The 72089-nt window shown below is 39.2% G+C and overlaps 2 protein-coding genes across 2 annotated transcripts; one reads left to right on the forward strand and one right to left on the reverse strand.

Moving 5' to 3' along the window:
• Positions 1–43812: 43812 nt before the first annotated feature.
• On the reverse strand, positions 43813–45587 carry LOC110615086 (cytochrome P450 83B1). Its single transcript, XM_021756792.2, has 2 exons — positions 44663–45587; positions 43813–44490 (listed from the first exon to the last, which is right to left on the reverse strand). The coding sequence occupies exons 1-2, from the start codon at positions 45548–45550 to the stop codon at positions 43882–43884; spliced, it is 1497 nt and encodes a 498-aa protein (XP_021612484.2). The 5' UTR covers positions 45551–45587; the 3' UTR covers positions 43813–43881.
• Positions 45588–49734: 4147 nt separating this feature from the next.
• LOC110608307 (cytochrome P450 71A1) lies at positions 49735–50753 on the forward strand (the record flags this gene model as incomplete). The annotated part of the gene is made up of 2 exons (XM_021747528.2): positions 49735–49821; positions 50030–50753. Coding segments are annotated over 2 exons (696 nt in total), but the record flags the coding sequence as incomplete, so codon positions are not given.
• Between the last annotated feature and the right edge of the window lie 21336 nt (positions 50754–72089).

Consider the following 72089-nt stretch of genomic DNA (forward strand, 5'->3'; position numbering starts at 1 on the left):
AATCCGATGTACCTCCCATCGAATACCCTGGATGGTGTGAATAGGGTGGGTAGTGATGTGGCTGGACATAACTCGAGGCCTGAGTGCCTCCTTCTGATTCTCCCATGCCCTCTTCCGGCATGCTCACACCGAGACTGCCATCCCTCCTCTGGTCTACTTCCATATCCTCAGACATTCCTCCCTGCACTGTTCCCCTTACTGACCTGCTTCTACCCAGATCCAAAGACCTTCTAGGGTCTCTAGCTACTCTGTCTCTGTTGGACCTACTGGACATTGCCCTAGGCAAAGCTGAAGGACGGGCATCAGCGCCCTCGTCCTGAGGTGGCACTCCAGTCAATCGTGTAGATCGACGAGTTCCTCTCATTCTATCTTCTGAAAAACAGCACATAGCATAAACAATCATTAGCATCATATGGTTCATGTGGAAACACATGAACCCTCATCACATACATAGCATCACATCATAGCATTTATGCACATGCATATCATCATGGCATATCATATCATCATATTGACAGGACTCTACATCCTATCCTAGTGGACATGATTTTCCTAGTGTGCTTGACCTTCTAGAACATCTATGAGCCCGACACTCTAGGTCCGATCATATGAACCAGGCTTTGATACCACTCTGTAACGACCCGGAAAACCGACCCGTTACCGGCACTAGGGTCCAGATCGGCTTAAGGCCGCCGGGACCCGTAGCAAGCCTACATACATCCTGTATACCTGTTTAATCCCATACATGATCAAGAAACATACTTAAGAATTAAAACTTTTCTTTTTCTTCATACACCAAACTCAACCTGTGCATGCACTGTATTCATCATATACATAAACATTAATCCCTCTGTGGGATTTCATCAAAGCCTCAATGGCAATATAAAATCTGTGTTGAGTTGGTTCACATACACATCATATAATAAGATCATGTACATACCAAGGGATTAACATATACTATGGTCAAGCACAAATCTATCCTCAATAACATAGTTACATAAACATAACTGTTCAAACTTTACATTACATTCTTATCATATGTCATGTCCACATACTCTAGCTATTACATACATATGACTTGACTTCACTCTAGCCGACTTCTTGATCTCTCCTGTACCTGCAACTCTGGGGATAATGGGAGTGGGGTGAGCTAAAAGCCCAGTGAGCGGAAACTAAAAACATTTGTTTTAATTCCTCCATTTTTAGGTACATTATTATTCATTTTTATTTTTATTATCAAATAACTTTTATTTTCATTCTTTTTCTTATTCATGCTTTCATGTATGCGTCATAACACAAACATTTCACAACAAGGATGAACTTGTCACCATTTAGCCCCTATCCTTCTTACTTATACATGCCGGGGGCGTAGAGCCGTAGCAGGCACACCCGGACTTCCATCATCAATCATAGTGCCAGGGGCGTAGAGCCGTAGCAGGCACACCTGGACTCACATAGGCTATCATGTCATACGAGGGCTAATGGATCATTCAATGTTCATCCACATCAACAACAAATTATGCAATGCAACATATTCGTGCATTCTAATGCAAGCAACCTAATATTGCATGGCATAATGATGCATGGGCAATGCTTTATGATTCATTCATTTATTCAATTACTTTAAAACTTAAGGGGTTGTTCCACTCACCTGGTAACTGAAGCTTGACAACGAACTCTGAACAACTATCTCACAACCGGGGGTCTCGGTTCCTCGGGTCCGAACCTACACAGGTGGACTCAAATGAGGCACCAAACATACATGAACGTGACTCTGAAAAGCTCCCCAAAAACCCCCTAAAACATCCTGAAAACATCACATGAAAACATGCAAGAAATGGCTGAACAGGGCACTTTCGGCGGCAGGTTCGGCGGCCGAAAGTCCCTCTGCAGCCGAAAGTCATGCAGGTTCGGCGGCACTTTCGGCGGCCGAACCTCCCAGACAGAGACGAACCTTGAGTTTCGGGGGCAGGCTTCGGCAGCCGAAACTGCCTCCACAAGGGGGTTCGGCGGCCGAAAGTCACTTCGGCGGCCGAACCTGAGTTTCTGCCGAAGGGCAGAAACTTGGCTCCCTTGTGTCCACAGCCTCCAAAACGCCTCAAAACCTGCATAAACTTGATTCTACTCATGCATACACATCATACCAGTTCCTAGGGGCCTCATACAAACATATGCCCCAACTACAACACTTCAAACACACATCAAGCAAGCCACATTGTTCAAAAATCACATAAACCTAACATATGCTCAACTAACTCTAACATGCTTCTCTACCCCTTAAAACTTCATGAAACTCATTTGAAACATACATTGAGCTTAAGATCGGCTCTTACCTCTTGAAGATCGAGGAAGAGACGACTCAACTCGGAGATCCAAGCACGAGAGCTCCTGAGTTTCCAAAGCTCCAAAACTTGCCTTTAAAGCTTAAAACTTGCAATGTGGGTTTAAAACTCAAGAAAGATGGAGGAGATCTAGTGAAAGAACACAAGATTTGAGGAGAGGGAGATCGGAAGCTTGTTGTGGCCGAAAATGGGAGAAAACCTCGCCCATTTCGGCTAAGGGTCCCTTTTATAGTGGCTGGCCAGGCCACGTTCGGGGGCCGAAGGTGCCTCCGCATGCATGCAAGGTTCGGCGGCCGAACCTGCATTTCCCTCACTCAAAACTTTCGGGCGCCTAAAGTCCCTCCGAAAGCATGCATGTTCGGCGGCCGAACCTCAAAGTTCGGCGGCCGAACCTGGGTTTTCCTCCAAAGATTTTTCATGCAAAAACTCATTTAATTCTTACTTAAAAATATGAAAACATTTCATAAAATCATGGTTTTACCCTTCTAGAGGTTTCCGACATCCGAGGTCCCACCGGACGGTAGGGATTCCGATACCGGAGTCTAGCCGGGTATTACACCTCTTTGCATCTGCTTTTCCTCCCCATATTGCCTAGATGAGGCTGCAAGAGTGGAGATCAGCTCCCTCATCTCTCCAGGTGTCTTGTCCTTGATGGATCCCCCACAGGCTACATCGATGTATCTCTTTTTTGATGACAACAATCCTCCGTAGAAAAATTGTATAAGGGACCTGTCTGTCATATCATGTTGTGGACAACCTGTACAAAGCCTTTCAAACCTTTCCCAATAGTCATATAAATCTTCAGCAGGTTTCTGTCTTATGCTAGTTATTTCTCTTATTATGCCAATTGATTTAGATGTTGGGAAGTATTTGTTCAAAAAAGTTTGAACCATTTCTTCCCAAGAATTTATAGATCCAGGTGGCAAATAGAATAACCAATCTCTAGCAAGGTCCTCAAGAGAGAAAGGAAAAGCTATTAATCTAACATGTTCTTCAGTAATTCCTTGAGGTCTCATGGATGAACAAATAATGGTGAATTCCTTCAAGTGCTTGTGTGGGTTTTCATTTTCTAATCCTCTAAATTTAGGGAGAATATGAATCAAACCTGTTTTGAGCTCAAAAGGAACGGTCAGAGGTGGATAATTGATGCACAGAGGTGCTTGATCACCTGTTGGGGCTGCCCATTCTCCCATGGTTCTTATTCTTGGCTCTGGGGCCCTTACGGCTGGATTTCCTTGAGGTATTTCCTCACGGACAGCATGTTCAGCATCTACAGCAGGTGGTGCCACGTTTTCAGCCATTTCAGATGGTTCAGGATGCGTTGGAGTGGTTTCAGAAGGCTGATCTGCAATTTCAAGGTGTCTTTGCGCAGATCCGGATTGCGCAGTCCTCAAATGTGTACCTGTTTGCTTACCTAATCTCCTGATTGTGCGCTCAATTTCTGGATCGTAAGGTAGAATTTCCTCGCGTCCAGATCTGGTCATAAAAGAAAGAAAATAAACAAGTTAGACAACTCCCCGGCAACGGCGCCAATTTTGACAGAACGGTTGTCGAAGCCGGTCAAAATAAATAACCTGTTTAACTACCAACAATATTAAAATTGCAGACAGTGGTAAGAGGATCGTATCCACAGGGAATTGATACTCGTTTACCTTCCTTGAATAGACCAAATTAAAGAGAGCAGAAAAGAAAAGAAAGTGCAAGTGCATGTAAAGTAAAAATGGGGGTATTGAGATTGATTTGATTAAGCTAATGAAAAGAGTAATTAAAAAGTAAGCAGAAAGTAAATTGAGGGTAAAACAATGATGGTAAAAGCTCTAGTTGAAGATTTAGATCCACTTTAGTTGATGGGATTGATCATTGACTCAAATGTTCCTTTGTTGATTCAATAAATTGGCTATGGAGATTGAAGAAGCTTCTCACATCCATAGTCTCTCTTTTAGATTAAATTAATTAGGGAAAGTCCACCAATCAATTACTAATTAACAATTGCCAAAGAACGTCTTTGAGCCTTAGGCCTTTTGCAAAAGTCAATCGCATAAAGTAATGGAGAGAACCAATTCTAGTCACCCACATGCATGGAGACAACACTAGATCATGCAATTTCCTTGGTTGTGCACCAAGTGTTCTTATGTTCAAACGATTCAAGCAAATACGGACTTAAAATCATTCAAAACAACAATATATCACTTTGCAACAAAAATCAATGGAGATCTTAAATAACAAAGCAATAATATCCTTAAGCATGAAATCACAAGAATATTGAATAACGAAAGGTAAAACAATGAATGTCCAAGTCTCTCAATCCACAATACAACTAAAGCTTCACTTGATCTTCAACTAGAATGAAAGGTTTCAGCCACTCATGGCTGAAACAAAAACCATAAAGAAAGGTAGAAGAAGAAAAGAAGAAGCCGAAGGTGGTGGAGGCACGGCCTTGCTTGATCCGGATGGAGAAGGAGAAGATGAGTCTGAAAGTGTCCAAATTCGTGGCTGCCAAAGAGAGTACCTTTTTATAGAGTTTTGATGCTGCCTAGGTCTTCCTTATTAGTGTAGAGGCTGCCCAAGTTGCTGCCCAAACTCAACTTGCTGCCCAAGTTGTTGCAGAAGAGGAAAGAATAGTAGTGCATGCACTTCAGAAGGCAGGTGCGCGCAGATGGCTTTCAGAATAGGAAAGGAGCGTACCTTGTGTCTGAAAAGGAAGGAAGAGCGATCCAAGGATGCCAATAGAGGAAGAAAAGTCGTGGCTTGCTCTGCAGGAGAGAGGCATGCGCGCGGATAGCACTGAAAGGGAAGGAGGCGCGCGGATCAGGCTTTGCAGAAGAGGTAGGCGCGCGGACAGCACTGTATAGGAAATATTTGCTGTCCAAACTTCCTATTTAGATGGATCCTCTATTGAATTATGAATCTGGACTGTATGAAGGCCAAGTGCATAGAGATCTCCTTCCTGAATAGGGAGTGGCGCGCAGATTGTGTTGCAAGAGGCAAGTGGTGTGCAGTCATTGAATGCAGAAGGGAAAGTGGATCTGCCAAGTCTTTCCTTTTTAGGTGGAGCCTTCGTTTGAATTTTAAACGTTGAACGCAGAAGAGGCAAGTGTGCCTTCATGAGATCTCGCTGCCTAAATTGGAAGATATGACTGCTGCAGTATGTGCACATCTTTGAGTAAGGAAAGAAATATCTGCGATTTGAATTTTAAATAATTCTCTGACCGAGCTTTCCTTATTTGCTTTTGCCTCTGCACTTTCCTCATTTGAAGACTTTCCTTTTCTGAAAACTTGCCTTATTTGAAGACTTTCCTTTCTTGGCACACGTTCTAAACAAGGCAGGAAGGATTCTGCAGTTCGAATTTCGGACAGTTTGCTGGCTGCGCTCTTTGACTCTTTCCTTGTTTGGCACTTTCCATATATGAAACTTTTCTTATTTTGAACTTTCCATATATGAAAACTTTCCTTTTCTGGAACTTTCCATATTTGGCACTTTTTGGCAGTTTTAACCACATTTTCTCCAGAATGTCTTTTCACTCCTAGTTTCTGTAGAACATGAACAAAACAACCAAATTAGGCAGAAACTGTGCAAATAAACATCATTAAGATCATGATAATATGGCCTAAAATGCGCTCTGTCAGCGGCCGAAAGTCCCTTCGGCTGCCGAACCTGGTTTCTCCCAGAATGGCAGAAACTTGGTTCACATGAACCTCTTGCCTCCCAAAACTTCAAATCATGCATATAACTCAACCAAAACATGCATACAAGCTCCTAGGGGCCTCAAACAAATAAATACCCCAACTACAACACTTCAAACATACTCAAACATGCCACATTGTTCAAAATTCACATAAAACCTAACATAGCTCAACTAACTTAAACATGCATTTCTACCCCATAAAAATTCATAAAACTTATTTAAAACATACATTGAGCTTAAGATCGGCTCTTACCTCTTGAAGAATGAGAAAGAGACGACCTAAACTTGGAGATCCAAGAAAATGAGCTCCTGAGTTCCCAAAGCTCCAAAACTTGTTTCAAAAGTTCAAAACCTTCAATGCAAGCTTAAAACTCAAGAAAAATGGTGGGGATTTGGAGGAAAAACACTAGATTTGGAAGAGGGAGGTTGGAAGCTAGCTGTGGCCGAAAATGGAAGAAAGCTCGTCCATTTCGGCTAAGGGTCCCTTTTATAGGTGGCTGGCCAGGCCACGTTCGGGGGCCGAAAGTGCTTCCGCAAGCATGCCATGTTCGGCGGCCGAACTTGGGTTTCGGCGGCCGAACCTGAACTTCCCTCACCTATGCTTTCGGGGTCCTAACGTGCCTCCAAAACACATGCATGTTCGGCGGCCGAACCTGGGTTTTCCTCCAAGGTTGTTTTCCATGCAAAAACTCATTTCCTTTTCATTTAAAATCATAAAATACACTAAAACATTTTAGGAAAACATGTTTCTACCCTACTAGAGGCTTCCGACATCCGAGGTTCCACCGGACGGTAGGAATTCCGATACCGGAGTCTAGCCGGGTATTACACTAGCGCCGGTAGCGGTCCGATTTTCGGGTCATTACAGAATAGTATCAGAGCCCTAGGTTCATATGGTCGGACCTAGAGTGTCGGGCTCATAGACGTTATAGAAGGTCAAGCACAATAGGAAAAGATCATGTCCACTAGGATAGGATGTGGAGTCCTGTCTTGCATGATGATGTGAAATGCCATGATAATAAGCATGTGCATTAATGATATGCTATGATATGTGATGTATGTAATGCGGGTTCATGTGTGCCCACATGAACCATATGATGCTAATGTTTATGTGTTGTGTACTATTTTTCAGAAAACAGGATGAGAGGAACTCGTCGATCAGTAAGATTGACTGGAGTACCACCTGAGGATGAGGGCATGAGCGCTCGTCCTCCAGCATTGCCTAGGGCAATGTCTAGTAGGTCTAACTGAGAAAGAGCAGCAAGAGACCCTAGAAGGTCTTTGGATCTGGGTAGAAGCAGATCAGTCAGAGGAACAGTTCAGGGAGGAATGTCTGAGGGCATGGGGGATGATATGGATGTAGAGCAGAGGAGGGATGGCAGTCTGGGAGTTAGCATGTCAGAGGAAGGTATGGGAGAGTCCCAAGGAGGCACTCAGGCCTCGGGATTTGTACAGCCACCTCACTACCCACATTTCTCACAACATCCCGGGTATTCGATGGGAGGTACATCGGATTACCCTAGTTTCACCCCTTATCCCACACAGATGCCATACCCACCTTACTACCCACCATACTCTCAGTACCCAACGTATCCACCTCCACCCTACTATCCAAATCCAGCAAACCCTACCTCAGAAAATGTTGCACCACCCCCACCACCTGCAGAACCAGCAGCCCCAGTTGTTCAGCCACCTAGACCTAGCTCAGCCAGTGGGAGCAAGGTTAAGATGACCGACTACATGAAATTGGGTGCTCCTCAGTATGAAAAGGGGGATGACCCATTTGTGTATCTTGAAAGGGTTAAAGTAATCACAAATGAGATTGGGGCTGATGACAGTAGAGCCATTCAGATGGCCGGGTTCACGCTTAAGTGCAAGAAGGCACGGGAGTGGTTCAAGAATTATGTGAACCCGAGAGTGGACAGCATGACTTGGGAAGAGTTTGCAAACGAGTTTACAGGATGGGCTTTTCCCGATAGTTCAAGGGAGCTGAAGATGATAGAGTTTGAACAGTTGAGGCAAACGGATGAAATGAGTGTGGAGGAGTACACCGACAGATTTTTGGAGCTGTTGCCTTTTGCTGGGCAGAGTCTAGATACAGATTCAAAGAGGTCAAGGAGGTATGTCATGAAACTCCATTCCAGGTATTCCTCCTTGATTCAGTCAGTGGACAGGGAGAGCTTCCATGCCATAGTAGATATGGCCAGGAAAATGGAGGCCAGTGCCATTGTTCAGGGGACAGTTAAGCAGTCAGTGGCACAGTCTTCCGGTTCTAAAACTCCGGGTGGGGGAAGATTAGATCCCTCTACCCTGAGTGCAGCAGCTTCAGGCAGTAAGAGATGGGGTAAGCCCAAGGGTAAGAAGAACAAGTTCTGGAACAAAGTTAAGTCTAGTATGGGATTTGGAAGTGGCTCAAGCTCTGGTGCGGATAATGCAGTTTGTGCGAGGTGTGGTAAGCCACACAGGGGAGTATGTCGGTTTGGGACGAACGCCTGTTTCAGATGTGGTCAGGAGGGGCATATGGCTCGAGATTGTCCAAGAGCAGTCCCGATGGCTCAATCCCAGCAGACAACTTCAAGCAGTGTAGCGCAGCCAGCAGCTCCAGCCATGACTCAGGCCAGTGGCAGAGGCAGAGGGAGAGGGGCAGCCTCTTCTTCAGCGGGTTTCAGAGGTGAAGATCCATCAGCTCCAGCACGGATCTTCACAATGACACAGCAGGAGGCAGATGCATCTAACACCGTGGTGGCAGGTAACTTAATTATTGGTTGTTCAGATGTATATGCCTTGATGGACCCTGGTGCATCTCATTCTTTTATCGCTCCGAGAGCCGTGGGGAGGTTAGGTCTGATGACTTTTGGGTTAGAGTGTCCTCTCTGGGTCAGTGGACCCAAGTGTGATCCATCAGTGGCAGTGTAACGACCCGGAAATCCGACCCGTTACCGGCGCTAGGATCCAGATCGGCTTAAGGCCGCCGGGACCCGTAGCAAGCCTACATACCTCCTATAAACCTGTGGAATCCCATACATAACAACATATACATGATCTGTAAAAATTTTTCTTTTCTCTTATCCAAGCAAAACCTGTGCATGCACGAAATCATACATAAACCCCACACTGGAGTCCTCATCAAATACTCCAATGGGGTATCATCGTCATACATATCAGCTTGGATAATCATGGTCATTAACATCATTACTCATTAAACACTCTGTACATAATGGGGATTCACACACCTCTAGGTCAAGCACTACTATAATCCTCAATACATCATCAAATCATTCATTACATTACATGGTCATAAATACTCATTACATCATGTTCATGTCCACTACTATCTATTACAACATACATGACTTAACTTCACTCTAGCCGACTTCCTGATCTATCCTGTACCTGCAACTCTGGGGATAAAGGGAGTGGGGTGAGCTACTAGAGCCCAGTGAGCAGAATAATAAAACATCAATTTAAATCATGCTTTCATGTATGCGCCATAACACAAACATTTCACAACAAGGATGAACTTGTCACCATTTAGCCCCTATCTTTCTTACTTATACATGCCGGGGGCGTAGAGCCGTAGCAGGCACACCCGGACTTCCATAATCTGTCATAGTGCCAGGGGCGTAGAGCCGTAGCAGGCACACCTGGACTCACATAGGCTATCATGACATACAAGGGCTAATGGATCATTCAACATTCATCCACATCAACAACAAAGTATGCAATGCAACATATTCGTGAATTCTAATGCAAACAACCTAATATATCTCATGGCATTCATGATGCGTGAATCATGCTAAAACATTTCATTAATTTTCTTTAAAACTTAAAGTTTATTCCACTCACCTCTGGCTAGCTCTGAAGAGACTCTGAAGCAGCTGGCTCACTGCTGGGGGTCTCGGTTCCTCGGGTCCGAACCTACACAGGTGGACTCAAATGAGGGACCAAACATACATGAATATGACTCTAAAATACTCCCCAAAAACCCCCTAAAACATCCTGAAAACATCACATGAAAACATGCAAGAAACGGCTGAACAGGGCACTTTCGGCGGCAGGTTCGGAGGCCGAAAGTCCCTCTGCAGCCGAAAGTCATGCAGGTTCGGCGGCACTTTCGGCGGCCGAACCTCCCAGACAGAGACGAAACTTGAGTTTCGGGGGCAGGCTTCGGCAGCCGAAACTGCCTCCACAAGGGGGTTCGGCGGCCGAAAGTCACTTCGGCGGCCGAACCTGAGTTTCTGCCGAAGGGCAGAAACTTGGCTCCCTTGTGTCCACAGCCTCCAAAATGCCTCAAAACATGCATAAACTTGTTTCTACACATGCATACACATCATACATCACACCTAGGGGTCTCAAACTATAATATACCCCAACTACAACACTTCAAACAACACATTTCCAACATACATTGTTCAAATCACAACATAAACCCATAAACCTAACAACAAGCCTAAACATGCATTCTACCCCATCAACTTGCATAAAACTTTCATAAAACATAAAAGAAGCATAGATCGAAGCTTACCTCTTGAAGATCGAGAGGAAGAACGACCCTAGTTCGGAAAATGGAGGGATTTAGCTCCAAGACTTCCAAGCTCCAAACTTGCTTAAAAACACTCAAAAACTTTTGTGGAACCTTGAAACTCAAAGAAAATGGTGGGGATTGAAGGAAAAACACAAGATTTGGGAGAGGGAGGTCGGAAGCTTGCTGTGGCTAAAAATGGGAGAAAACTCTCCCATTTCGGCTAAGTGCCCCTTTTATAGGTGGCTGGCCAGGCCACGTTCGGGGGCCGAAAGTGCCTCCGCATGCATGCAAGGTTCGGCGGCCGAACTTGGAGTTCGGCGGCCGAACCTGCATTTCCCTCACTCAAAATTTTCGGGCGCCTAAAGTCCCTCCGAAAGCATGCATGTTCGGCGGCCGAACTTCGGAGTTCGGCGGCCGAACCTAGGTTTTCCTCCAAAGATTTTTCATGCAAAAACTCATTTAATTTCTTACTTAAAAACATGAAATACATGAAAACATTTCATAAAATCATAGTTTTACCCTTCTAGAGGTTTCCGACATCCGAGGTCCCACCGGACGGTAGGGATTCCGATACCGGAGTCTAGCCGGGTATTACATTCTCCCCCCCTTAAGAACATTCGTCCCCGAATGTTCCTCAACTAACATACAAAGCATGGAATCAATCATAACATACAACATAGCATACAATATATCATACACGCAACACATAGAACAACTAACACTCACCTCAAAACAGATGGGGGTATTGCTGGAGCATGGACTCCCGTGTCTCCCAGGTGCATTCTTCAATATTGTGGTGGTTCCAAAGGACTTTCACCATCGGGATTTCCTTGTTCCTCAGCTTTCTGATCTGAGTGTCTAGGATCCGCACTGGCTGTTCTACATAGGTGAGATCCTCATGGATCTCCATATCAGGCTCACTAAGAACCTTTCCAGGATCCGACACGAACTTCCGTAACAGAGAAACATGGAAAACCGGATGGATTCTCTCCATCGAAGCAGGCAAGTCTAGCTTGTACGACACATTACCGACCCTCTGAAGCACCTCGAAAGGACCGATGTACCGTGGAGCTAACTTACCCTTCTTCCCGAACCGAACCACTCCTTTCATAGGAGACACCTTGAGCAAAACCAAATCCCCCTCCTGAAACTCTAGCTGTCTTCTGCGGATATCTGCATAACTCTTCTGCCGACTAGCAGCAGTCTTGATCCTCTCTCTGATTATGGGTACCACCCTGCTGGTAAGCTCTACTAACTCCGGACCCGCAAGAGTCCTCTCTCCTACTTCCTCCCAGCAGATAGGTGATCTGCACTTCCTCCCATACAAAGCTTCATATGGAGCCATCCCTATGCTAGCATGATAGCTGTTATTGTAGGCAAACTCCACCAAAGGTAGATGCTGCCTCCAAGAACCGCCAAAATCTAGCACACACATTCTGAGCATATCCTCTATTGTCTGGATGGTCCTCTCTGACTGTCCGTCTGTTTGTGGGTGGAAGGCAGTACTGAAGTCTAATCTGGTACCCATAGCGGTCTGCAGACTCCGCCAAAACCTGGAGGTGAACTGGGGCCCTCTATCTGACACTATAGATACCGGGACCCCATGCAGTCTGACAATCTCATCTACGTACACCTGCGCCAACTTGTCCACAGAGTAACCACTCCTGACAGGGATGAAGTGAGCAGATTTGGTGAGTCTGTCCACAATCACCCATATGGAGTCCAATCTGTTGGACGTCGCCGGTAACCCCACTACGAAGTCCATAGCTATATTCTCCCATTTCCACTCTGGAATCGGTAGTGGATTCAACATTCCAGCCGGCTTCTGATGCTCTAGTTTCACCCTCTGACACACATCGCAGGCTGACACGAACAGTGCCACGTCCTTCTTCATAGCTGGCCACCAATACACTCTCTTCAGATCCTGATACATCTTGGTGGCTCCAGGGTGAACACTATACCTGGTATTATGGGCTTCCCCCATAATATCTCCCTTCAGACCAATGTCATCTGGCACATATAATCTGTTCCCGTAGCGGAGGATCCCCTTATCATCAAACTTGAACTCATCACTCTGGCCTGACTGAACCGTTCTGGCTATTCTGACCAACTCTGGGTCCTCATGCTGTTTCTGAGCTACCTGCTCCAGAAACACGGGTGTCACTCTCATCTAAGCCACTAAGGCACCTGTGCCAGACAACTCCAACTGTAATCCCTCACTCATAAGTCTGTGGAACTCCTTCACCACCGGCCTCCTCTCTGCTGAAATGTGGGATAGACTGCCGAGTGATTTCCGGCTTAGGGCGTCTGCCACAACATTCGCCTTACCCGGATGGTACTGAATCTTGCAATCATAGTCACTCAACAGCTCTACCCATCTCCTCTGCCTCAAGTTCAGTTCTCTCTGACTCAGGATGTACTGCAGGCTCTTATGATCTGTGAAGATCTCACACTTTACCCCATAAAGGTAATGCCTCCACATCTTGAGTGCAAAGATCACTGCTGCCATCTCTAGGTCATGTGTGGGGTAATTCAGCTCATGCTTCTTCAGCTGCCTAGAAGCATAAGCGATCACCCTCTCATTTTGCATTAGCACACAACCCAGTCCCACACGGGATGCATCACAATATACTGAGAAGTCATCATCACTTTTTGGCAGAGCTAACACCGGTGCTGAAGTCAACCTCCTCTTAAGCTCCTCAAAGCTTTCCTCACACTGATCGGTCCATATGAACTTCTGATTCTTCTTTGTCAATTTGGTCATAGGAGCAGCAATCTTTGAGAAGTCCTGAACGAACCTCCTGTAGTAACCTGCTAAACCCAGAAAACTCTTGATCTCGGTCACTGTGGTGGGTCTAGGCCAGTTAGCTACAGCCTCTACCTTCTTGGGGTCTACTTCAATACCCTATTCTGACACAATGTGCCCCAAGAATGAAATGCTCCTAAGCCAAAACTAACACTTGGAGAACTTGGCATACAAGCCATGCTCTCTCAAGGTCTGCAAAACTGTCCTCAGGTGATGGGCATGCTCCTCTGCATTTCTGGAATACACTAAGATATCATCTATGAAGACAATAACGAAGTGATCCAGATACTGACTGAATACTCTGTTCATGAGGTCCATGAATGCTGCAGGGGCGTTGGTCAACCCAAACGGCATCACAAGGAACTCATAGTGCCCATACCTGGTCCTGAAAGCTGTCTTCGGTACATCTTCATTCCTTATCCTCAACTGATGGTACCCTGATCTCAGATCTATTTTGGAGAAACAACCTGCTCCTGCTAGCTGGTCGAATAGATCGTCGATCCTCGGCAAAGGGTACTTGTTCTTGGTAGTGACCTTGTTCAACTGTCTGTAGTCGATACAAAGTCTGAGGGATCCATCCTTCTTCCTCACAAACAAAACCGGAGCACCCCAAGGTGAAGTACTCGGTCGGATGAAACCCTTATCTACCAGCTCTTGCAACTGTTCCTTCAGTTCTTTCAATTCAGCTGGTGCCATCCTGTAGGGGGGTATAGAGATCGGTCTGGTACCAGGCATTAACTCAATCTCGAACTCTATCTCCCTAGCAGGTGGTAACCCTGGCAGCTCGTCTGGGAAAACATCTAAGAACTCACTCACCACAGGCACTGAGGCAGGCTCTCTGACATGACTATCTAACTCCCTCACATGAGCTAGAAACCCCTGACATCCCCTCCTAAGCAACCTACGAGCCTGAAGAGCTGAGATCAGACCTCTAGGTGTACCCCTCTTGTCTCCTCTGAAGACGACCTCTGACCCATCCTGATCTCTGAATCTGACTACCTTGTCTCTACAGTCCAAGGTAGCACCATGGGTCGATAACCAATCCATCCCTAGAATGACGTCAAAATCTGTCAAATCTAGAACCACAAGGTCGGCGGAAAGGCATCTTCCCTCTATGAAAACTGGACTACATTGACAGACTGCCTCTGCCACTGACGGGTCACACTTGGGTCTACTGACCCATAGGGGACACTCTAACCCAGAGACCATCAATCCTACCCTCTCCACGACTCTCGGAGCAATAAAAGAATGAGATGCACCCGGGTCCATTAAGGCATACACATCAGAACAACCAATGATGAGATTACCTGCCACCACAGTGTTGGATGTGTTGGCCTCCTGCTGAGTCATAGTGAAGATCCGTGCCGGAGCTGATGGACCTTCACCTCTGTATCCTGCTGATGAAGAGGCTGACCCTCTCCCTCTGCCTCTGCCACTGGCCTGTGTTGCGGCTGGAGCTACTGGCTGCACCACACTGCCGGAGGCTGTCTGCTGAGACGGTGCTGCAAAGGCTGCTCTAGGACAATCTCGAGCCAAATGACCCGCCTGTCCGCATCTGAAACATGTGTTTGTCCCTGCCAGACATACTCCCTTGTGTGGTCTCCCACATCTCATACATGCTGTAACCTCTGCGCCAGAGCTTGAGCCACTGCCTAAACCCAGACCTGACTTGATCTTGTTCCAGAACTTATTCTTCTTAGATTTTCTGTGGCCTCTGTCCCACTTCTTACTGCCTGCAACTGCTGCATTCAGAGAAGAAGAGTCTAACCTTTCCCCACCTGGGGTCTTGGAACCAGAAGACTGTGCCACTGACTGTTTTACCTTCCCCTCAACGATAGCACTAGCCTCCATTCTCCTAGCCATATCCACTATGGCATGGAAACTCTCCCTCTCTGCTGACTGTATCAAAGAGGAATACCTGGAGTGCAGCCTCATAATATATCTCCTTGACTTCTTTTGATCTGTGTCCAAATTCTGCCCAGCATATGGCAGCAACTCCAGGAACTTGTCTGTGTACTCCTCCACACTCATCTGTTCAGTCTGCCTCAACTGTTCAAATTCTATCATCTTCTGCTCTCTAGAGCTCTCAGGGAAAGCCCATCCTGCAAACTCATTTGCGAACTCCTCCCAGGACATACTGTCCGCTCTCGGGTCCACATAGTTCTTAAACCAACCACGTGCCTTCTTGCACTCCAGTGTGAACCCAGCCATCTGAATGGCTCTACTGTCATCAGCCCCTATCTCATCTGTAATAGTCTTGACCCTGCTCAGATACTTAAATGGGTCATCGCCTGTTCTGTAATGAGGAGCACCCAACTTCATGTAATCGGTCATCTTGACCTTGCTCCCTCCAGATGAGGTAGGTTTGGGTACTTGTGTTTCCGGGACAGTAGGTACTGGTGGTGGTGAAGGTGCAACATCCCCTGGGGTAGGGTTTGCTGTACTGGTATAGGGAGGTGGAGGTGGGTACATGGGGTACTGAGAGTATGGTGGGTAGTAAGGTGGGTATGGCATATGTGGAGGATAAGGGCTAAAACTGGGGTAATCCGATGTACCTCCCATCGAATACCCTGGATGGTGTGAATAGGGTGGGTAGTGATGTGGCTGGACATAACTCAAGGCCTGAGTGCCTCCTTCTGATTCTCCCATGCCCTCTTCCGGCATGCTCACACCGAGACTGCCATCCCTCCTCTGATCTACTTCCATATCCTCAGACATTCCTCCCTGCACTGTTCCCCTTACTGATCTGCTTCTACCCAGATCCAAAGACCTTCTAGGGTCTCTAGCTACTCTGTCTCTGTTGGACCTACTGGACATTGCCCTAGGCAATGCTGGAGGACGGGCATCAGCGCCCTCGTCCTGAGGTGGCACTCCAGTCAATCGTGCAGATCGACGAGTTCCTCTCATTCTATCTTCTGAAAAACAGCACATAGTATAAGCAATCATTAGCATCATATGGTTCATGTGGAAACACATGAACCCTCATCACATACATAGCATCACATCATAGCATTTATGCACATGCATATCATCATGGCATATCATATCATCATATAGACAGGACTCTACATCCTATCCTAGTGGACATGATTTTCCTAGTGTGCTTGACCTTCTAGAACATCTATGAGCCCGACACTCTAGGTCCGACCATATGAACCTAGGGCTCTGATACCACTCTGTAACGACCCCGAAAATCCGACCCGTTACCGGCGCTAGGATCCAGATCGGCTTAAGGCCGCCGGGACCCGTAGCAAGCCTACATACCTCCTGTAAACCTGTGGAATCCCATACATAACAACATATACATGATCTGTAAAAATTTTTCTTTTCTCTTATCCAAGCAAAACCTGTGCATGCACGAAATCATACATAAACCCCACACTGGAGTCCTCATCAAATACTCCAATGGGGTATCATCGTCATACATATCAGCTTGGATAATCATGGTCATTAACATCATTACTCATTAAACACTCTGTACATAATGGGGATTCACACACCTCTAGGTCAAGCACTACTATAATCCTCAATACATCATCAAATCATTCATTACATTACATGGTCATAAATACTCATTACATCATGTTCATGTCCACTACTATCTATTACAACATACATGACTTAACTTCACTCTACCCGACTTCCTGATCTATCCTGTACCTGCAACTCTGGGGATAAAGGGAGTGGGGTGAGCTACTAGAGCCCAGTGAGCAGAATAATAAAAACATCAATTTAAATCATGCTTTCATGTATGCGCCATAACACAAACATTTCACAACAAGGATGAACTTGTCACTATTTAGCCCCTATCTTTCTTACTTATACATGCCGGGGGCGTAGAGCCGTAGCAGGCACACCCGGACTTCCATAATCTGTCATAGTGCCAGGGGCGTAGAGCCGTAGCAGGCACACCTGGACTCACATAGGCTATCATGACATACAAGGGCTAATGGATCATTCAACATTCATCCACATCAACAACAAAGTATGCAATGCAACATATTCGTGAATTCTAATGCAAACAACCTAATATATCTCATGGCATTCATGATACGTGAATCATGCTAAAACATTTCATTAATTTGCTTTAAAACTTAAAGTTTATTCCACTCACCTCTGGCTAGCTCTGAAGAGACTCTGAAGCAGCTGGCTCACTGCTGGGGGTCTCGGTTCCTCGGGTCCGAACCTACACAGGTGGACTCAAATGAGGGACCAAACATACATGAATATGACTCTAAAATACTCCCCAAAAACCCCCTAAAACATCCTGAAAACATCACATGAAAACATGCAAGAAACGGCTGAACAGGGCACTTTCGGCGGCAGGTTCGGCGGCCGAAAGTCCCTCTACAGCCGAAAGTCATGCAGGTTCGGCGGCACTTTCGACGGCCGAACCTCCCAGACAGAGACGAAACTTGAGTTTCAGGGGCAGGCTTCGGCAGCCGAAACTGCCTCCACAAGGGGGTTCGGCGGCCGAAAGTCACTTCGGCGGCCGAACCTGAGTTTCTGCCGAAGGGCAGAAACTTGGCTCCCTTGTGTCCACAGCCTCCAAAACGCCTCAAAACATGCATAAACTTGTTTCTACACATGCATACACATCATATATCACACCTAGGGGTCTCAAACTATAATATACCCCAACTACAACACTTCAAACAACACATTTCCAACATACATTGTTCAAATCACAACATAAACCCATAAACCTAACAACAAGCCTAAACATGCATTCTACCCCATCAACTTGCATAAAACTTTCATAAAACATAAAAGAAGCATAGATCGAAGCTTACCTCTTGAAGATCGAGAGGAAGAACGACCCTATTCGGAAAATGGAGGGATTTAGCTCCAAGACTTCCAAGCTCCAAACTTGCTTAAAAACACTCAAAAACTTTTGTGGAACCTTGAAACTCAAAGAAAATGGTGGGGATTGAAGAAAAACACAAGATTTGGGAGAGGGAGGTCGGAAGCTTGCTGTGGCTGAAAATGGAGAAAACTCTCCCATTTCGGCTAAGTGCCCCTTTTATAGGTGGCTGGCCAGGCCACGTTCGGGGGCCGAAGTGCCTCCGCATGCATGCAAGGTTCGGCGGCCGAACTTGGAGTTCGGTGGCCGAACCTGCATTTCCCTCACTCAAAATTTTCGGGCGCCTAAAGTCCCTCCGAAAGCATGCATGTTCGGCGGCCGAACTTCGGAGTTCGGCGGCCGAACCTGGGTTTTCCTCCAAAGATTTTTCATGCAAAAACTCATTTAATTTCTTACTTAAAAACATGAAATACATGAAAACATTTCATAAAATCATAGTTTTACCCTTCTAGAGGTTTCCGACATCCGAGGTCCCACCGGACGGTAGGGATTCCGATACCGGAGTCTAGCCGGGTATTACAGGCAGAGTCAGTCTGCCAGTGTAGTCCTGTGTTTGTTCAGGGAAGATGCTTGTCCGCCGACCTAGTGGTTCTAGATTTGACAGATTTTGACGTCATTCTAGGGATGGACTGGTTATCTACCCATGGTGCTACCTTGGACTGCAGGGACAAGGTAGTCAGGTTCAGTGGTCAGGATGGGTCTGAGGTTGTCTTCAGAGGAGACAGGAGGGGTACACCTAGAGGTCTGATATCAGCTCTTCAGGCTCGTAGGTTGCTTAGGAGGGGATGTCAGGGGTATTTGGCTCATGTGAGAGAGCTTAGCAATCAAGTTAGAGAGCCCGCCTCGGTGCCAGTGGTTAGAGAGTTCTTAGATGTGTTCCCAGACGAGCTGCCAGGTTTACCACCTGCTAGGGAGATAGAGTTCGAGATAGAACTGATGCCTGGAACCCGACCGATCTCTATCCCTCCCTACAGGATGGCTCCAGCAGAATTGAAAGAGTTAAAGGAGCAGTTGCAGGAGCTGGTAGACAAGGGCTTCATCCGACCGAGTACCTCACCCTGGGGTGCTCCAGTTTTGTTTGTGAGAAAGAAGGATGGATCCCTTAGACTTTGTATCGACTACAGGCAGTTGAACAAAGTCACTACCAAGAACAAGTACCCATTGCCAAGGATCGACGATCTATTCGACCAGCTAGCAGGAGCGGGTTGTTTCTCCAAAATAGATCTGAGGTCCGGGTATCATCAGTTGAGGATCAGGGAAGAGGACATGCCAAAGACAGCTTTCAGGACCAGATATGGGCATTTTGAGTTCCTTGTGATGCCGTTCGGGTTAACTAACGCCCCTGCAGCATTCATGGATCTCATGAACAGAGTGTTTAGCCAGTACCTGGATCACTTCGTTATTGTCTTTATAGATGATATCCTAGTGTATTCCAGGAATGCAGAGGAGCATGCCCATCATCTGAGGTTGGTTCTACAGACCTTGAGGGAACATGGCTTGTATACCAAGTTCTCTAAGTGTGAGTTCTGGCTAAGGAGCATTTCGTTCTTGGGGCATGTAGTGTCAGAGAATGGGATAGAGGTGGACCCCAAGAAGACAGAAACTGTGGCTAACTGGCCTAGACCCACTTCAGTGACGGAGATCAGGAGTTTCTTGGGTTTGGCAGGTTACTACAGGAGGTTCGTTCAGGACTTCTCGAAAATAGCAGCTCCTCTGACCAAACTGACCAGGAAGAATCAGAAGTTTCTGTGGACCGACCAGTGCGAAGAGAGTTTTGAAAAGCTTAAGAAGAGGTTGACTTCAGCGCCAGTTTTAGCTCTGCCATCTAGTGGTGAGGACTTTACAATCTTTTGTGATGCGTCCCGTGTGGGATTGGGTTGTGTACTAATGCAGAATGAGAGGGTGATTGCTTATGCTTCTAGGCAGCTGAAGAAGCATGAGTTGAATTACCCCACACATGACCTTGAGATGGCAGCAGTAATCTTTGCACTCAAGATGTGGAGGCACTACCTCTATGGGGTAAAATGTGAGATCTTCACAGATCATAAAAGCCTGCAGTACATCCTGAGTCAAAGAGATTTGAACTTGAGACAGAGGAGATGGGTAGAGTTGCTGAGTGACAATGATTGCAAGATTCAGTATCATCCGGGTAAGGCGAATGTCGTGGCAGACGCCCTAAGCCGGAAGTCACTAGGCAGTCTATCCCACATCACGGCAGAGAGGAGACCAGTGGTGAAGGAGTTTTACAAGCTCATTGAGGAAGGTCTACAGTTGGAGTTATCTGGTACAGGTGCCTTGGTTGCTCAGATGAAAGTGACACCCGTGTTTCTGGAGCAGGTGGCTCAGAAACAGCATGAGGACCCCGAGTTAGTGAAGATTGCCAGGACTGTTCAGTCAGGCAAGGACAGCGAGTTCAGATTCGACAATAAGGGGATCCTCCGCTATCGGAGTCGATTATGTGTACCAGATGACATAGGGCTAAAAGTAGACATTATGAGAGAGGCTCATAATGCAAGATACAGCATTCACCCCGGAGCCACCAAGATGTATCAAGATATGAAGAAAGTTTATTGGTGGCCAGCTATGAAGAGAGAAGTGGCACAGTTTGTGTCAGCCTGCGAAGTATGTCAGAGGGTGAAGCTGGAACATCAGAAGCCGGCTGGAATGCTTAACCCGCTACCTATTCCAGAGTGGAAATGGGAGAATATAGCTATGGACTTCGTAGTGGGGTTACCGGCGACGTCCAACAGATTGGACTCCATATGGGTGATTGTGGACAGACTCACCAAATCTGCTCACTTCATCCCTGTCAGGAGTGGCTATTTTGTGGACAAGTTGGCGCAGGTGTACGTTGATGAGATAGTCAGACTGCATGGGGTTCCTGTTTCTATAGTGTCAGATAGAGGGCCCCAGTTCACCTCCAGGTTTTGGCGGAGTCTGCAGAATGCCATAGGTACTAGATTGGATTTCAGCACTGCCTTCCATCCACAGACAGACGGACAGTCAGAGAGGACCATCCAGACCATAGAAGATATGCTAAGGATGTGTGTGCTGGACTTTGGCGGTTCTTGGAGGCAGCATCTACCTTTGGTGGAGTTTGCCTACAATAACAGTCATCATGCTAGCATCGGGATGGCTCCATATGAAGCTTTATATGGAAGGAAGTGCAGGTCACCTGTTTGCTGGGAGGAAGTTGGAGAAAAGGCCTTGGCAGGGCCTGAGCTAGTAGAGATCACCAACAGGGTGGTACCCTTAATCAGAGAGAGAATCAAGACGGCTGCAAGCAGACAGAAGAGTTATGCAGACATCCGCAGAAGACTAGTAGAGTTTCAGGAGGGGGATCTGGTATTGCTCAAGGTGTCTCCTATGAAAGGAGTGGTTCGGTTCGGGAAGAAGGGTAAGCTGGCTCCGCGGTACATCGGACCCTTTGAAGTCTTGCAAAAGATTGGGAATGTATCGTACAAGCTGGATTTACCTGCTTCAATGGAGAGAATCCATCCGGTTTTCCATGTTTCTATGTTGAGAAAGTTCGTGTCAGATCCGGGCAAGGTTCTTAGTGAGCCTGATGTGGAGATCCAAGAGGATCTCACCTATGTTGAGCAGCCGGTACGGATCCTAGACACCCAGATCAGAAAGCTAAGGAACAAGGAAATCCCGATGGTGAAGGTCCTTTGGAACCACCACAATATGGAAGAATGCACTTGGGAGACATGGGAGTCTATGCTCCGGCAATATCCTCATCTCTTTTAAGGTTAGTCTCTATGTGTTTTATGTGTATGATATGTTGTATACCTTGCATGTGCTAGTTGAGGAACATTCGGGGACGAATGTTCTAAAGGGGGGAAGAATGTAATACCCGGCTAGACTCCGGTATCGGAATTCCTACCGTCCGGTGGAATCTCGGATGTCGGAAGCCTCTAGTAGGGTAAAACCATGTTTTTATGAAATGTTTTAATGTGTTTTATGTTTTAAGCATGGAAGAAAATGAGTTTTTGCATGAAAATAGCATTGGAGGAAAACTCAGGTTCGGCCGCCGAACCTCAAGTTCGGCCGCCGAACATGCATGCGTTGCGGGTGTGCTTTAGGCCCCCGAAAGCATAAGTGAGGGAAGTCCATGTTCGGCCGCCGAACCTCATGTTCGGCCGCCGAACCTCATGTTCGGCCGCCGAACCTCATGTTCGGCCGCCGAACCTCATGTTCGGCCGCCGAACATGGCATGCATGCGGAGGCACATTCGGGCCCCGAACGTGGTCTGGCCAGCCACTATAAAAGGGTCCCTTAGCCGAAAACGGGCGAGCTTTTCCCCATTTTCAGCCAAGGTGAGCTATTCGCCGTCCCTCACCCATTTTTGACGTCTTTCCTCTAAATCTTTCAAGATTTTCCCTTGTTTTAACTTGGTTTTGAAGATTTAAGCTTTTGAGCAAAGTTTTGGAGCTTGGAGGTTCAAGAACCAAATCTCTCCTGTAATACCCGGCTAGATTCCGGCATCGGAATCCCTACCTTCCGGCGGAATCTCCGTTGGAGTCTGGAATTTCTGAAGATGCCAGAGGCTTCTAGAGGGGTAAAATGTGTTTTCTAAAATGTTTTTACTGATTTTATGGTTTTAAATGAAAATGAATTGAGTTTGAAAAGAAAAAGACCAAGGAGGCGTTTGCCAGGTTCGGCCGCCGAACATGGAAAGGCTTCGGGAGCGCCTTTGGCCTCCGAAAGTCTTGTTTAAACGAGCCAAGGTTCGGCCGCCGAAAGTCAAGTTCGGCCGCCGAACATGCATGAGTTTAGGGGGCACGTTAGGCCGCCGAAGGTCTTCGACCAGGCCACCTATAAAGGGCCCTCAGATCGGAAATGGGTGAGTTTTCTCCCCATTCTCGAGCTCAGGTGAGTTTATGCCTTCCTTTGGTCGTTTTCGTGTTTTCTCTACCCATCTCTCAAGTTTTTCATGATTTCTACCCTTGTGTTTGAAGATTTAAAGCTTAAAAGGAGTTTTGGGAGCTTGGAGCTTTTGGAACTTGGATTCTCCACACCTCCGAGTTAGGGATCACACCACCCTCGATCTTCAAGAGGTAAGTGTAGATCCTTGCTTCCCTAGTGTTTTCATGAAGTTTTATGAAGGTTTTGATGGTTGAGTATGGGTAGATATGCATGTTTAGGTTTATGTGGGTTTTATGCCCAATGTATGTTATGTGATGTTTGTGTTGAGGAGTTTATGTTAGTTTATGCTCCTTTATGCATGTTTGGGAGAGAGTATGTAAGGATTTGGGTGTTTTGAGTTTGGTTTTTGGCTTGGCAGAATCGGACCTGTCGTCCAGAGGGGACCAGGTTCGGCCGCCGAAAGGAGTTTCGGCCGCCGAACCTGCATGGGAGGCAGTCTTTCGGCTGCCGAACGTGCCCCCGAAGGCTGAGTTTCGTTTCTGTCCTGGGGTTTCGGCCGCCGAACCTGCCGCCGAACCTACCCGAGTTTCGTCTCTGGAAGGGGCTTTTGGCCGCCGAAGGTGCCGCCGAAAGTGCCCTGTCCAGCCGTTTCTTGGTTGTTTTCTATGCATGTTTAAGTGATGTTTTAGAGGGTTTTTGGGGAGTTGTTTATGAGTTGTTTAGAGTGTGTTGGCACCTCATTCGAGTCCACCTGTGTAGGATCGGACCCGAGGGATCGAGGAGGCCATCAGTGTTAGCAGTTGCAGAGTCGGTTCAGCGTCTGCCAGAGGTGAGTAGAACTAAACCTAATCTTTTATATACGAAATCGAATGCCTAAAGCATGCTCATGCATCATGATTATATGTAATAGGATGATTGCACTAGTTTCACGAATGTGACGCATTGCATTATTTGATGTTGATTCAGGAGGTTCGGACCAAGGCGACTTCAATAGCCCATATCTGTCATTGAGTCTTGGGTGAGTCTTTTGAGAGCCGGACAAGTACATATAGGAAAGTCCTTGTGAGCTCTGTGGACTAGGCACCCTGTCATGTATGTGAAAGTCCTGTGTGAGCTCCTTTGGGGGAGCCGGGCACCGACAGAGGGATTTTTTAGGTCATGTCTGATCCTTGAGAGTAAAGGATGCTAGCAAAGAAAGGAACTCTCAAAAACACTCCGTGGGGAATATTTAGCTGCATGAGCCCCGAGACGGACCAGAGACAGTTATGTGATTTCTTTGTGATATGACGCATTTCATGAGAGCATGTAATTAATGAACTGTTTTCTATGTTTCTACTCACTGGGCTTTTTAGCTCACCCCTCTCCCCTAACCCCAGTGTTGCAGGTTTGAGGTTGATCGGGAAGTCTCAAGGGCAGAGGTTTTGCTTTTGTAACAGTATTAGCTTAGTACTTTTAGTGTGGACATGTATTATATTGATTGGTAAGAGAATGTAATGTAAAGTTAAGTGGAGTTATGTTTATGGTTTAGTGCTGTGCTTGGCCCTAAGACTTGGTTAGTCCCTGTTTAATACATGATGTGTGTTATACGAGATGTTGAGTTGTGTTGAACTGAACTTGTGGCATGTGTTGTTTACCACTTTAGAGATTGATGAGGGCCCTGCAGGAGGTCTTATGTTTGTGGTTTGATGCATGCACAGGTTAGGTTCTAGTTCCTTGGATGTAATCCCAGCTTGATGTATGCTATGTTGACCCAGCTAGAGTTTTGATGAGGGCTCTAGTAGGGGATCCTTTTATGTTTTCAGTTATGTTGCATACAGGTCAAGCTCGGTATTTACATCATATGTTTCAGTTTTCATGTTAAAGTTTTGATCATGTATGGGATTTGACCAGGTGATAGGAGGTATGTTTGGCTTGCTACGGGTCCCGGCGGCCTTAAGCCGATCTGGATCCTAGCGCCGGTGGCGGTTCGGGCCGTTACAGAGGGGTATCGATTTCCGGGCTGTTACAGAATGGTATCAGAGCTTTGGGCCTCGAGAGTACGGTGTGTTGCACATCGAAAAGAGGTTGGCTTAGAAGTCATAGAAGGGCAAGCACAATAGGAGAAATCATGTCCACTAGGATAGGAGGTAGAGTCCTGTCTTATATGCTGACGTGGAATGCCATGATTTTATGCATGAGCATTACTGTTATGTATGATATGCTATGTATGCTATGTATGTTGCAGGTTCATGTGTTTTCATATGAACCGTATGATGCTAATGATTTTTTTGATTACTTGTGTGTTGTTCTTCAGAGGAGCCAGAATGCGAGGTGCTCGTCGATCTGTGGAATCGACTGGAGTTCCATCTGAGAGGGAAGGTATGGACACCTTTCCCCCTGCTCTGCCAAGAGCGCAGTCGTGGGGAGTCAGCAGATGGGGAACATCAAGGGACCCTGGAAGGTCTTTTGATGTAAGCAGAGAAGCAATGGCTCTAAGAAGGATGTCAGCTAGTATGAGGGAAGTAGAGATGGATGTTCAGAGAAGAGATGTTAGTTTGGGAATCAGAGTGTCAGAAGAAGGTATGGGAGATTCTCAGGAGGATGCTCAGACTCAGGATTCCAGGATTTCAGGTTCAGGAGGGATTGATCCCTCCATTCTGAGTACAGCCACCACTAGAAGAGTGAAGTGGGGCGGAACCCTTAGGGGTAAGAAGAAGACGTTTTGGCAGAATTTGAAGGCTAGTTTGGGTTTTGGTGGATCAAGCTCTGGCTCAGGCAGTTCAAGGTGCTTGAGGTGCGGAAGGCCGCACAAAGGAGTCTGTCGGGTTGGGACGACAGCTTGTTTTAGGTGTGGACAGGAAGGACACATAGCACGTGAGTGTCCTACTGTGCCCCGGTTAGCACAGTCTCAGCCAGTAGCTCCAGCCGTGTTTCAGGTTAGTGGTCGAGGCAGCGGAAGAGGGTCAGTCCCTCATTCTTCAGGTTCCCGTGGAGAAGGTCCGTTAGCTCCAGCTCGGATCTTCACCCAAGCTCAGCAGGAGGCAGACACATCGAACATGGTAGTGTCAGGTACGCTTACTTTGATGTTCTGATGTGTATGTTTTTGTGAACCCTGGTGTTTTTCTCTTTCTTTAGTTGCTCTAGGAGCCGTCGTGAGGTTGAGTTGATAGCTTCTGGGCTAGAGTGTTCTCTTTGGGATTAGTAGACCCGAGTGTGATCCATCTATGGCAGAGTCAGTCTGCCAGTTCAGTTCTGTGTCAGTTGAGGGTAGATGCCTTCCACCCGACTTTGAAGTCCTAGACTTGACTGTCTGGACGTCAGTTCAGGGTTGGACTGGGTTTTTCTACTCGTGGTGCTATCTTGGTCTGCAGAGACGAGGTAGTCAGGTTCAGAGGACAGGATGGGTCAGAGGTAGTCTTCTGAGGGGACACAGTAGGGATGCCTAGAGGTTTGATGTCGGCCTGTCAGGTTCGTAGGGTACGTAGGAGGGGTTGTCGGAGGGTTCCAGCTCTTGTTTGAGAGTTTAGCAGTCAGGTCAGGGAACCAGCCTCAGTGCCAGTTGTAGAGAGAGAGAGTCTTAGGTGTTTTCCTAGGCTAGTTGTCAGGTCCACCATCTGTTAGGGAAATGGAGTTGAGTATAGGAGTGGTGTCTGGACGCAGAACCATTTCTGTCCTTCCCTATAGGATGGCACCTATAGTTGAGAGTTGTCAGAATAGAGGTGAGGCTTGGTAGATAAGGGTTTTATCCGACCTAGTACCTCACCCTGGAGTGTTCCAGTGCTGTGGTGGGAAACGGAGGATGGATCCTTGAGACTTTGTAACAACTGTAAGCAGTTGACCAAGGTCACTACCAAGGGCAGGTATTCCCATGCAGGATGGATGATCTATTGGGACAGCTAGTAGGAGCTGTTTGTTTTCCAAGATAGATCTGAAATCTGAATACTACCTGTGAGAGTTAGAGTTAGTTTTGGGTTAGCAGTGAGAAGAAGCCAGTTAGTAAAGATGTAGAGAAAAGAGAAAGGATCAGAGTAGCGCAGCAGAAGCTTGTGGAGTTCAGGAGAAGGTGAGGTATTGCTAAGATATGTTTGAAAGACCGGGAGTTCTTACTCCAGCAGTGCCTGTGTCTCTCTTTTAGGAGAGAGGTTGTTAGGTTTGCTTGCATGTTTTGATTGCCTGTTTGTTTGTGGAACATTCGGGGACGAATGTTCTTAAAGGGGGGAAGAATGTAATACCCGGCTAGATTCCGGCATCGGAATCCCTACCTTCCGGCGGAATCTCCGTTGGAGTCTGGAATTTCTGAAGATGCCAGAGGCTTCTAGAGGGGTAAAATGTGTTTTCTAAAATGTTTTTACTGATTTTATGGTTTTAAATGAAAATGAATTGAGTTTGAAAAGAAAAAGACCAAGGAGGCGTTTGCCAGGTTCGGCCGCCGAAAGTGAAGTTCGGCCGCCGAACATGGAAAGGCTTCGGGAGCGCCTTTGGCCTCCGAAAGTCTTGTTTAAACGAGTCAAGGTTCGGCCGCCGAAAGTCAAGTTCGGCCGCCGAACATGCATGAGTTTAGGGGGCACGTTAGGCCGCCGAAGGTCTTCGACCAGGCCACCTATAAAGGGCCCTCAGATCGGAAATGGGTGAGTTTTCTCCCCATTCTCGAGCTCAGGTGAGTTTATGCCTTCCTTTGGTCGTTTTCGTGTTTTCTCTACCCATCTCTCAAGTTTTTCATGATTTCTACCCTTGTGTTTGAATATTTAAAGCTTAAAAGGAGTTTTGGGAGCTTGGAGCTTTTGGAACTTGGATTCTCCACACCTCCGAGTTAGGGATCACACCACCCTCGATCTTTAAGAGGTAAGTGTAGATCCTTGCTTCCCTAGTGTTTTCATGAAGTTTTATGAAGGTTTTGATGGTTGAGTATGGGTAGATATGCATGTTTAGGTTTATGTGGGTTTTATGCCCAATGTATGTTATGTGATGTTTGTGTTGAGGAGTTTATGTTAGTTTATGCTCCTTTATGCATGTTTGGGAGAGAGTATGTAAGGATTTGGGTGTTTTGAGTTTGGTTTTTGGCTTGGCAGAATCGGACCTGTCGTCCAGAGGGGACCAGGTTCGGCCGCCGAAAGGAGTTTCGGCCGCCGAACCTGCATGGGAGGCAGTCTTTCGGCTGCCGAACGTGCCCCCGAAGGCTGAGTTTCGTTTCTGTCCTGGGGTTTCGGCCGCCGAACCTGCCGCCGAACCTACCCGAGTTTCGTCTCTGGAAGGGGCTTTCAGCCGCCGAAGGTGCCGCCGAAAGTGCCCTGTCCAGCCGTTTCTTGGTTGTTTTCTATGCATGTTTAAGTGATGTTTTAGAGGGTTTTTGGGGAGTTGTTTATGAGTTGTTTAGAGTGTGTTGGCACCTCATTCGAGTCCACCTGTGTAGGATCGGACCCGAGGGATCGAGGAGGCCATCAGTGTTAGCAGTTGCAGAGTCGGTTCAGCGTCTGCCAGAGGTGAGTAGAACTAAACCTAATCTTTTATATACGAAATCGAATGCCTAAAGCATGCTCATGCATCATGATTATATGTAATAGGATGATTGCACTAGTTTCACGAATGTGACGCATTGCATTATTTGATGTTGATTCAGGAGGTTCGGACCAAGGCGACTTCAATAGCCCATATCTGTCATTGAGTCTTGGGTGAGTCTTTTGAGAGCCGGACAAGTACATATAGGAAAGTCCTTGTGAGCTCTGTGGACTAGGCACCCTGTCATGTATGTGAAAGTCCTGTGTGAGCTCCTTTGGGGGAGCCGGGCACCGACAGAGGGATTTTTGAGGTCATGTCTGATCCTTGAGAGTAAAGGATGCTAGCAAAGAAAGGAACTCTCAAAAACACTCCGTGGGGAATATTTAGCTGCATGAGCCCCGAGACGGACCAGAGACAGTTATGTGATTTCTTTGTGATATGACGCATTTCATGAGAGCATGTAATTAATGAACTGTTTTCTATGTTTCTACTCACTGGGCTTTTTAGCTCACCCCTCTCCCCTAACCCCAGTGTTGCAGGTTTGAGGTTGATCGGGAAGTCTCAAGGGCAGAGGTTTTGCTTTTGTAACAGTATTAGCTTAGTACTTTTAGTGTGGACATGTATTATATTGATTGGTAAGAGAATGTAATGTAAAGTTAAGTGGAGTTATGTTTATGGTTTAGTGCTGTGCTTGGCCCTAAGACTTGGTTAGTCCCTGTTTAATACATGATGTGTGTTATACGAGATGTTGAGTTGTGTTGAACTGAACTTGTGGCATGTGTTGTTTACCACTTTAGAGATTGATGAGGGCCCTGCAGGAGGTCTTATGTTTGTGGTTTGATGCATGCACAGGTTAGGTTCTAGTTCCTTGGATGTAATCCCAGCTTGATGTATGCTATGTTGACCCAGCTAGAGTTTTGATGAGGGCTCTAGTAGGGGATCCTTTTATGTTTTCAGTTATGTTGCATACAGGTCAAGCTCGGTATTTACATCATATGTTTCAGTTTTCATGTTAAAGTTTTGATCATGTATGGGATTTGACCAGGTGATAGGAGGTATGTTTGGCTTGCTACGGGTCCCGGCGGCCTTAAGCCGATCTGGATCCTAGCGCCGGTGGCGGTTCGGGCCGTTACAGAGGGGTATCGATTTCCGGGCTGTTACAGAATGGTATCAGAGCTTTGGGCCTCGAGAGTACGGTGTGTTGCACATCGAAAAGAGGTTGGCTTAGAAGTCATAGAAGGGCAAGCACAATAGGAGAAATCATGTCCACTAGGATAGGAGGTAGAGTCCTGTCTTATATGCTGACGTGGAATGCCATGATTTTATGCATGAGCATTACTGTTATGTATGATATGCTATGTATGCTATGTATGTTGCAGGTTCATGTGTTTTCATATGAACCGTATGATGCTAATGATTTTTTTGATTACTTGTGTGTTGTTCTTCAGAGGAGCCAGAATGCGAGGTGCTCGTCGATCTGTGGAATCGACTGGAGTTCCATCTGAGAGGGAAGGTATGGACACCTTTCCCCCTGCTCTGCCAAGAGCGCAGTCGTGGGGAGTCAGCAGATGGGGAACATCAAGGGACCCTGGAAGGTCTTTTGATGTAAGCAGAGAAGCAATGGCTCTAAGAAGGATGTCAGCTAGTATGAGGGAAGTAGAGATGGATGTTCAGAGAAGAGATGTTAGTTTGGGAATCAGAGTGTCAGAAGAAGGTATGGGAGATTCTCAGGAGGATGCTCAGACTCAGGATTCCAGGATTTCAGGTTCAGGAGGGATTGATCCCTCCATTCTGAGTACAGCCACCACTAGAAGAGTGAAGTGGGGCGGAACCCTTAGGGGTAAGAAGAAGACGTTTTGGCAGAATTTGAAGGCTAGTTTGGGTTTTGGTGGATCAAGCTCTGGCTCAGGCAGTTCAAGGTGCTTGAGGTGCGGAAGGCCGCACAAAGGAGTCTGTCGGGTTGGGACGACAGCTTGTTTTAGGTGTGGACAGGAAGGACACATAGCACGTGAGTGTCCTACTGTGCCCCGGTTAGCACAGTCTCAGCCAGTAGCTCCAGCCGTGTTTCAGGTTAGTGGTCGAGGCAGCGGAAGAGGGTCAGTCCCTCATTCTTCAGGTTCCCGTGGAGAAGGTCCGTTAGCTCCAGCTCGGATCTTCACCCAAGCTCAGCAGGAGGCAGACACATCGAACATGGTAGTGTCAGGTACGCTTACTTTGATGTTCTGATGTGTATGTTTTTGTGAACCCTGGTGTTTTTCTCTTTCTTTAGTTGCTCTAGGAGCCGTCGTGAGGTTGAGTTGATAGCTTCTGGGCTAGAGTGTTCTCTTTGGGATTAGTAGACCCGAGTGTGATCCATCTATGGCAGAGTCAGTCTGCCAGTTCAGTTCTGTGTCAGTTGAGGGTAGATGCCTTCCACCCGACTTTGAAGTCCTAGACTTGACTGTCTGGACGTCAGTTCAGGGTTGGACTGGGTTTTTCTACTCGTGGTGCTATCTTGGTCTGCAGAGACGAGGTAGTCAGGTTCAGAGGACAGGATGGGTCAGAGGTAGTCTTCTGAGGGGACACAGTAGGGATGCCTAGAGGTTTGATGTCGGCCTGTCAGGTTCGTAGGGTACGTAGGAGGGGTTGTCGGAGGGTTCCAGCTCTTGTTTGAGAGTTTAGCAGTCAGGTCAGGGAACCAGCCTCAGTGCCAGTTGTAGAGAGAGAGAGTCTTAGGTGTTTTCCTAGGCTAGTTGTCAGGTCCACCATCTGTTAGGGAAATGGAGTTGAGTATAGGAGTGGTGTCTGGACGCAGAACCATTTCTGTCCTTCCCTATAGGATGGCACCTATAGTTGAGAGTTGTCAGAATAGAGGTGAGGCTTGGTAGATAAGGGTTTTATCCGACCTAGTACCTCACCCTGGAGTGTTCCAGTGCTGTGGTGGGAAACGGAGGATGGATCCTTGAGACTTTGTAACAACTGTAAGCAGTTGACCAAGGTCACTACCAAGGGCAGGTATTCCCATGCAGGATGGATGATCTATTGGGACAGCTAGTAGGAGCTGTTTGTTTTCCAAGATAGATCTGAAATCTGAATACTACCTGTGAGAGTTAGAGTTAGTTTTGGGTTAGCAGTGAGAAGAAGCCAGTTAGTAAAGATGTAGAGAAAAGAGAAAGGATCAGAGTAGCGCAGCAGAAGCTTGTGGAGTTCAGGAGAAGGTGAGGTATTGCTAAGATATGTTTGAAAGACCGGGAGTTCTTACTCCAGCAGTGCCTGTGTCTCTCTTTTAGGAGAGAGGTTGTTAGGTTTGCTTGCATGTTTTGATTGCCTGTTTGTTTGTGGAACATTCGGGGACGAATGTTCTTAAAGGGGGGAAGAATGTAATACCCGGCTAGATTCCGGCATCGGAATCCCTACCTTCCGGCGGAATCTCCGTTGGAGTCTGGAATTTCTGAAGATGCCAGAGGCTTCTAGAGGGGTAAAATGTGTTTTCTAAAATGTTTTTACTGATTTTATGGTTTTAAATGAAAATGAATTGAGTTTGAAAAGAAAAAGACCAAGGAGGCGTTTGCCAGGTTCGGCCGCCGAAAGTGAAGTTCGGCCGCCGAACATGGAAAGGCTTCGGGAGCGCCTTTGGCCTCCGAAAGTCTTGTTTAAACGAGTCAAGGTTCGGCCGCCGAAAGTCAAGTTCGGCCGCCGAACATGCATGAGTTTAGGGGGCACGTTAGGCCGCCGAAGGTCTTCGACCAGGCCACCTATAAAGGGCCCTCAGATCGGAAATGGGTGAGTTTTCTCCCCATTCTCGAGCTCAGGTGAGTTTATGCCTTCCTTTGGTCGTTTTCGTGTTTTCTCTACCCATCTCTCAAGTTTTTCATGATTTCTACCCTTGTGTTTGAATATTTAAAGCTTAAAAGGAGTTTTGGGAGCTTGGAGCTTTTGGAACTTGGATTCTCCACACCTCCGAGTTAGGGATCACACCACCCTCGATCTTTAAGAGGTAAGTGTAGATCCTTGCTTCCCTAGTGTTTTCATGAAGTTTTATGAAGGTTTTGATGGTTGAGTATGGGTAGATATGCATGTTTAGGTTTATGTGGGTTTTATGCCCAATGTATGTTATGTGATGTTTGTGTTGAGGAGTTTATGTTAGTTTATGCTCCTTTATGCATGTTTGGGAGAGAGTATGTAAGGATTTGGGTGTTTTGAGTTTGGTTTTTGGCTTGGCAGAATCGGACCTGTCGTCCAGAGGGGACCAGGTTCGGCCGCCGAAAGGAGTTTCGGCCGCCGAACCTGCATGGGAGGCAGTCTTTCGGCTGCCGAACGTGCCCCCGAAGGCTGAGTTTCGTTTCTGTCCTGGGGTTTCGGCCGCCGAACCTGCCGCCGAACCTACCCGAGTTTCGTCTCTGGAAGGGGCTTTCAGCCGCCGAAGGTGCCGCCGAAAGTGCCCTGTCCAGCCGTTTCTTGGTTGTTTTCTATGCATGTTTAAGTGATGTTTTAGAGGGTTTTTGGGGAGTTGTTTATGAGTTGTTTAGAGTGTGTTGGCACCTCATTCGAGTCCACCTGTGTAGGATCGGACCCGAGGGATCGAGGAGGCCATCAGTGTTAGCAGTTGCAGAGTCGGTTCAGCGTCTGCCAGAGGTGAGTAGAACTAAACCTAATCTTTTATATACGAAATCGAATGCCTAAAGCATGCTCATGCATCATGATTATATGTAATAGGATGATTGCACTAGTTTCACGAATGTGACACATTGCATTATTTGATGTTGATTCAGGAGGTTCGGACCAAGGCGACTTCAATAGCCCATATCTGTCATTGAGTCTTGGGTGAGTCTTTTGAGAGCCGGACAAGTACATATAGGAAAGTCCTTGTGAGCTCTGTGGACTAGGCACCCTGTCATGTATGTGAAAGTCCTGTGTGAGCTCCTTTGGGGGAGCCGGGCACCGACAGAGGGATTTTTGAGGTCATGTCTGATCCTTGAGAGTAAAGGATGCTAGCAAAGAAAGGAACTCTCAAAAACACTCCGTGGGGAATATTTAGCTGCATGAGCCCCGAGACGGACCAGAGACAGTTATGTGATTTCTTTGTGATATGACGCATTTCATGAGAGCATGTAATTAATGAACTGTTTTCTATGTTTCTACTCACTGGGCTTTTTAGCTCACCCCTCTCCCCTAACCCCAGTGTTGCAGGTTTGAGGTTGATCGGGAAGTCTCAAGGGCAGAGGTTTTGCTTTTGTAACAGTATTAGCTTAGTACTTTTAGTGTGGACATGTATTATATTGATTGGTAAGAGAATGTAATGTAAAGTTAAGTGGAGTTATGTTTATGGTTTAGTGCTATGCTTGGCCCTAAGACTTGGTTAGTCCCTGTTTAATACATGATGTGTGTTATACGAGATGTTGAGTTGTGTTGAACTGAACTTGTGGCATGTGTTGTTTACCACTTTAGAGATTGATGAGGGCCCTGCAGGAGGTCTTATGTTTGTGGTTTGATGCATGCACAGGTTAGGTTCTAGTTCCTTGGATGTAATCCCAGCTTGATGTATGCTATGTTGACCCAGCTAGAGTTTTGATGAGGGCTCTAGTAGGGGATCCTTTTATGTTTTCAGTTATGTTGCATACAGGTCAAGCTCGGTATTTACATCATATGTTTCAGTTTTCATGTTAAAGTTTTGATCATGTATGGGATTTGACCAGGTGATAGGAGGTATGTTTGGCTTGCTACGGGTCCCGGCGGCCTTAAGCCGATCTGGATCCTAGCGCCGGTGGCGGTTCGGGCCGTTACAGAGGGGTATCGGTTTCCGGGCTGTTACATCTCCCAACTCCGAGTTTTTGGTCGTCTCTCTCGATCTTCAAGAGGTAAGAGCCGATCTTAAGCTCGTTTTATGTTTTAAATAAGTTTTATGCAAGATCTATGGGTTAGAATGCATGTTTAGGTTATGGTTTTGTTTATGGGTATAAATGTGTGTTCTTGAACAATGTGAGTTGCTTGATGTGTTGTAGATGGGGTTTGTGATGGTTTGAGACCCCTAGGAACATGTATGCTTGTGTTTGTGTGCTGTAGGATAGGTTTGATGCATGTTTGATAAGTTTGGAGGCGAAATGTGCATTGGGAGCCAAGTTTTTGCCCTTTGGCAGAAACCAGGTTTGGCAGCCGAAGGACTTTCGGCCGCCGAACATGGCTGGGAAGGCAGCCTTTCGACTGTCGAAGCTTGCCCCCGAAAGGGAGACTTTCGTCTCTGTCGGGCAGTTTCGGCCGCCGAAAGTGCTGCCGAACATGCATGAGTTTCGTCTCTGTCTGGGAGTTTCGGCCGCCGAAGGTGCCGCCGAACCTGCCTGACTTTCGGCTATGGAGGGACTTTCGGCCGCCGAACCTGCCGCCGAAAGTGCCCTGTCCAGGCCTTCTTTGTATGTTTTTCCATTTTTGTTTCATGATGTTTTAGGAGGTTTTTGGGGAGTAGTTTATAGTTATGTTCAGGTGTGTTTGGTCCCTCATTTGAGTCCACCTGTGTAGGTTCGGACCCGAGGAACCGAGGACCCCAGCAGTGAGTTCAGCTGCTTCGGTGTTGTCAGAGTCAGCCAGAGGTGAGTGGAACTAAACTTAATCTTTTAAATTAAATGTTTTATCATGTTTCATGCATCATGATTATGCAATAGGATGATTGCATTAGTATTCACGAATATGCCGCATTGCATCGATTGTTGTTGTTGATGTGGGTGAATGTTGGATGACCCAATTAGTCCATGACAGGAAGACCAGGACCCCATTCTACGGCCTGGCACGGAAATGAAAGACCAGGACCCCATTCTACGGCCTGGCACGATTGTGGACTCGAAGACCAGGAGCCCAGAGGAGGCCCTGGAATAATGGTAAGTAATGTATGTATGACAGGAAGACCAGGACCCCATGCTACGGCCTGGCACCATGTTAGCTTGGACTAATTGGTGACAAGTTCACCCAACCCATCTGTGTTATGATGCATTTCATTAAAGCATAGTGTTAATATGTTTTATAGTTCAGCTCACTGGGCTTTTAGCTCACCCCTCTCCCTTTACCCCCAGGCTTGCAGGTACAGTATAGAGCAGGAGTCCGGATAGAGTAAAGAAGTCATGTTTATGTAATAGCTAGCAATGGACATGATCGAATTGTAATGTAATGTTTTAATCAGTACAGTTATGTAATGAGATGATATATATATGGATGTTAGAGGTGTGCTTGACCGTAGATTGTTGTTATCCCTTGTTAATTACATGATCTTAGAGATTTTTATGATGTTTATGTAAACCAACTCAATTTATGTTATGTCACCCATTTAGGGGCACTGATGAGATTCCACAAAGGGATCAATGTTATGTTAATGTTTATGCACAGGTTGAGTTTGGTTGATGAGTATGGAAAGAAAAGTTTTAATTTTTATGTATGTTGTTGATCATGTATGGGATTATACAGGTTTACAGGTTTTATGTCAGGCTTGCTACGGGTCCCGGCGGCCTTAAGCCGATCTGGATCCTAGCGCCGGTAGCGGTCCGATTTTCGGGTCGTTACACATACACACATACATAAGCTCCTAGGGGTTTCAAACTATCCTAAACCCCAACTACAACACATCAAACATACATAAACAACCCACATTGCTCAAAAACTCAACATAAACCCATAAACTCAATAATAACCTAAACATGCATTTCTACCCCATAAACTTTTATAAAGCTTGCTTAAAACATGAAATGAGCTAAGGATCTACTCTTACCTCTTGGAGATCGAGAGGAGAGGCGATCCAACTCGGAGATGGGAGAAATCTCACTCATTGGGTCTCCAAGCTTCAAAACTTGCTCTTTTTGCTCAAATATCTTCAAACCAAGATAGAACGTCAAAACTTGAAAGATTGGTGGAAAAACATCAAAAATCAACCATGGGAGAGCATGGACTCACCGTTGGCCGAAAATGGGGAGAAAGCTCGCCCGTTTCGGCCATGGAGCCCTTATATAGGGGCTGGCCAGACCATCCTTCGGCAGCCTAACGTGCCTCCAAAACTCATGCAAGTTCGGCGGCCGAACCTGAGCCACTTTCGGAAGCCAAACTTGCCCCCCTAAACTATCCCACGTTCGGCGGCCGAACCTGGAAATGCCTCCATGGTCTTTTTCATTCAAAACTCAGTTTCTTTCTTGCTTAAAACCATAAAATACATTAAAACATTTTATAAAAACATGATTTTACCCTTCTAGAGGTTTCCGACATCCGAGATTCCACCGGACAGTAGGAATTCCGATACCGGAGTCTTGCCGGGTATTACATCTGTATAGTGGGAATGTTTCTCACATACAATCCAATCAATTTTTAAAATATGCAGATTTCTTTGGCAAATTTATCACATCTTTTAGAGGGGTATATAATGGAATTAGAGGCAAAAAGATATTTGTTTCGGTTTTTTAATAATGTTGATTTTGAAAATATAGGGGATGAGACCCTTGATTGTACAATCGATTCGTGCTTGTTTGGAAGGAGATACAAGGTAATGAAAATCCTCTCAATATTCCTCTAACTCATTTTGATTTTCGAGTTCTGATTAAAGACCTCCCTTCTGGTTATTATAACGAGATGTTGGCTAAATTGGTCGGGAATTTTATTGGCCACTATAAAGAGTATGATATGAAAAATGCTTCAACTATATCGCCGAGTCCTATGAGAGTTAAAGTTTGTTTGGACATTCGACAACCTTTAAAACGGCGGAAGAAGTTTATTGGAAATGATGATACTGTGTTTACTGTAAAGTTTCGATATGAAGAACTGACTATTTTTTGCTATCTACGTGGGAAACTGGGTCATATGGAAACTTTCTGTGACTTGTGGCTGAGGTTGAAGAAAAAATATATCAAGTTTGGTTGGGGTGATTTCCTCATAGCACCTGTTCGTCGGAATCAAAGACTGACAAGTCTGTGAAAAACTGACTATTTTGTTGGAAATGATGATATTGTGTTTACCGTAAAGTTTCGATATGAAAAACTGACTATTTTTTGCTATCTACGGGGGAAACTGGGTCATATAGAGATTTTCTGTGACTTGTGGCTGAGGTTGAAGAAAGAATATATCAAGTTTGGTTGGGGTGATTTCCTCATAGCACCTGTTCTTTGGAATCAAAGACTGACAAGTCTGTGACTGCGTGATTTTGATAATTCTGCTCTACCGGGATTTGTAGCAGGATTGACATTAACCAGTAATTTTAAGAACACTAATTTGACAGCACATAATAGGTAATTCTTTTTATTTGGCAAAAGTCATAATACTACTCTAACTGTTCATATTTTGTTTAAAAAATTTATTAGGTATAATTATATCTCTGATTTGGATGATATTCATTTTTGTTTGATGAAATTTTATTAATACAAGAAAAAGTTTTACTTTAAAAAAAATGTATATTAAATTTTAATAAAAATAATGCAGAATCTATAAAAATCATATGAAACTAATTAATACTTTGTTTATTGGAGGATATAAATTTAATGAAATGTTAAAATTATAAGGGAAAATTACTTCTTAGTCCCTCAAGTTTAACGTAATTAACACTTCTGTCCCTCTATTTTGGCGACTCAACACTTAAGTCCCTCACTTTCTCTTCCGTCCAAATTCGTAGTCCTTCCGTCCATTTAAACCGTTTGGTCAAAGAGTCAAAAGTGAGAGGTGATAATTTTTTCCAGAAATACCCTTCTCTTAATGTGAAATTCCTTTTTTTTTTTTCTCTCTTTCATGCTTTCTCCCGTTGCAGAAGAAGAAGAAGAAGAAGAAGAAGAAGAAGAAGAAGAAGAAAAAGAAGAAGAAGAAGAAGGAGAAAGAAGAAGAAGAAGAAGAAGTTGCAGAAAAGGGTAGGAAGAAGAAGGAGAAGAAGGAGAAGAAGAAGAAGAAGAAGGAGAAGAAGAAGAAGAAGAAGAAGAAGAAGAAGAAGAAGAAGAAAAAGAAGAATAAGAAGTTGCAGAAAAGAGGGTAGGAAGAAGAAGAAGAAGAAGAAAGAAGAAGAAGAAGAAGAAGAAGAAAGAGAAAGAAGAAGAAGAAGAAGTTGCAGAAAAGGGTAGGAAGAAGAAGGAGAAGAAGAAGAAGAAGGGGTATTTGGGTTTGGGTTTAGTGAGGATTAATTTTGTCAATTCACGTGTCACAAACGGCTATTTTGGACGGAAGGACTGCGAATTTGGACGGAAGAGAAAGTGAGGGACTTAAGTGTTGAGTCGTCAAAATAGAGGGACAGAAGTGTTAATTACGTTAAACCTGAGGGACTAAAAAATAATTTTTTCAAATTATAAAATGACAGTCATTTATTAAAACTCTTAAAATGATAGATAATAAAAAATTAAAGCGAGTAATTTTTTTTTATTTTTTTATAAAATATTTAATTCAAAATATTATTATATTATAATTTAAATACGTAAAAAAAATATCCAAACGCAAAAGTCACGCGATTAAACAATTTCATCGTTTTTTGGAAAAATCATTGCATACAAATCTTAACCCAACCCCTTGAGAGTGGAGATTGAACTTTTTCGCTAATCAATAAAGATTAAGTTCCCGATCAGAGTTCTTGGACAGATATGTGATGCTGCTGTTGAATCTCACCCCAAATATAAATTAATTTAAGAATTATAATTAAAATTTGTATTTAAACTTAAATATTTATTACATACATTTACATTAGTTTTACATAAATTTCAATAAAAAATAATTAATTTAAACTTTATTTTATAAAATATAAATTTTATCAAATTCTAAAAATCATTCAATTTATTCAACATGTATATAGTTTATTTCACTGCATGAAAATTAAAAAATTAGAGGTGTGCATTTGAAAAAATTCATCAAATTAAATTAATTTAAAATTTTAATTTAATTTTTATTTATTACGGTTTGATTTGATTTTAAATTTTAAAAATTTCAGTTATTTTAATTCAATTTGATTTAATTAGAAAAAATAAAAAAAAAATCGAATCGGTTAGTGATAATAGTATATTATTTTCAATAATATAGAGATTAAATTATATCAAAATTAAAATATTTTAATTAAAATTTAAAATATTAAAAATAAAGTATAAAAAATAAAAATTTTATTAAAAAGTTCAAATTGATCAAATCGAACTGAATCAAATCGAATCATATCGATTCGATTAGGTTCAGTTTCTGTTCGGTTTAGTTTTTTTGATTTTTTTCTGATTGAAACCAAATCGAATTGAAATAACTGAAATTTTTTGAAATTAAAAATCGAATTAAAATGAATAAAAAATTGAACTAAAATTTTAAATTAATTTAATTCGGTCAATTTTTTCAATTTAAACCGAATACCATTTCCTCTAATAAAAGATACTGACAAAATAAATTATAAAAAGAAATTAATAAAATAAGTTATTATTATTATTTAAAATATTAATTATTAAATTATCTATTGTTTATTAATATATATTTGAAGCTATTTATTTGTGTTGATAAATAAAAGAAATCATAAATTTAATATAAAGAAAATTATTATTCAATATTCTAGTATTATATGAAAAATTATTAATTAATTTTTTAATTTTAAAAAATATATTAAAATATCTATAAAATATATTTAAAATTTATTAATTAATTTTTCTATTAATTTTAATTATTAAATATTATAAAAAATTTAAAATACCCTCCTTTCTTAATTAGTGGACTAATTTTTACAAAATGGTTTCAAAAATAGCACACGCCATTTCTTTTTGCCAATATTAATTTGTGCAATATTTGTCTCGCAAAATTTGGAATTCATTAATATTATTTATTTTCCTAATTGAAATCTAAATTTAAAATTAATCTATAAAAATTTAATTTTAGAATGTCAATTTCATAAATTATCCTAATTAATGTCTATTAATATCCATATTTATTGTTTAATCAATTACATATGCAAATATAATATTATGTGCAACTCTATATTCGAAAATATATTTATTTTTTAAATTATAGTAGATGGAAATTAATAAAGTAGATGCAAGGTTCCCTCTGTCGTGTCTTTGTAACTTGATACTCTCATTTTTCTCTTTCTTAAACCTAATTTCTTTCATCTTCTCTATGGAAGACGATCTGCATTAATTGACTATCGATGAAGAAGGAAATGTTGTTGTCCCTATAAAGAGTTCCAAAAAATTTCGATCGTCACTTATTATTTCTGTATGGTGGAATATTTCTCACATACAATCCAATCAATTTTCAAAATATTCAGACCTTTTTGGTAGATTTATGGCAGTAATCCTCGGATAATTATTGTATTGAAAAATTTGGTTTCTAGTTACAAGTCAGACATTTTATTTTTGATGAAAACAAAAACTTTTAGTTTTCGTATGAAATTTTTTTCGTAGTTTTTTTTACATTTTGATGGTTGCTTTTTAGTCAATAAATAAGGATCGGGATGAGACCTTTCGTTAATATGAAAGAGTCATGGGTTTGTTTCTGTAATTGTTTTTTTTCAAATTTTATTGATTTGGTTGTCTCGGAAGGTAACGTTCAATGGAGATTTACTAGTTATTATAAGTTTTGGAATCGCAATGACGATGTCAATATTGAAATCTTATTCGAGGTTTATCTCATAAAAACTCTCTTCTGTGACTTTATTCGGAAGATTTTAATGATTTATACTCGAGAGATGAGAAAAAAGGAGGAGTATTTTGTTAAATTATTTTATAGAGGGGTTTAGACAGACACTCAAGGAGTATTTTTGTCAAATTATCTTATACAGTGATTTGATTTTGAATCATAATCGCCTTTTTATTTGGGACGATGTCTCTTTTTATTTGATAAAATTTTAATAATATAATAAATAGTTTTATTTTTTTTAAAAAAAAAGGTGAAAATTGAATAAAAATGTAATAAATATATCAGCAATTATTATTATTATAAACTGGTTATTAGATAATTAAGGTAAAATATATTTTTAAATCCCTATTTTTTTTAAAAAATTATGATATCCTAAATTTTGAGAACAATTATATGATTTATTTAAATTATTTAAAAGCAAAATTAAAAAAAAAAAACTGTATAATCCTAATATTAAGCAGCATAAACCGTAATGATATGAACTATAAGTCTCAAAATATTATTTAAAATTTAAGATTAGTCATTAAAAATATAATAATAATAATCATTATTATTATCATTATTATTATTAAAGTATAAATTTTAAAATTAAAACTTCTCATATTTCTCACATCTAAGCAAATTTGCTCTTCAAGTTTAAAATCATTAAACACTGTAATAAATATTAAAATAAACAATAAAATATTTTACAGTGCCATTAATGTTGCTATATATATATATAATATTAATATCAATAATTATGACTAATGATATATGAAATTTCATAATTATTTTTAAATTTTTTATAATGTTTTTAGTTTTTTGTAATTTTTTAATTACTAAAATAAAAAAGAAAACAATTATTTTAGTCTATTTTTCTCTTACAATTGTCTCCCTTTCTTATCATTCATGGTCAAATTAATTATGATTATTCACTAATACAATTATTTTATTTTAAATAATTTTTTTATTTCGTAAATTTGTAATAAGTTATTTATAAATTTTATGATTATTCACTAGCATTATCTATACATTTCAATATATTACTTTCATTTTTTTTTTCAACAAATAGTTATTTTTAAAATTAATTATAATTAAAATATCATTTACAATTTTAAAAATAATTTATTATTGAAGGTAATTATGTTTTATATACCAATAATATAGTATTCGAAAATCCTAAAATGCATGTTAAAAATCATCAATTTCAACAAATTAGAAATTTTTTGTTTTTATTTTATAATGAAGGGAATTGAGTATTCTAATAAATTATTAAAGTAAAATAAATTTTATTAATGAACAATCATCAATTAGTTTCAATGTACAGAGAAGAGAATGAGAAAGAGGAGAAAAATATTAGTGACTTAAAAATTTGCTATAAAATTAAAATTGGATTCAATGAACCAAATTTGGCCAATAATGCAATGGACATGACGTGGACATAATTCCACGTGAACTCTCGCTTTCAAACCTTATTTATTTACGAAAATAATTTATATTTTTTATTAAAAAGAAAAATTATTTTTAAAATTAAATTAATTTTATTAATTAAAAAATATTTTCTATTAATTAAAATTTTAAATACTTTAAATATTAAAAAAATATATATTTTTTTAAATTTTTAAATTTTATTTTCAATCTCTTTCTACCCATCCAAGCAAATATCCTCAATAATTTGATTATTTTTTTATCACATATTTAACCCATCAAAGTTAAATCCTTCAACTTATCATTAACCACTTAAATTTTAAAAAAAATTATATATATAAAAATATATTATTTTTTTTCTTTGCCAAATGAATGCGTAGTGTAAAATAAAGATTAAAAAATTAAATTTACCAATAAATTATATAATAAGAGTTAAAAATATTAAATTTTTATTTTCTTTAAAAAATACTTTTTATGATTAAATAAAATAAATTAAATTAAATAGAACATAATTCAAACTTTCAGATTTTAATAATTAATTATTATTTAAAAAATTACAATAAAAAATTGAAATTTCTTTAGACATTTTCTCAGACGAAACAACCAGGATTTGTAACAAACCTAGCCGCAAGCACATTAAAGGTGTACATTTTTTAAAAAGCTGCCTACCAAATTGCAGATCGAAAAGAAACACATATGCATAAATTAAATATCTCCGTAAGTAGTATATATATATATGATTTATTATTTTTGTATTAATTAGTAAATCAAGAATTTGTGTATTTTTTTTTAAAAAAATCTCACACTGCACAAATTATTTAATTTAAAATGATTCTGATATCAATAATAATAATTCGACTTAAATTAATTTAAATAATCTTTAAATTTATTTTCGATATGATTCAAAATAATTAATTTAAGTTATTTAATAATTTTTATTAGTGGCTTATATAATTTTTAAATTTTTTTTTTAAATTAGACTATGATACTTATTCTGTATCAAAAAGTTTTTAAAATTTTCCATTTAATATAACAATATTTAGACTTAATTTTCTCTTAATGTATTTTCTATTGTTCAAGGTAATTTCTTTGTCATGCTAAATTTTTTTATGAATTAAATATTAATAAAATTACCTTTATTTAAAAATGCTAATTTATGAACTCAGCTTTTGACGAAAATAATAATAATAACAAAAGCTCATCTTTTATTAAAATGAAGCAAAAGGACAATAAACATACATTATTTAAAAGAAGATAACTACAACTTCTTATTTTTATATACCTCAAGAATCCTATCGAGGTAAGTTTTTCCTTCATATGCATGTGTCCAAAGGTCAGGCATAGTTCCTGGCCATAAGGCAAAGAGCATTTTTCTTGTGCACGGCAATACCCGGTTGCACATCCATGTCCAAGTCTTCCTTCTTCATTCCAACAGGCATCTCCCAATCAAATTTGTAAAGCAGATTAGCTAGAGATACCTCCACTGTTGCCAGACCCATAACCATCCCGGGGCAAATTCTTCTACCAGCTCCAAATGGTGTCAGCTCGAAATCTTGCCCTTTCAAGTCAATAGAGCTATTCATGAATCTCTCAGGGTTAAACTCTTCTGGATTCTCCCAGATTTCAGGGTCTCTTCCGATTGCCCATGTATTCACATAAACTATAGTTTTAGCTGGTATGTCATATCCATCTAAAACGCAGTTTTCCATTGATTCCCTTAGCACTAATAAGGGAACTGTGGGTTGCAGTCTCATTGTTTCTTTGATCACAGCTTGGAGATAAGGCAGTTGTTGACAATCAGCTTCTTCTACAAAGCCTTTCTTCCCAACAAGTTTTCTTACTTCTTCTTGAGCTTTCTTCATTGCCATTGGATTCTTCATAAGTAAGGTCATGGCCCAAACTACAGTAGCTGCGCTGGTGTCTGTTCCTGCCACAAACACGTTCTGCATAGAGCAAAAGCAAAAAAAAAAAAAATCATTATTATTGCATGGCTTCATATAAAGAAACTAAAGAAAGAATCTGTCTTTGCATATAATACAGTGTTTGCTTGGTTGAAAAAAAAATACAAACGAATTAGAAAATAAATTTTAAATATATGAATGATCAGGAAGTTACCATAAGCACAGCTTTGATGTGATCAAAGGTGAGATCAATTTTAAAAGAACGGCTCTTCCGTAATTGAAGTAAGATATCGAGAAAATCCTCCTCTGCAGGCTTTGACCTACTTGGGTCAAGGTGCTCTTTGATTATCTGTTCATAGAAGATATCAAATTCCCTGAAGTTTTTCTCTAGGCGATGGAATAATCCTGTGAACTTATCAATAAAACCACCCAAGAAAGGAAAGTAATCTGAAACAAAAATACATGTAAACAAGGCCTGAATTTCTTTCAGCAACTCTTGAAATCTACTCCTTTCAACCCCATCTTCCTCGTACCTCTTCCCAAAAGCCGTCCTACAAATTATAGTACTTGTAAGTGACGTCATGGCTTCAGACAAGTTTACAGGTTTCAAGGCAACGGCTGAGTTGGAGATCTTTTCAAGCATATGGGAAATTTCAAATTCTCTAATGGGACGGAAACTTTGCACTCTATTAGAGTTGAAGAGATAAACCACACAAATTTTTCTTATCTCTCTCCAATAAGCATTGTAAGGTGAAAAAGCCACGTCTAAACCATTATACGAAAACTTTTGAATGCCAACTAAAGCAGGCCTGCTACAGAATATAAGATCATGGGTTTTCATGACTTCTTTAGCCATTTTGGCAGAGGAAACTATGAGGATTGGGACAAAACCTAGACGCAAGGACATTACAGGACCATGTTTTTGAGAAAGCTGCCATAAGTAGGAGTGAGGGTTTAAGCTATCAAATTGATGCAAGTTGCCTATGAATGGAAGACCCTTTGGACCAGGTGGCAAATGAAGATTTCTTTTGGTTTTGAGTTTTCGGAGAAGAAATGAAAGAAGGAATGGAAGAGCTAACAGGAGAAGTACAAGCAAAACCATTTTGTGTGTTTCAACTCTGAATATGAGATATTATAAAAAGGAGACCACTGGTTACATATATATACAGATCCTTTCCTTTGTTGGAACAGCTCACGAAAATCCTTTAATGATTTCTTAGTTATTTTTACTTACACGGAGCATAAACAGATTAAAACACGACAATGTGTATGAAAATTTCAACAATTTGACGACTATGACCATTACAGCCCAGCTAAAACTAGTTGCCAACTGATAGTTGTTTAGGAGGGAAGGAGAACAAGAGATTTGATCCAAGACTATAATTGGTCTATTGATTTTATTAATGTGCGGCTGAAAAAAGATATCATAAATAATTTAAAACTAACTTATGAAATTTAGCCTTACAATCATAATCAAATATACCATCATTAAATGGACAAAAAAAAATTAATATGAAGTATAAATATTTCATACTACTACAATTTTGCACAACAAGTTTTTATGCAAATAATTTATCGTTTTCTCATAATTTTTACCAATTATTTATATAATTTTTTTTAAAATTTTTTAATTTAGACTATAACACTTATTCTGTATTTGAAAATTTTTAAGTTTTTCATTTAATATAACAATATTTAGACTTAATTTTCTCTTAATTTCTTTTTTATTGTGCAAGGTAATAATTTCTTTGTCATGCTAAATTTTTTTATGAATTAAATATTAATAAAATTTCCTTTATTAAAAAAATACTAATTTATTTTTTTTTTGAAATAGGGGGTTGGGGGAGTCGAACCTTAGACCTTTCAAGGATACAGGATGCACTTTCTACCAGGTTAAGTCTTGGAGTGCAAAAAATAATAAAAAATATAAAAAAATAATAATAAAAAATAAAAAATAAAAAATAATAATAAAAAATAAAAAAATAAGAAAAAATAAAAATAAAAAATAATATAAAAAAAATAAAATAAAAATAAAAATACTAATTTATGAAAAAAATACTAATTTATGAACTCAGTTTTTGACGAAAATAATAATAATAATAGCAAAAGCTCATCTTTTACTAAAATCAAGCACAAGGACAATAAACATACATTATTTAAAAGAAGATAACTACAACTTCTTCTTATACAGTGGTTGCATGTCAAGGAAATTATTGCTTAAATCAAATATATATTAAAATTTAAAAAAATTAAAAAAAATAAAGAGAGAAAGAGAATATTATTTGATTATTAATTTATTTATATAATAAAAGAATAATTATTTTATAAAGTAAAAATTATAGCAAAATATAAAAATAAATAATATTTCTCTTAAATATATGAAATACATTGAGATGTAAAGCGAGTATATGGAATCAAATATAAATGTCATGGTAGAATTTATATTATTAATTTAACTTTAAAAATATTAAAGAAAATTTTAAATCAATTGTAGGTTTAAAAATTTTATTATAGACAAATGATTTGAAAAAAGATATTTGAAATTTCCTTAAAATAATACAGTATGCTATATGCTATAGTTTAAATGTTATATTTTTTATTATTAATTAAACTACCGATATAAAGAATATAGTAAAGTATTTAAATTTAATTATATATAAAAAAATCTATATTATATGATGCTAATTGATTAAGATAATTTAGCAATTGCTCGAAATAATTTACTCAGATGCTAAAAAAATATGTATATTTTATTTAAGTTTTCTTAATGGATTAAATATATTTTATTTCTTTTTACATAATTTAGAGATAATTTAGCAACTTTTCAAATTTTTTACCTTTTCAAATTGAAAAAAAGAAAAAATTCCCAAATTCCGTCGGGAAAATTTTTAAGGTAAAAGCTGACTCTGCAATATTTTAAAAGTGTAGTAAAGCCTGCGCTCATAGAGCGCCGGTAATAAAGAATAATTTTAAAAAAATTTATATTACCACACTTTATGTATCTGGCCAATTTGAAACGCGAAATTTCGCATTTTAAATTTTAATTTTTTGAATTAATTATTATATTATATTTTATTAATTTAATTTATTAATATTAATTATTTTAAATTATTTATAATATAATATTATATTCATTTTATTAATTATATAATTTAATTAATTATATATTAAATTTATACAAATATAAAAATAATGTTATTAAATTTATACAAATAATTAATATTAATAAATTAAATAAATAAAATAAAATTTAATAATTAATTAAATAAAAATAAACTTTTAAAATGCAGAATTCCACATTTTAAATTAGGAAAGTATATTATGGCACTTTTTAAAGTGCAGTAGTGTAATCTTTTTTAAAATTATTTTTTATTACCGCATTCTAAGACTCTATCACACGTTTAAAGTGTGGTAGAGTCGGCTTTTATCCTAATTTGAGACTAAATTGAATTATTCGTAAACTATTTGAAACTAAATTCGATAAAAATTCGATTCGTTTAAACTCGTTTACTAAACGAGTTAAGCTTGAACTTATTAAAACTCGGTTTAAGTTTAAAATGAGTAAAATTTAAATTCTGTTTGAATTTGAGGAAATTTTAATGAATCAAGTTTAAACTCTTTAAAACTCGATTCGGTTAGCTCGTTTATATCCTTAAAAATTATGGCTATTTATTAAAAATGTGATATTAGAAGTACTATTTTGATGTAAATCAAATTAAGGAAAAAAAATAATAAATTCATAAAATATTTTTATTTTTTCTCCTGAAAATTAAATGAGATTCGAATATTTTGTATTTTAAATTTATGGTAAACTAAATTTACGTCAAAATTGTTCATTTGTGAATAGTGATGATATATTTTTACGTAGTAACGAATCTTTGAGAATAATGTTGATTTTCCTTTTAGGAAAAAAAGACAAAGTCAGCATCGTGCATGGAGATCTCAATGAATTTTTTACATATGAATATTTAATTAAACAAAGTTATACATATTGCTTGAAATTGTATAAAAATGAATTTTTTTTAAATTGAGAATTAAAAATTAGAAGAATAAAATTTGAAATCTCTCAGATTTATTCAGATATACTCATCACCGGACTAAATCTATGAGTGCGTATAAAAATGAACTTAAAATTATTATATTAAAAATTATATTTTATATTTTAGTAACAAGAAATTTTTACTACTAATTCTATTATTTTTATTATACTACTATTATTTCCCCAATAATGGAGAAACAAGCTCCATGATAGTTACACCCATGACCTACCATATCAAACATGTATCTTGCTATTTCTAGCTTAAATCATAAGCTTAAGGATTCTTTTGGATACTTAATTAAATGATTGTTTTTTAATTAAAATGAGAAAAAAGAAAAAAAAAGAAAAACTAAGCATTTTCTAAATTTTTTTTTATTTTTTATTTGTTAATCTTAAATAAAGTTTGTTAAGTTAGTTATACAATTTAATTAATTTAAATTTAAATTTAATAATTTTCTAAACATTTTTATTAAAAATTTATATAATATATTTATAAATATATAAATCATACCTATAAATATTAGTTTACTCGTACATCATTGTATCATATCGAATAGGGACAGAACTTAGAGGCGTAAACAAATCAAGTCGAGTCAAGGCTTAAGAAGTTCAAGTTTCGCTTATTAAAATTTTTCTAAACTCAAATTGAATTCAAGTATTACTCATTTTGAATTCGAAGCGAATATTAATTAATAAGCTTAAGCTTGGTTCATTTAGTAAATGAATTTAGACGAACCGAACTTTTATTGAGTTTAAATTTGAATAGATCATGAACAGTTTAATTTGTTTATAGATATAATAAATTTTAATTTAAAATTAATAAATACAAAATTAAATAATTTTTGTTAACTCGTAAATTTATAAAAAAAATAAGCTATTAAATTTTAACAATCCGAATATCTATAAATTCCAACCGTGTAATCAAATTATAATCAAATTATGTAAAGCTAAATTTTAGAAAACTTAACAGAAGTTGATATTTTAACCATTCAGGTTTTCCTTTTGTTTTTTTAATAAGGTATAAACAGGACAATGACATCGTGATTCAGACTGCTTTCCATAGTATGATCTATGGTTTCAATGCAATGCTTGTACTCCTTAATGACACCAAAACCTTGTTTGTGTGAATAGCATGTTTGAAGAGAGAGCATAACTTTTTCAATTCAAAAGTCATAAATGAAACGACATCTATAGAAATCATGATATCAAATAGCTAAGTGCAAAGTTACAACAAACATAATAATTAAACTGTTCTGGATATCTTACTTCAATTATGGAAGAATCGTTATTTTAAAGTTGATCTCACCTTTGATCACATCAAAGCTGTGCTTATGGTAATTTCCACATTTATATATTCAAAATTTCTTTATATTTTTTTTTATAATTACACATATTATTTTATTTTTGTTCGCATCAAAAGTGCTTCTAAGAGATTTGCTCAATTCATAAGTACCCAAAGGAGAAATTATTGCTTTGGTTTCTTTATATGATGTCATGCATTAATAGTGATTTTTTGTTTTTTTGGTCCTTTCCTCTATACAGAACGTATTTGTGGGTGGAACAGACACCGGTGCAGCAACTGTGGTTTGGGCCATGACCTTACTGATGAAGAATCCCATAACAATGAAGAATGCTCAAGAAGAAATTAGAAAACTTGTTGGGAAGAAAGGTTTTGTAGAAGAAGATGATGTTCAACAACTACCTTATCTCAAAGCTGTGATCAAAGAAACAATGAGATTGCAACCCACAGTTCCCTTATTAGTCCCAAGGGAATCAACTGAAGACTGTGTGTTAGATGGATATGACATACCAGCAAAAACTGTAGTTTATGTGAATGCATGGGCAATTGGAAGAGATCCTGAAATCTGGAAAAACCCAGAAGAGCTTAATCCTGAGAGACTCATCAATAGCTCTATTGACTTGAAAGGCCAAGATTTTGAGCTGACACCATTTGGAGCTGGTAGAAGAATTTGTCCTGGGATTTTTATGGGTCTGGCAACTATGGAGGTATCTCTAGCTAATCTGCTTTACAAATTTGATTGGGAGATGCCTGTTGGAATGAAGAAGGAAGACTTGGACATGGATGTGCAACCTGGTATTACTATGCACAAGAAAAATGCTCTTTGTCTTATGGCCAGGAAGTATCTCTGATGAAAGGGCACAATACATTTATATGAGAATCCTTTTATGTATATAAGAAGAGGTTGTACTTCTCTTCTATTAAATAACGTCTTGTGCTTGTTTTTAGTTCTTCCTGATTTTTTTTTTTTGTGTTCAGTTTTCCTCATCTGGAACCTGGTGGGCAACTTTACTATTATTTTTTTTAATAAGCAGGTAGAATTTTATTATTTTCAAAAATAAGAAAAAATTAGCATGACCACACAGGCTACCCAAATAAAGTAACCCATCACCCATCCCACAACATGATGGCATCCTAAACAAGACCTAGAGAGTACAAATCAAAGAAGAAAAACTAGACTCCAATAAGCAAATAAAACCACACGCAGTTTGTCATACCGGCCCATAAAAAAAAAACGTTAAAAAAATAATAAAATTAAAAAAAATATAAATAGAGCTCTGGTTTCGGCAAGTCCCGAAGCCAAAGCCCTTCCTCTTCCCTTAAAACAGAGCTTTGCTAAGCTCTTTAAAAGAAAAAAAAATTTTTTTTTAATCCCAAATATTTTCATCTTCAACCCATCATTCTATAAACTTTCAAAATTCTCAACAATTCATAATCTTTCAAAATTTTTAAATATATTCTTATTTAAATCAATATTCTAACCATAAATTCAATAATTTTTTTCATAAACTCCTAAATTTTTTCATAAACTCCAATATTTGGATAAATGAATTTTATCTCTTTTATTCAAATTATTATGATTTAATTTATTTTTTCTATTATTAAACGGTGATTTTTGTGATGTGAGAATTAAAATAAAATAAATTTTAGTTAGATCAATTAATGAGATTCTATTTGTAGGATTAATAATTTTTATAAGTTGATCTAAATAATATTCATAGTTTATTGAGTATTTTTGAGTTTGTATAATTTTAAGAGTTAATTATGTCAGAATACTACCGAATTTTTCTTATAAAAAAATATATATACTTAATATTTAAAATTCGCATTTCATATTTTATAGTTTCATTCTAAAATATTTATTTGTCACTTGATACATTTTTTTTTTTAATTCTAAAAGAGATCCGGCTTTCAGTATAGGTAATAGGGATATTTCACGATCTAAATTTATTTTATTTTCAATACTGGTAAATAGATAAATGTAAAATATCAATATTTTTCTTATATATTGACAGGAGCGGTTGTCGAAGCCGGTCAAAAATAACCTTCTTGGTTACCTACAATTTACAATTGCAGATAGTGGTGAAGGATCGAATCCACAGAGAATTGATTACCTATTTATTTTTCTCAATCAAGACCAAGAGAACTAATTAAAAACACAATGGAAAGTAAGTAACTAAAAGCTGAATTAAAGTAAAGTGCAATAAAAGTAAAAAGGGGGGGGGGTTTGAGATGATTTGACTAACAACTATTAAAAGTAATTGAAACAGCAAGTAATCTAAAATAAGAGAGAAATCAATAAGAGAAAGGTCTAGTTGAATATATGGATTGATAAGCGGTTGTCGAAGCCGTCAAAAAATAAACCTATTAAACAATCAACAATAAACTTGTAGATAGTGGCAATAGGGTCGAACCACAGGGAATTGACACCAATGATTTTCCTAATAATGACTAGGTCAAGTAAATAACAAGTAATTAAAAGAGGGGGGGGGTTTTGAGTTGATGGATTAACACTAAATAACAAAAGAAAGCAATAATTTAAAGATGAGTAAATCAATAAGAGAAAAGCTTATAGTTGAAGTATGGATCTATTTCAGATTGTTTAGAATTGATCATTGATTCTTTAATACTCCTATTTATCTCAATAAATTAGTTTAGGATGTGGAAGACGCTTCTCACAATCCAAATTCCTCCTTAGTTCTAGTTTGATTAGGAAACGTTCGCTAATCAAACACTAGTTAACAAGTTGCCAATGAACGTCCTTGGGGCCTTTGGCATCGAACAACTGTTAACTGCATTAAGACTTAGAGAAACCTAATTCTAACCTTGCCAACCGCGTGGTCAAGTTTAGATCATGCAACTTGATTAAATTTGTGTTCAAATAATATAAGCAATTACGGACTTAAATTATTCAAACAATTGTTACTCAAGCAATTAAAAGCAATAGGCCTAAATTGATTCTAAAAGCAAAGCAACAATTATAGAAAGATCAAATTGCATAAATATTGAAAATAAATAAAAGTTTAACAATGGAGATTTAAATCTCTCAATTCATCACAAATCTGAATTTTCCAACTTCAACTAGAAAGGAAAGTGTTTAGCCACTCATGGTGGACAAAATCACAAAAGAAAAAAAAGAAAGAAGAGATTGCTGCGTTTCTGGAGAGTTTCTGAAGCTGAGAGATGATCAGAAGATGCTCTGCTGGTTTGGAGGCTCTCCTTTTATAGCTGAAGAATTCCATCCATCTAGGGTTTCAAAATCCCTTTCTGATTTGGTGTTTGACTCCTCTTTTGATGTTGAATTTAATTGCAATTGGAATTTCTTGGATGAGAAGCTCTTTCGTGGCTCTTGGTTTTATGTTGGTAGTGATTGGGTTGGAATTGGACTTCTGAAAATTCGGATTTCTGTTTTCTGCCCAATTTCCCGCTCTTCTGTCAGTTTCTGCTGTCAAAGTGATTTGCCCGGTGATCTGAGTGTTTTGGGCAAATCACTAACCCAATCACTTTTCTGTGAGTCAGTCCAGTTTTTTGCTCTCTGTCTTCTGCGAGTGATTTGGCCAGTGTCTTCGAGTGTCTTGGGCAAATCACTTGCCCATATCACTTCTGCCTGTTGCCTTCAGGTTTCTGCTGTCAAAGTGATTTGCCTGGTGATTTGAGTGTTTTGGGCAAATCACTGACCCAATCACTTTTCTGTCAATTTTCTGCACTTTTTCTCCAATTTTTCAATTTCTTCCTTTTCTGTAAAAACAAGATAAAAACCATAAATTAAACTAAAAAATTTGTAAATAAACAATAATAATTATGATAAAAATGTGGCTAAATTATGCTTGATCAAATACCCCCACACCTAGCTTTTTGGTTGTCCTCAAGCAACAAATAACTTAGTCAATCAAGCTCCTTTTTCTTTTGAGCCTAAGTACCACTTAATCAGCCCCCCCTAGACTCCTAAATTGAAGTATCACAGTATAGAATACATACATCAAGGTTGTTCTTCTCTTTTCCTTGTTTCCCCTTACCTATCATGGTCAAAGGAAAGGTTTTTGATTCATTCATGCTTATTCTCTTTGTATAAGCTCAATGCAACCTCTAAGAGAGACTTGCCCTTCTTTGAGCATTTTATTTTATTTTATTCAGCAGCACTTTTTTTTTATTCTTGCCTGAAAAAGTCACTAACCTTTTTACGCGAAGGTGCATATTGGTGATACCCACCCCCGGTTACTCAGTTAGTCACTTCTTCAAGTGGCTACTAGCTCTGTTCATAGGTTATTTGGCCATAGGAACAGGTTTTATGATTTGTGCTTTGTGCTGGTTTTTCTTTTTCTTTTCTTTTCATGACAGTTTGGGCAAATCACCTCATAGGGAGTTACACTAACTTTTTATTTGCATGTATTTATATTTTTATTTCCCTTGACCAATGCAAATTTAGAGATTCAATTTAAGAAAAAAACTTCCAAAGTGAAGGTAGCACACTATAATTGATTCAATTTAGGCTTAAAGGGGTGGAAAATCAATGGGGTCATGAGATAGGAAGCTCTTTTAACCTTGTTATCTATGCTGAGTAGAGCAAAAGCTAAGTCAAAATTATGTGTGTGTGTGTGCAAAAAGTGAAAAAAATGTGTGAAAAAATTTTAGTGTGTGTTTATGGGGCAAAAAGATGCAAAAAGAAAGCAAAAAGATAATGTAAACGGAAAAAATATAACCTAAATCTAACAGCAAATACCCCCACACCTATCCCAAACATTGTCCTCAATGTTTAAACATAAATATGAAAAAATTAATAAGGAGAAGGAAAGGGACTGCCTGGGATGTGGGTGATTTGAGCAGGTGATTTGGGCAAATCACTGGTCAAATCACTGTCGTGGCTGGTCTGTGGGCAGAAAATGTTGAACCAGCAGCTGCAACATGCTTTCCATGTGCTGCATCCTGTCTTGAGCCTCCACCGAATGGTCTTGAGGTGCCTTTTATATCCTCCAAGGTCCACCCAATTGCTTTCTTGTGCTTCCTCAACAGATCAAGGAGCTTTTCCTCTTCTTCTTGGCTGAGCTGGTTAGAAATAATTGCTGGAAGTGAATTTCCAGCTCCCAAGTAGGCATATTTGAGGTGGCTGGGCAATGGTTTCAGTTCTGGTGCAGTTGCTGTTTGTGCTGATTTCTGCTGTTTGCTGTCTGATTTGGGCTGTGATTTGGGCAGATTATCTGGTAATCTGGGCAAATCACTGTCTGTCAAGTCTGTCTGCTCCAGTGATTTGGTCTGTGATTTGAGCAGATTATCTGGTGATCTGGGCAAATCACTGGGCAAATCACCCACATCCAGCAAGTTACAGCAGTCTGCTGTTTTTTCTGCTTCAGTGATGTTGCTGTCCACTTCTCCTTTCCTGCAAAGACCATCATAAAGTAAATTTTCTTGATCAAAATCAAAAATTTCTTGACTTAAATCATCAATAACATCAAGGCCATAAACAGGAGAAACATCATTGGGGAATTTCATGGCATCATAAACATTAAATTTGATAACTTCCCCTTCAAACTCCATAGTCAATGTGCCATCATGCACATCAATTTTAGTTCTTGCTGTACTTAAGAATGGTCTTCCAAGTAGGATATCAGAGGTGATTTTGCCCTTGTCTTCCTCCATGTCAATAACATAAAAATCTACTGGAAAGACTAATTGGTCCACTTGCACCAACACATCTTCTAGCACTCCCTTGGGGTAGACAACAGATCGATCAGCCAATTGGATCATAATGCTGGTGCCCTTGAGTGTACCTGCATTCAACAAGTTAAAAATAGAAAGAGGCATGACATTTATTGAAGCTCCAAGGTCACACATGGCCTTCTTTATTCCTATGTTGCCTATTTTGCATGAAATGGCAAACATTCCTCTATCCTTGCATTTGGTGGGAAGTTTCCTTTGAATGACAGCTGAGACACACTCCCCCACACTTACCTTTTTATGTTCAGCAAGTTTCCTCCTATTGGTGCATAGCTCTTTGAGAAATTTAGCATACCTTGGTATTTGTTTGATAGCATCAAGTAGGGGTATGTTGATTTCCACTTTGCGAAGTGTCTCCAATATCTCTTTTTCCTCTTTCTCCTTTTGGGATCTTGCAAATCTCTTTGGGAAGGGAGGAGGTACCTTGAATTTCTCCATAAGTTGCTGTTTCTGCCTTTGACTGGATTCTGCCTGGTCTGTTGATTTGGGCAGATCACTCTCTGCCTTCTCTGGTGATTTGGGCAAATCACTGCTGGACAGCTCAGTTTGCCCAGCGATCGGGTCAGTTTCTACTAGTGAATTGGGCAAATCACTGCCCTGATCACTTTCTGGCAGAATTTCTTCCATGGCCTGTTTTTGCAATTTTTTAGCCTTGCTGTCTTGTAGCTCTTTTCCACTCCTCAATGTGATGGCACTAGCATTTTGTCTTGGATTTATCTCAGTTTGGGAGGGTAGCTTCCCTTGAGACTCAAATTTGCTCATTGAAGTGGCCATTTGGCTCACTTGTTGCTCAAGATTTTGGACAACAGCAGGGGATGCAATAGTGGCTGATTTAGTGGTGTATGTTGCTGGTTCAGTAAGTGCAACATCTTCTGGTTCAGTTGTGTCAATTTTTGAGGTTGTTGGTGTTTGGACAGCAACAAGGGATGCAATGGTGGCAGATTCAGCACTTGCTGATTTTTGGACAGCAGGTTCAGCAATTGCCGGTGCAATTTCAGCAGTGGCAGGTGTGGCATTGGGTGAATTTGCTGGTGCAGAAAATTTTGCAGTAACCTGGAATTGGGTATCTGGTTCAGCTTCAAGTGTAGTGGTGATTTGTGCAGCAGACTCAGCAGCTTGGTCTGTTTCTTCGTCATCGTCCCATAGATCTTGAAGCTCTTCCTCTCTTCTTAATATGTGCGCGTTCATTGAATTGACCGCTTGATCCACTTGCTGTTGGAGAATTTTCCCAGAAATTTCCAATTTCCTTACCATCTCTTCAAGTTCCATATTGGAGTTTTGAGGTGTTGCTTGGGCTTGATAGTTTTGGTAGTAGTCAGCCCTTGCATAGCCATAATTCGGATTGTCCCCCCAACATGGATTGTATTGCAGATCTCTTTGGTAGTCATGGTAGTGGTCTGTCCTTGTATAGCCATAGCTCATATTGTCTCCCCAACCTGAATTGTATGTGTCAAGGTAGGGATTATGTCTTGGCTGTCCATAGAATCCTGCATGTGCTTGTTGAAGTTGTTGGGCTTGACCTATACCATAATTTCTCACCATAGAGGTTAGTTCAGAAATTTGAGAAGAGAGAAAAGACATACTTACCGTAGCCATGCTTGTAAGGTCTTGGCAGTGCGTTCAATTTCAGGATCGTAAAGAAGAGCTTCTTTACGATCAGCCCTGGTTACAAAAGGAAAATACGTTAGTTAGATCAATTCCCTGGCAACGGCGCCAATTTTTGATAAGCGGTTGTCGAAGCCGTAAAAAATAAACCTATTAAACAATCAACAATAAACTTGTAGATAGTGGCAATAGGGTCGAACCACAGGGAATTGACACCAATGATTTTCCTAATAATGACTAGGTCAAGTAAATAACAAGTAATTAAAAGAGGGGGGGGGGTTTTGAGTTGATGGATTAACACTAAATAACAAAAGAAAGCAATAATTTAAAGATGAGTAAATCAATAAGAGAAAATCTTCTAGTTGAAGTATGGATCTATTTCAGATTGTTTAGAATTGATCATTGATTCTTTAATACTCCTATTTATCTCAATAAATTAGTTTAGGATGTGGAAGACGCTTCTCACAATCCAAATTCCTCCTTAGTTCTAGTTTGATTAGGAAACGTTCGCTAATCAAACACTAGTTAACAAGTTGCCAAGGAACGTCCTTGGGGCCTTTGGCATCGAACAACTGTTAACTGCATTAAGACTTAGAGAAACCTAATTCTAATCTTGCCAACCACGTGGTCAAGTTTAGATCATGCAACTTGATTAAATTTGTGTTCAAATAATATAAGCAATTACGGACTTAAATTATTCAAACAATTGTTACTCAAGCAATTAAAAGCAATAGGCCTAAATTGATTCTAAAAGTAAAGCAACAATTATAGAAAGATCAAATTGCATAAATATTGAAAATAAATAAAAGTTTAACAATGGATATTTAAATCTCTCAATTCATCACAAATCTGAATTTTCCAACTTCAACTAGAAAGAAAAGTGTTTAGCCACTCATGGTGGACAAAATCACAAAAGAAAAAAAAGAAAGAAGAGATTGCTGCGTTTCTGGAGAGTTTCTGAAGCTGAGAGATGATCAGAAGATGCTCTGCTGGTTTGGAGGCTCTCCTTTTATAGCTGAAGAATTCCATCCATCTAGGGTTTCAAAATCCCTTTCTGATTTGGTGTTTGACTCCTCTTTTGATGTTGAATTTAATTGCAATTGGAATTTCTTGGATGAGAAGCTCTTTCGTGGCTCTTGGTTTTATGTTGGTAGTGATTGGGTTGGAATTGGACTTCTGAAAATTCGGATTTCTGTTTTCTGCCCAATTTCCCGCTCTTCTGTCAGTTTCTGCTGTCAAAGTGATTTGCCCGGTGATCTGAGTGTTTTGGGCAAATCACTGACCCAATCACTTTTCTGTGAGTCAGTCCAGTTTTTTGCTCTCTGTCTTCTGCGAGTGATTTGGCCAGTGTCTTCGACTGTCTTGGGCAAATCACTTGCCCATATCACTTCTACCTGTTGCCTCCAGGTTTCTGCTGTCAAAGTGATTTGCCTGGTGATTTGAGTGTTTTGGGCAAATCACTGACCCAATCACTTTTCTGTCAATTTTTTGCACTTTTTCTCCAATTTTCCAATTTCTTCCTTTTCTGTAAAAACAAGATAAAAACCATAAATTAAACTAAAAAATGTGTAAATAAACAATAATAATTATGATAAAAATGTGGCTAAATTATGCTTGATCATGGATCCACTTCGGTTGTTTGGGTTGATCATTGAAACATGGTTATCTTGATTGATTCAATAGGTTGGTTATGGGGGTGGAAGACGCTTCTCACCACCATGTCTTTCCTTATGAACAAACTGATTAGGGAACGTCCTCTAACCAATTACTAATCAATAAATTGCCAAGGAACGTCCTTGGGCCATAGGCATCAAAACAATTGCCAATTGCATGAAGAACAAGAAAGATCCAAACCCTAACTACTCAAACGCATGAGATGATGTTAGATCATGCAATTCCTTGGATTTTTACACCAAGTGTTCTATGGACAGAATATTTTCAGCAATTACGGACTAACAAATATCCTAATCCAACAATCAATTAACTTTGCAATCAAGAATCAAGTGGCCAATTTGATCAAAACAACAAAGCAATCTTAGAATTAAGCATCAATTGCATGAATATTGAATAAAATCAAAGACAAAAGTTTCTGTTCAGATCTCACAACCCTTTAAACAACCTTAGTTTCAACCAATCCTCAACTAGAAAAAGGGTTTCAGCCACTCATGGCTGAACCAAAACAGAAAATAGATGAAAAGAAAGCAAGAAGATGAAGAACTAAGGTGGAGAAGGGGCTGCCCTTGCTTGGCCGAATTTGGGAGGATGAATTCTACCTCTTCTAGGCTTCTTGAAGGCTTTAAATATGTCTTGGGAGGCTGCCTAGGGTTTCATGGCAGTCCATGAGTCTTTTAGAGGCTGCCCAAAGTGCCCTTGGTCCAACATGTGCCTTCTATGTGCATGTGTGAAGGGAAAAACGTGGAGCATGTCTTGAATTACAAGTGGGGGGCTCTTTGGTCTTTTAATTACTGTCCAAGGTCTTCAAGATACTACCCAAGGTGTGTCCAAGAGGCTGCCCACGTTTTTGGAGGTTGCCCATTCACTAAAGAGGAAGGTGGAGCCTCCTTTTGAATTTTGAATGTGCATGGCACTAAGTAGGAAACATGTGATCTTTGGATTTTCTTTCCTTAATAAGGGGGATCTTGAAATTCGATATCTGAATATGAATCTTGGAGATTTGAATTTCAAAATACTTTCCTTCTTTGGCTCTTCAATTATGGCAGCTTGAGATGTGGCTTCTAGAATAAGGAAAAGGCAACTTGCTGATTTGAAATTCGAATTTCAAATTGCTTTGGCTGAATGTTCTTTCCTTCTTTGCCACTTTCCTTATTTAGAACTTTCCATATTTAGCTTGACTTGATTTCAACCTGGCAGGCTTGCTCTCCTTTGCTCCAAATAAGGCAGTTTTAGGGGTATTTTTCTCCAGAATGTCCTTTTACACTATTTTCTGCAAAATAATATTAAAAGCACTAAATTAAACAGAAATCATGTAAATATTTATCAATAATATTAATATAAAATGGACTAAATTATGCTCTATCAAATACCCCCACACTTAGCCTTTTGCTTGTCCTCAAGCAAACAAACATAGTCAAATAAGCTTTCTTACTCTAGATCCTTATTTCCACTTAAGCTCTTACTCAAGACACCTATTTTGAAGCATTGCAGTGAAGAATATAAGCATGAAGATTACTTACCTCTTTTCCTTGTTTCCCTTTGCTTACCATGGCTAGGATTTGTTTTCCTCAAGAGAGACATGCACATTAATTTGTTAAGACTTTTTCTAGCCTTTGGATTTACTTGCCCTTATCTTGAAGTACTTTATTCAGGCTTTTGCACTTTAGATCTTGCTTGGAAAGGTCACCAACCTATTTTTGATGTCATGGTTTATATTTTTCAGTTGGTCACCCATCCAAGTGGCTACTAGCCTTGTTCATAGTCTTTTGACCATTGGAACAGTTTTTGATTTTGTGCTTTTGAGGTCTTTGCCTTTGCTGAATTTTCTTTCTCTCAATGAATTGGGCAAATCAACACCAATTGCTAAATCAAGTCACATTAAGTTCATTCACACAATTTTCAATTTATTCTCAATCAATTGAGGGTCATCAATATATTTTTCACCATGGCAAACTCAAAGATTCAATTCAAAAGACAATTCTCAAACATGAATACAACTCACTGCAATTGATTCAACATAAGTTTAAAGAGTTATCACATTAATGGGGTCATGGAAAGAAAAACTCATCCAACATAGTTCATCAGTTTGAGTAGAGCAAAACAAAAAAGATGAAGAAGGTTGTGGTTGTGTGTGTTTTATTGAAAGCATAAACAACAAAAATGAAAATTTTTTCCTAATGCAAGCAAACTAGAGATTAAAGCAAAAATAAACTTAAAAGTAAAAATTCAGATATATGCACCCCCACACTTAAATCATGCATTGTCCTCAATGTATAAGAAACATAAAAGAACAAAGGAAATTGAGTACTCCCCTGGGTGTGGTGTGCATGGTGCGATCCTCTTGATCAAGGCTCAAGTAATTGGGGAGGGGAAAAGCGTCCCAGCTGCATTGAGCAAAAAGTGTAGCACTCCTTTTGATTTGGTCATGAAGCATCCTACTTTTTCCATGTACTCATGAAGTAACATGATTAGCTTTTTCTCTTTCAGATGAGGTGTGTTTCTAGCTTTTATGTTTGCATTTTTGGGATGATTGGGCAGAACTTTGAACTCCAATTCATGTTTCTCCATGTGTAGCTGCAATTTAGTACTAAAATTTGGTAAAACAAACTCTACTTTATCCGGAGGTTTGGGAAGACATTGATCCGCATGCTCCTTTGGTTTTGGCTCTTGGACTACCATTTGTTCCTTGTGAGCATGGACTGTTTGCGTTGGCTCTATGGCTGACATGGTTTCAGTTTGCTCCTTCTGCACAAGATTGGCTATTTCTCTTTTTATGACCGAAAATAAACTGAACAATAATAAACTTAAAAATGAGATAAAAACTAGAAGTGTTGCAGGACTGTCTTGCGCAAGGCTTTTGGCAGAACTGGATCCAGGGGCCTCCTTTTGCGCAAGGCCTGACTGAAAGGGAGGACTGGAGGAGCTTGACTGTGTTGGAAGTTGAAAGGAAGCGATGGAGATGGTTTCAGTCTGCAATGAGAGCTGAGGTGAAGGGTCCGGCGGCCGAAAGATGGTGGAGTTCAGCGGCTGAAAAGTCATGGCTTCAGTTTGCGCAAGTCCTTCCTGAAGTGGTGCAACAACATTTTCTTCATCCTCCGCTTGGCTGCAGTCTACCTGTTGGATGCAATAGTCAGTTTCTTTCAGTTCTGGCTCTTTCTGGCTCTCTTCCTTGCAAAGATCATCATTTAGTATATCATCATAGAATACATTTGTACTCAAACGATCAATAATATCAAGACTATCAACAAGTTCTGCTTGATCAGTTTGTTTGGACAAACAGTTTTCTGGTTGTGTCTCTTCAGCAGCTTGTTCTTGTACTTGCGAACTTTCATCATCTTCCTCATCATCTTGAAACTCTTCCTCTCTTCTCAATATGTTTGCATTTTCTGCGATGGCAATCCGCTGTTCGAGGTTTTGTAAAGCACTTACCATGGACTCCATCATCTTTTCAAGGTGCTGGGTGGAATTTAGAGGTGCTGGTTGGGCTTGATATCCTTGATAATCCTGGTAGTTGTTAGCCTCAGCATAGCCATAGTTTGGTTGGTCTCCCCAATATGGATTGTATGTGTTATGGTAGGGATCATGTCTTGGCTGTTCATAGAATCCTCCATATGTATGAACTGGTTGGTCATCCTCATAAAGTGTAGGACATTGGGAAGTTAGGTGTCCCACATGTGCATAGATTCTACATGGCTGAGATAGCTTAAGTCGTCGAGCCCGTAGAGCTATGTCATAGTCTTCCACAATAGAGGTTAGGTTAGGAATTTGAGAAGAGGGATTATATGTACTTACCTCATCCATGATTCAGAGATGTTCGGCCATTGGTGCAAAGTTCGGAGGCTGGAGTGAAGGACTTTCGGCGGCCGAATATTGAGATGGTTCGGCGGCCGAAGGTTGGGCAGAAGGTTCTGCGTTTGAGGCTTGCTTTCCTAGCCTTCTGATGGTGCGTTCAATTTCTGGATCAAAGGGCAGAGTGTCCCTACTTTCAGATCTGGTCGTGAAAGAAAAATAAACAAACAAGTGAAATCAATTCCCCGGCAACGGCGCCAATTTTTGACAGGAGCGGTTGTCGAAGCCGGTCAAAAATAACCTTCTTGGTTACCTACAATTTACAACTGCAGATAGTGGTGAAGGATCGAATCCACAGAGAATTGATTACCTATTTATTTTTCTCAATCAAGACCAAGAGAACTAATTGAAAACACAATGGAAAGTAAGTAACTAAAAGCTGAATTAAAGTAAAGTGCAATAAAAGTAAAAATGGAGGGTTTTGAGATGATTTGACTAACAACTATTAAAAGTAATTGAAACAGCAAGTAATCTAAAATAAGAGAGAAATCAATAAGAGAAAGGTCTAGTTGAAGATATGGATCCACTTCGGTTGTTTGGGTTGATCATTGAAACATGGTTATCTTGATTGATTCAATAGGTTGGTTATGGGGGTGGAAGACGCTTCTCACCACCATGTCTTTCCTTATAAACAAACTGATTAGGGAACGTCCTCTAACCAATTACTAATCAACAAATTGCCAAGGAACGTCCTTGGGCCATAGGCATCAAAACAATTACCAATTGCATGAAGAACAAGAAAGATCCAAACCCTAACTACTCAAACGCATGAGATGATGTTAGATCATGCAATTCCTTGGATTTTTACACCAAATGTTCTATGGATAGAATATTTCCAGCAATTACGGACTAACAAATATCCTAATCCAACAATCAATTAACTTTGCAATCAAGAATCAAGTGGCCAATTTGATCAAAACAACAAAGCAATCTTAGAATTAAGCATCAATTGCATGAATATTGAATAAAATCAAAGACAAAAGTTTCTGTTCAGATCTCACAACCCTTTAAACAACCTTAGTTTCAACCAATCCTCAACTAGAAAAAGGGTTTCAGCCACTCATGGCTGAACCAAAACAGAAAATAGATGAAAAGAAAGCAAGAAGATGAAGAACTAAGGTGGAGAAGGGGCTGCCCTTGCTTAGCCGAATTTGGGAGGATGAATTCTACCTCTTCTAGGCTTCTTGAAGGCTTTAAATATGTCTTGGGAGGCTGCTTAGGGTTTCATGGCAGTCCATGAGTCTTTTAGAGGCTGCCCAAAGTGCCCTTGGTCCAACATGTGCCTTCTATGTGCATGTGTGAAGGGAAAAACGTGGAGCATGTCTTGAATTGCAAGTGGGGGGCTCTTTGGTCTTTTAATTACTGTCCAAGGTCTTCAAGATACTGCCCAAGGTGTGTCCAAGAGGCTGCCCACGTTTTTGGAGGTTGCCCATTCACTAAAGAGGAAGGTGGAGCCTCCTTTTGAATTTTGAATGTGCATGGCACTAAGTAGGAAACATGTGATCTTTGGATTTTCTTTCCTTAATAAGGGGGATCTTGAAATTCGATATCTGAATATGAATCTTGGAGATTTGAATTTCAAAATACTTTCCTTCTTTGGCTCTTCAATTATGGCAGCTTGAGATGTGGCTTCTAGAATAAGGAAAAGGCAACTTGCTGATTTGAAATTCGAATTTCAAATTGCTTTGGCTGAATGTTTTTTCCTTCTTTGCCACTTTCCTTATTTAGGACTTTCCATATTTAGCTTGACTTGATTTCAACTTGGCAGGCTTGCTCTCCTTTGCTCCAAATAAGACAGTTTTAGGGATATTTTTCTCCAGAATGTCCTTTTACACCATTTTCTGCAAAATAATATTAAAAGCACTAAATTAAGCAGAAATCATGTAAATATTTATCAATAATATTAATATAAAATGGACTAAATTATGCTCTATCATATATATATATATATATAATTTTATTTATTTAAAATAAAAATGAATACAATAAATTCATATTTCTTGAATTAATAAAAATAAAAGTACAGCTGAATAAATATCCGATTATACTCTATATATGCACCGAACAGATAATACTGACAGATAATTTATTTACAATCTAACATATATTTATATTGTTTTTGGATAATACTTGATATACACACCATTTTCGGGGCGTACATCAGGTTATCGTCTTTAGGATAGTTCTGTACATGTGTATGATCAATATTTTATTAGCTCTTGAACCAATATTATCATTATAGAGCCTAAAATACCAGCATTGCTAGGGGTGAGCATTCGGTCAGTTTAAAATCGAACCGAATCAAATAAACCGAAAACTAAGATTTTAGTATTTATAAAAATCAAACCAAATTGATTTTGATCAGAAACTGAATCAAACTGAACCGTTTGATTCGATTTAATCGGTTTGAATTTTTAATAAATTTTTTATTTTTTACACTTTATTTTTAGTATTTTAAAATTTAATTGAAATATTTTAATTTTAATATGATATAATCTCTCCATGTTTTTAAAATAATATACTATTATCACTAATCGGTTCGGTTTGATTTTTTTAATTTTTTATCAAAATCAAACCGAACCGAAATAACTGAAAATTTTAAAATAAAAAATCAAACCGAAATGAACCGAAATAAATAAAAAACCGAACTGAATTTTTAAATTAATTCGGTTTGGTCAATTTTTTTAGTTTGAACCAAATACTGCTCACTCCTAAGCATTGCTACCTTGTACTATCATTATTTTATTTTATCATACATGAGATGATAGCATTATCTATGGAAAGTATGTTATGGGTGTACGCGGATTTAATTTATCATATTTGTAATTTTAGATTCATTAGTCTAATAGTGATATATTAGCAATTTTTATTTAACTTAATTTATATTAATTGAATTAAATTGTATTTATTCAACTTATTTATTTTAGCTTAATATTTGATACTATTAAGTATCAAAACTTTATATTTTTTCTTAATTATTTATTTATCCGCTCGCTGAGTAAATTACACTCACCTCTTATATTTTTAATATTACTTATTTTTGTTGGTGATTCACTCCTAGCAGTTTATAATTTTTAATATTGTCTTTTCTTCCACTTCATCAGTTTCAGAGTCTAGTGAAGGTCGAGTCAATTCTAAGTCCTTTGTTGTAATTTTGGAGGATAATATATAAATTATATATTCAGATTGCTGAATTTATTTTGTTTGGTGTGTATATATAATTTTTTTTATCCTCATAAAGAGAATAGTTGTGTAAATATATTATGAATTAAGTAGATCAGTCATCGGTCCACTCTGTCATATTTTTATATTTTAAAATTGTAGTAGGTTATATGTATTCATTATCTGTATATTCAGAGAAAATTTTATTCATTTTTTGAGTTATATCCGTTTTTACAAGTTAGAGAATAGATGTAACATATATTAAATCGGTTGATTGGAAAAACTAAACTAATCAATCTGATCGATTAAAACAAAAAAATACATTCGATTTATCGAAAGCTTAAGACACTAATCAACAAATTAACTAAATTCTTAATGGAAAATGCAGTGTATAAATACCAAGTGAGACCTAAAATAAGAAGGCAAAACAAACATAAATATCCAAATCACAGCTGCAAACTAATAAAAGAACTCCTTCGGAATTAGCAATAGAGACCTAAACACAAAGAGCGCACATCAAATAACAAAAAGAAACATTAAATCCATGATTTGAGAGCATAAAGGAATAGAAACTCAAAAACGGAAAGGAAAACACAACAGAACAAAAGACAAAATGAAATCAAACTTCCTTTGTCTAAGCGACAGAACAACTACAAAAGGCAAACGATCAGTAGAGAAATTGCAAAACCAAACCATGACTCCAAAATAAAGTTGGTAAATTTCGAAGCCTTTCCTCTTTTCTCTTTTTATTTTTCTTTATTACACCATCTAAGTTTTTTATTACTAGAATAATGGAGAGTATATGTTAAAGTTGAAAATTATAAAATCATAATATTGATTCCTTTTATCTGTTTATATATATCACCTTTTAAAAATTAATTTTACAATTTTAATTATATTAATTATGTATTTTTAAATTTATATAAAAAATAAAAATAAATGTATTATTAAGAAGTTGTAATCAATTTGGCCTTGTTAATGGGTGTCTCCTTCGTTTGAACGAAACAAAAAAAAACAAAGTGGTTAGATATTGATATCAATTGCCCATACTTAGACAGACCAATAATTAAGTTCCATCTAAATCATCATATGGTTTTGCTTGCTGAGCTAATCTACGATCTTCATTTCTTTTCTTTTCTTTTTTTTTTTTTTAAGTTATTTGGTTCAAAAAAATCCAAACCGTATACATTTATTTTAATTTTAATTTAAATATTATAATTTTAATTTAATTGATCAATTTTTATTTTTCTTTTAATTTAATATTTATATTATTTTACATTTTAATTTAAATATTTAAATTTTATATTAATTAAAATAATATATTTATTTATTTATTTGCTAATGAAAAACATTACGATAAAATAATTAATCAGTTGACGAAACTTCAGTTTGGATTTATTCTTTACAGTGATGTTGGATGACACTTCCTATCTGTATCCCTATCCCTTGTTTCACTCAAGTGAAAGCATTTTGGAAAACCATGGCGATTTTTCGTCATTGTCGCTCAATTTTGAAAATATTTTTAATTAAATCGTTCGATGTCTTTTTTTGAAAAAAAAAGAAAAATCCTGATGCAGAACTAAGTAATTTGTTTACTACTAGTTTGTTTTTTTTTTTTGGATTTATTATTTACAGTGATTTTTTCTTTTCTTTTCCAAAGATTCACAGCGATGTTTGATGACATATTCCAAGGAACAGACAATTACGTTGAGCTTATCACTTCTAGTCTGTTCCTTTTTCTCATTCTTCTTTGAATAATATACGGCATAATCCCCGTAATCTAACGCATATAATTTAATCAAGTAATTTGATCTTTGAATTTTCATTTGTGAATATATTAGTTTTTTTTTTTTTGTTAAATTTACAGTTAATCAGGACAACTTAACTCAAATTGAAGAAAGTATATGTTATAAATATTAAAGCTATAGAAATTAAATTATTATAAAAAATAAATTTAAATAATTAAATTATGATAGTTTAATTAATGACTATTTTATTAATAAAATAATATTTAAAAAATAAATAGATTTTTTTAAAAGTAAAATTATTTATTATATTAATAAAATTTTATCAAATAAAAAGGGATATCATCCCAAATAGAGAGACGATTATACCTAATAAATTCTCTCGTCAAAGTATGAGCAGTTAGAGTAGCATTACGACGAATCCATTTAACAGAAATATCCGTTTTAGAGTCTAACAAAGATTTACAATCATTCAAAATCAAACCCTCTGCATAAGATAATTTAGCAAAAATACTCCTCAAGTGTTTGTCTAAACCCTTGCATAAGATAATTTGGCAAAGATGCTCCTCCTTCTTTCTCATCTCTCGAGCATAAATCATTAAAATCTCCCGAACAAAGTCACGGAAGAGAGTTTCTACGAGATAAAGCTCGAATAAGATTTCAAGACTGATGTCGTCATTGCGATTTTGGAAACTCATAATAACTAGTAAACCCCCATTGAATATTATCTTCCGAAACAACCGAATCAATAAAATTTAAAGAAAAGCCAACCACAGAAACATATACATGACTCTTCTACATTAACGAAAGGTCTCCTCCCAATCATTGTCTATTGACTAAGAAACAATCATCAAAATGTAAAAAATTATGAAAAAATTCTATATGAGAACTAAGAGCTTTTGTTTCCATAAAAAATAAAATGTCTGACTTGTAACTAGTAACCAAATCCTTCAGTGCATTAACTGTCCTTTGATTGCCGAGTCCTCGGCAGTTCCAATACAGGACAATCATTGCTTTCGGCTATCCTGACCTTTGACGGGATGAGCCGCTTCACTATTGCCTGTCAAATTAACATTCGCAAGGGTGTTGTTAGAGGCATCCTGTTGAGAGGAAGGAAAACCTGTAACGATATTATATTTAGTATTTCATGACCTTTTTTTAGCATCATCATTTATTCGAGCTACAATCTCCTCAGCAAACTTATCAAAACTGTTTTGACCCACAAAATTCTTGTCCATGTCCATAATATGGTCATCAATCTCCTCCTTATTTACAATGGATTGACTTTTGTCAAATAAGGAGAATGACCTATTATATGCTGCCAAATTAGTGTTTTCAAAATTGCTAGTTGATGCCAATTCTGCCACAAATCCTGACGGAGCAGAATTGCCAGAATCACGCAGTGATAGACTTGTCGGTCTCTGATTCCGACGAACAGGTGCTCTGAGAAAATCACTCCAACCAAATTTGATATCTTCTTTCTTCAACCTTAGTCGCAAGTCACAAAAAGCCTCCACATGATCCAGTTTATCACATAGATAGCAAAAAATAGCCAGTTTTTTGTATTGAAACTTCACAGAAAACACAGTACCATCATCTCCAATAAACTTCTTCCGCCGTTCCAAAGGTTGTCGAATGTCCAAATAAACTTTAACTCTCATAGGGTCCGGCGACATAGTTGAAGCATTTTTCATATCATACTCTTTATAGTGACCAACAAAATCTCCGACCAATTTAGCCAACGTCTCGTTATAATAACCAAAAGAGAGGTCTTTATTCAGAACCCAAAAATTAGAATGAGTTAGAGGAGATAATAAAGTGAAAAAAAAGATATTTTTTAAGAATATAATCTTCGTTATATCCAACTTCACAGTACACACATGATTTAAATAAGAGAATTGATAACTAAAGTTGCCTATTGAATAGGAGAGAATAATGGAAAAAATATCACCAGTAAGTGAACGAATCACCCTAAGAATCCTAATCACAAGACTCATTCAATTGTACAATATTTACAAAATTAACCCTTATCACTCCAATACTCAAGCCTTAGCACAGCAGCCTTATTACTCCTGAGAGGTGGAACCATCCTTATGACTCCCTGAACTAATATCCCCCCTCAAACTGTGTCCAGGATGGAGACAGAGTTTGCATCGAAATTGTGCTAGGCGAGTTTTTGTCATTGACTTGGTAAATATATCAGCAACTTGATATGCTGAGGGAATGTATCTCGTGATCAGAACTCCTTGAGCAACGCGTTCTCTGACATAGTGATAATCAAGGGCAACATGTTTACTTCGTGTGTGTAAAAATGGATTGACTGTCAAGTGTAACGCACTTAGATTATCGCCATATAAAATTGGCGGCTTGGTAGGATAAACTCACAAGTCATCTAAGAGATAACCAAGCCAAGTGAGCTCTGCTGCTGTGTGAGCCATGGAACGATACTCTGCCTCGGTGCTAGAGCGAGCAACAGTGTGTTGTTTCTTTGCACACCAGGAGATGATATTAGCACCGAGAAACGTACAATAGCCGGTAGTGGACCGCCGGATGGTTGGACAACCCGCCCAATCTGCATCTGAAAAAGCACTAAGAGCAAGTGATGTATCTGCCGTAAATGAAAGACCATAATGTATTGTTCCTTTTAAATATCGTAAAATACGATGAATATATTTCAAGTGAGACATTGTTGGATTGTGCATGAATTGTGAAACATAGTTGACACTATATGATAAATCGGGACGAGTAAGTGTTAAATATTGTAACGAGCCTACAAGGCCACGAAAGTGTGTGGGATCACCAAGTGGTGTTGTATCAGAAGTAACAGCCATTCGTTGTACAAGAGGAGTTGGCATTGGCTGGCAATCCACCATTTGAGCTCGTTCCAAGATAGAGTGAGCATATCGCGTCTGATTTAAATGTAAACCAGAATCCGTTGTCTGGACTTGGATCCCTAAAAAGTGATGCAGTGGACCTAGATCTTTCATGGAAAACTCCGAACTCAAAACCTGCAAGAAATTCTGAACCAGAGCCATAGAAGACCCTGTTAACAACATATCGTCCACATAGATTAGTAGAACCAAGATACCTGTCGATGTATGCATGACAAACAAGGAAGGATCAGCTAAACTACAAAAAAAACCATAATCTAGTAAGAAAGTACTCAACCGATTAAACCATGCTCTTGGAGCCTGTTTCAAACCATATAAAGCACGCTGGAGTTTGCAAACATGATTGGGGTAATTGGGATCTTTCATTCCGGGTGGCTGCTCCATATAAATGTCTTCAGTAATAAAACCATGGAGAAAAGCATTTTTTACATCCAATTGCCTTATTGGCCATTGTTTTACTAAAGCAACAGATATAACTAATCTAATGGTTCCTGGTTTTATTATAGGGGAAAAAGTTTCAGTGTAGTCAACACCATCTTTTTGGTGGAACCCCTTGGCCACTAACCTAGCTTTTAATCGATCTAATTCCCCATCAGAGTTCAGTTTAGCTTTGTACACCCATTTACATCCTATTATATTTACATTTGCTAGTCTTGGAACTAATTTCCATGTGTGAGTAGATTGTAAAGCTTGATATTCTTCAAACATTGCCTGGTTCCAACCTATGTGTGCAAGAGCACTTTTAACAGTCTTGGGTTCGGGTGGAACATCAGAAGATATTGACACATGCAAAGCATAACGATGATTTGGTTTTACAATACCTGATTGTGACCTGGTGATCATCGAACGTTGAGGGCGCGGTGCCGCAATCGGATTCTGATCATTTGAATTCTCTGCGGGAGATGTGATAGCTGAAGTAGACAAATTCAGATTGGAGGTTCCAACAGCTGAGGTCTATAGTCCTTGGTCAGTATGAACTGCTGAGGGACTGATCGCCGAATCAACGGCAGCTGAAATTACTGGTGAGGAGTCACTGAAATTGGGAATTGAAGATGGTGATTCGGAGTTCGCAATTTGATCAGTAAGAGAGGCTGCATCTGTTGGTGTATTGGCATCAGTATATGCTGCTGAATTTGATGGAATAGAAGTCGAAGATGTTGCAGGTTCTTGATCTGTCGTCATGGGTAGTTACGGCAACAAGTCTGCGTAAAAATCATCCTGTTGTGGAGCGTTATTTGCTGGTGGAATAGCAAGTGCGGAATCTGTTGTTGTGGCTTGAACAGGTTCATGTGGCAGTTCAGGTACGAGGATAACATCCTGCTGTTCTGTGGATGTATTAGAGGCACTTCTCAGAACCATACTCTCATGCTCTGCTGTAATATTTTCTGGTAATGTAGAAGTACCTGCACCAGTAACAGAACTTATAGAAATATTGTTATTCTTAGATGGGGATAACCATGAATCTATAAGCTGGACAGCAAATAGTTTATTAGAGGATGCAGACTTGTAAGGAAAACTTGTTTCATCAAAACTCACGTGCCTAGATATTATTATCTTCTTAGTTTTAGGATTGTAACATTTGTACCCTTTGTGTTTTTCACTATATCCTATAAAGACACATAAGCACGATTTAGGGTCGAACTTATGATTTCTTGTGTCCCATA

This window comes from Manihot esculenta, chromosome 5 (assembly GCF_001659605.2).
Source record: "Manihot esculenta cultivar AM560-2 chromosome 5, M.esculenta_v8, whole genome shotgun sequence".
Classification (NCBI taxonomy): domain Eukaryota; kingdom Viridiplantae; phylum Streptophyta; class Magnoliopsida; order Malpighiales; family Euphorbiaceae; genus Manihot; species Manihot esculenta.

What these genes read in the sequence shown, in the direction of transcription:
- LOC110615086 (XM_021756792.2), bottom strand. Translation starts at nt 45,550, where the DNA reads ATGGTTTTGCTTGTACTTCTCCTGTTAGCTCTTCCATTCCTTCTTTCA. An exon ending in ACATCAAAGCTGTGCTTATG is followed by an intron (nt 44,491 to 44,662) that starts GTAACTTCCTGA and finishes TGCTCTATGCAG; the next exon opens with AACGTGTTTGTGGCAGGAAC.